At 37.6% G+C, this 71,472-nt stretch overlaps 8 protein-coding genes and 1 pseudogene across 10 annotated transcripts in view; 3 read left to right on the forward strand and 6 right to left on the reverse strand.

Annotated features, from left to right (window-relative positions):
* The window catches only part of LOC116135457 (pantothenate kinase 1), a 5,500-nt gene extending 3,756 nt beyond the window's left edge, over positions 1–1,744 (forward strand). For both annotated transcript variants that reach the window (XM_031421167.1, XM_031421166.1), the window contains exons 9-10: positions 563–675; positions 1,200–1,744. In XM_031421167.1, coding sequence (XP_031277027.1) covers positions 563–675; positions 1,200–1,425 — 339 coding nt within the window. In that variant the 3' untranslated portion in view covers positions 1,426–1,744. The remainder of the gene's footprint in view (positions 1–562; positions 676–1,199) is intronic.
* A 283-nt stretch (positions 1,745–2,027) lies between these two features.
* LOC116135459 lies at positions 2,028–6,998 on the reverse strand. 2 transcript variants are annotated; one of them, XM_031421169.1, is made up of 7 exons: positions 6,857–6,998; positions 6,112–6,236; positions 5,503–5,643; positions 5,266–5,433; positions 4,674–4,796; positions 3,881–4,024; positions 2,028–2,599 (listed from the first exon to the last, which is right to left on the reverse strand). In XM_031421169.1, the coding sequence occupies exons 3-7, from the start codon at positions 5,635–5,637 to the stop codon at positions 2,159–2,161; spliced, it is 1,011 nt and encodes a 336-aa protein (XP_031277029.1). In that variant the 5' UTR covers positions 5,638–5,643; positions 6,112–6,236; positions 6,857–6,998; the 3' UTR covers positions 2,028–2,158. The 2 variants fall into 2 exon arrangements, with proteins under 2 accessions (XP_031277029.1, XP_031277030.1); XM_031421170.1 differs by lacking the exon at positions 6,112–6,236 and having other exon boundaries at positions 6,857–6,978.
* A 14,995-nt stretch (positions 6,999–21,993) lies between these two features.
* LOC116135455 (probable nucleoredoxin 1) lies at positions 21,994–24,506 on the reverse strand. The gene is made up of 4 exons (XM_031421164.1): positions 24,285–24,506; positions 23,596–24,075; positions 23,004–23,483; positions 21,994–22,810 (listed from the first exon to the last, which is right to left on the reverse strand). The coding sequence occupies exons 1-4, from the start codon at positions 24,387–24,389 to the stop codon at positions 22,148–22,150; spliced, it is 1,728 nt and encodes a 575-aa protein (XP_031277024.1). The 5' UTR covers positions 24,390–24,506; the 3' UTR covers positions 21,994–22,147.
* A 4,794-nt stretch (positions 24,507–29,300) lies between these two features.
* On the reverse strand, positions 29,301–32,463 carry LOC116135501 (annotated as a pseudogene).
* A 4,634-nt stretch (positions 32,464–37,097) lies between these two features.
* On the reverse strand, positions 37,098–38,111 carry LOC116135502 (glucan endo-1,3-beta-glucosidase-like). Its single transcript, XM_031421217.1, has one exon. The coding sequence runs from the start codon at positions 38,109–38,111 to the stop codon at positions 37,098–37,100; it is 1,014 nt and encodes a 337-aa protein (XP_031277077.1).
* Positions 38,112–39,617: 1,506 nt separating this feature from the next.
* LOC116135476 lies at positions 39,618–40,513 on the forward strand. The gene has a single exon (XM_031421193.1). It carries the CDS (start codon positions 39,797–39,799, stop codon positions 40,244–40,246), a length of 450 nt encoding a protein of 149 aa, XP_031277053.1. The 5' UTR covers positions 39,618–39,796; the 3' UTR covers positions 40,247–40,513.
* A 2,434-nt stretch (positions 40,514–42,947) lies between these two features.
* LOC116135503 (transcription factor bHLH90-like) lies at positions 42,948–43,563 on the forward strand. Its single transcript, XM_031421218.1, has 2 exons — positions 42,948–43,230; positions 43,305–43,563. The coding sequence occupies exons 1-2, from the start codon at positions 43,130–43,132 to the stop codon at positions 43,561–43,563; spliced, it is 360 nt and encodes a 119-aa protein (XP_031277078.1). The 5' UTR covers positions 42,948–43,129.
* Positions 43,564–43,567: 4 nt separating this feature from the next.
* Positions 43,568–46,780, reverse strand: LOC116135463 (pentatricopeptide repeat-containing protein At4g33170-like). The gene has a single exon (XM_031421179.1). It carries the CDS (start codon positions 46,605–46,607, stop codon positions 43,581–43,583), a length of 3,027 nt encoding a protein of 1,008 aa, XP_031277039.1. The 5' UTR covers positions 46,608–46,780; the 3' UTR covers positions 43,568–43,580.
* A 15,211-nt stretch (positions 46,781–61,991) lies between these two features.
* Positions 61,992–65,573, reverse strand: LOC116135479 (monothiol glutaredoxin-S15, mitochondrial-like). The gene is made up of 6 exons (XM_031421198.1): positions 65,491–65,573; positions 65,260–65,342; positions 64,371–64,505; positions 64,140–64,239; positions 63,110–63,176; positions 61,992–62,291 (listed from the first exon to the last, which is right to left on the reverse strand). Exons 2-6 carry the CDS (start codon positions 65,329–65,331, stop codon positions 62,207–62,209), a joined length of 459 nt encoding a protein of 152 aa, XP_031277058.1. The 5' UTR covers positions 65,332–65,342; positions 65,491–65,573; the 3' UTR covers positions 61,992–62,206.
* Between the last annotated feature and the right edge of the window lie 5,899 nt (positions 65,574–71,472).

Below are 71,472 nucleotides of genomic sequence, written 5' to 3' on the forward strand. Positions count from 1 at the left end.
ATTGGCAATTCCTTGTTTTTGAGGTGCTTCTTCTAAAAAAATGAAAGGGTGTTATCTTTTTCTTTCAAGATTTAGAAAATTCCTTGTTTTTCAGGTGCTTCTTCTAAAAAAACGAAAGGGTGTTATCTTTTTCTTTCAAGATTTAGAAAATTCCTTGTTTTTCAGGTGCTTCTTCTAAAAAAACGAAAGGGTGTTATCTTTTTCTGTCAAGATTTAGAAACTATAATTTCATATTGAATTTTGTCTCTACAACATACAGGTTGTAATAGTACATGTAGTATTTTGGATTTCTGATATTATCCTTACTGGTGAGGCTCACTAGGTACATTCGACCTAACTGATTTTTGTGGCTATGTTGTGCTAATTACTTGCTGAATCAGGAAAGACTTATTTGGATCCATTGGGATGTACTTTGTTATGATTTCTCTGTCCAGAGTAAAATTGAGAATGTGTATTATTATGTTTGCTTTAATAGTTGATCTAGGTCTAAGATTTTCCATTGTGCATATCATTATCTTATCTAATTCTATCAGAAAATGACATTTGGCTTCTCTGTTCCCAGATTGCTTACTTGAATGCTCTACAATTTGGGCTCAAGCGGATATTTTTTGCTGGATTTTTTATTCGGGGTCATGCATATACCATGGACACAATTTCTGTCGGTGTTCATTTCTGGTAATTATTGGACTTGGTACTGACTATTGGTTTCCCCGTCCTGCAAGTTTTTGACTGAGTGTTCTGAAACTACTCAAGCTGTTGCTTCAAATCAAGATAATGAACAAATTCCATTCTAAATCTGATAATATTTTGAGGCACAAATTCATCCTTAGGAATGTTGCAAACACCAGAAAGAAAGAAAAGGCTACTTATTGAAGAACTGGCTCCAATTGAATTATTAAATTACCAGCATTCAGCTGACCTGGTAGTAAAAAGTAACCATTTCTTGAAGTTTAACAGTCATATTCTGCATGCAACCAAAAACTATTCAGTTATCTGTTGACATAATTGAACGAAGTTAAATTTCTATCTAGGTGGTTGTGTTGATATTCTCTTCCTATATATCTCCATGGTCTCTGGTCCAAAATGCGTTGGAACTTGCTTAATTTCTGCCTGCTTGGTTTTTGTTTCTTCAGCATCCATTTTCTCCCGTAGCCTTCACATAATATACATTCTCATCATGTCCATACATCCTTTTTCAGGTCTAAAGGTGAGGCAAAAGCAATGTTCTTGCGGCATGAGGGTTTTCTCGGATCATTGGGTGCATTCATGAGCTATGATAAGCACGGTCTTGATGACTTATCAACCCATCAGTTAGTGCAAAGATTTCCAGTCAGCGGAACCAACGCAGGAGAAAAGATTTGTTGCCCTCTAGTTGGGGATTTGAACGACAATGATAGTATAGAATGTGGTGTCTACGCAGCGTAGCAACTGAAGCTTTTCCCTTTCGGACTTGCATAGGATGTGGCATACCAAACCTGGCAATTCTTTCATGGTAGCCTGCGTGCTAACCATGCAACTTAAAAAGTCAAGAGATGTAAAATGTAACATAGTTGAATATCTACAGGACCAATAAATTAAGTGCTTAACAAGGCGCATTTCAAGTAAAAAAATGTTGGTCATACAAACAACGTCGTGTAAGTTGTAACATTACCGTTTAGGTCTTTAAAGTTTTTTAACATGTCATACTTTTGTAACTGATCGATTAATAAAACCAATCTATTATGATGAGAGCGAATGTGTTAAATCTCTTCGTCTTCATTTTCTGGGATTGCCCTGCAAAGTTCATAGTTTACTCAATTCATTTCAGGTTTGTAATATTAAGTTGTCGACTTATTGATCATGCATAATGATCTTAGAGAGGCGTTTTTACTTTTTTACCCAACTTGAACTTGGCTAGAGTAATTGGGTAAAAAGACTGGCTTAAATTGCATATACAAAGGTAACGGATGCCTCAACATTTTGTTATCGTAAATTAACCATGTTTTGTCAGACTTTAAATGAGAAATTGGAAATTATACAAATGGTGCTGTGAAGTGTAACAACAGACTTATTATTAAGAACATTGGTATCATTGGAAATGGATGTTTGTATAAAATACAATAAAATATAGATGAGATCTAAGAATGGAAACTAATTAAATTATTCTCATTCATCACTCTTACCACCTTTTATGATGTTGCTTTGCATTTCTCCTGCGAAGTGCCCATCTTTCTTTAATATCGGATATTTGATCAATTTGCCCGACATAATTTACTCCCCGGCATATTTGAAGCTTTTCAATGGAGCTTTCGGTGTCGTGACCTTCCCTAATTCTGGCAGCTTCTACAAGCAGATCTTGTATCAGCATCTCAGTGGTCTTGGCGGTAATTCCCCTCAGATACCACGAAATGGGAGGAGGTGGAACAATGGCAGGCTGAATCAGTTGCTCCAAGCTCACTCTTGATGCGATTCTTCCTTTCCCTCCTGTACATGAATTATAGTCTGCCCATGTTTTAGGCTTAAATGGACTGCACAGTTTTTCATCCACAAATAAAGGTTCTACTCTCCAACAGCCTTCAAATTTTTTCATGAACCCTGTTTTCAGTTGCTTAAACTTCATCTGCCAAACAGTCGTCAAAATCAAGTAAATTAAGAAAGCAATAATTAAATGGCGAAAAAACCATAAAGAGAATTGAACATGAAATCATAGAGTAGTGCATCAGCCTTGTATATGGTAGTGTACATCAGAATGATGCCTGACCATCACAAGGACAAAAACAAGGTAAAATTTATTGCCAGCTTGCTGATAAAGCAACTGCCTGAAAGTTAGTAAACAAATACACTGAACCTTTCTTTTGTTTATGAAAATTATACAAGACAATCCTCTGTTATTTGAAATGACAGACCTCAGATAAATTATCTATGTACTAAAAAAAAATCATACTAAGATTTCGACCTCTGCATGTAATATATGATGTTAAATAGAGAACTGAATTTGCAGCAGAAGCCGCAAAAGGGAAGAGACATGCCCTCAATAATATAGTTGGAAAATGTTTCAAAGGTATTTGTTAGACCAGTAAAACATAGCAAAGAAAAACAACAAGAGTAGATCCTTACTGAGTGATCTTTCCTGTTCTGCTCCACCAAAACGTGAACTGCAATGGTCCCCGACCACCAAAGGAATTTCCATATAGCTGCTTGTTCCAATTCAACCACCTGTCTGTGCCCCTCATCAACCAAAACATTTCTGGATAGAACCTCCTGAAAGAGGCACTTAACTTGTCATGTCAAATTAGAGTCTCATTAAGACAGCATGTATGATGTCAACACAAGACAAATTGTTAAGGGCTTGTATCATGATCCGGACCTCATATCTTGAAAACAATTTCTTATAAAAAAAACCATGTGTGATGATGATAGAACCCCTTCCAATATTCAACCAANAATATTAAATGGCGAAAAAACCATAAAGAGAATTGAACATGAAATCATAGAGTAGTGCATTAGCCTTGTATATGGTAGTGTACATCAGAATGATGCCTGACCATCACAAGGACAACAAGAAGGTAAAATTTATTGCCAGTTTGCTCATAAAGCAACTGCCTGAAAGTTAGTAAACAAATACACTGAACCTTTCTGGTGTTTATGAAAATTATACGAGACAATCCTCTGTTATTTGAAATGACAGACCTCAGATAAATTATCTATGTACTAAAAAAAAATCATACTAAGATTTCGACCTCTGCATGTAATATATGATGTTAAATAGAGAACTGAATTTGCAGCAGAAGCCGCAAAAGGGAAGAGACATGCCCTCAATAATATAGTTGGAAAATGTTTCAAAGGTATTTGTTAGACCAGTAAAATATACCAAAGATAAAAAACAAGAGTAGATCCTTACTGAGTGATCTTTCCTGTTCTGCTCCACCAAAACGTGAACTGCAATGGTCCCTGACCACCAAAGGAATTTCCATATAGCTGCTTGTTCCAATTCAACCACCTGTCTGTGCCCCTCATCAACCAAAACATTTCTGGATATAACCTCCTGAAAGAGGCACTTAACTTGTCATGTCAAATTAGAGTCTCATTAAGACAGTATGTATGATGTCAACACAAGACAAATTGTTAAGAGCTTGTATCATGATCCGGACCTCATATCTTGAAAACAATTTCTTATAAAAAAAACCATGTGTGATAATGATAGAACCCCTTCCAATATTCAACCAATCAATGAAACAGTAAGAACACCACAGCCAAGAAACAAGAAAAGATGATGGAATTCTCTATTGATATTTAGCAACACAGATAACAACAGCAACAAAAATAACCCAAAAGGAATCAGCACAGCAATCAATAGAACAACAAGACTCAAAACAAGAAAAATAATGCTAGACTTTTGAGGGCTAGCTCCTCCCCCTGTTTTTCCTATTTTCTTCTCTGTGTAAAACCAGTCTGCTCTCTCTCTATAACTGAATTTCTTTGCTGTCCCAACCAACAATCGCCACCTGTTCCAACCTAAAATCATCCTTAACATACTACTACTATTGGAAACTTCCTGCCAGCTTCCTTTCTATCCACTATTTGCTACCTTATTTCTCCTTTCCTACACCCGCATCATCCTGGTCTCATCATATAACATATTTCAGCGATAACTCATGTCTGAAAGAATTAGAGGACAATAAGATATTGCATACCTTAATATTCTTGAAAACCCTCTTATTATCTGGATCAGTCACAATATTATATACAGCATCTGGGGGCAATCCAACATTGACCTTTGCATTGAGGTTACAAAGAGAACCTTTTGGAACACTAACCTGTCAAGAGTGACATTAGTATCCAAATTTTTGTAACACCAAGGACCTAAGGATAGATATCCTGGAAAGCTATGAACTGCATTAGATGATCCAAGCAAAAGAATACAGACATCGACTAAAGTTAGGACTGTTGAAAATCTCATTTCTGGATAAAGATTCCTCTTTGATTAATTGAAAGATAATAGTAAGTGGTTACATATACATCAGATACATCATGTGACAAGCGTAAGGAGCAAACAGTACCTGATGTATACTAATACAGGAAATGATTTTGTGACCAAACATAAAGTTAGGTTAGAAACAAAAATTTTATTGGTATAACCTAAAAGATCTCTTATCAACTTAAATTGAAACTAATCCACATTGGACATAAAACAAGTTAAGGCATCTCAGCCTTAACCATGACACCACCATAGAAAACCAACTCTCATTAAGAAAAGGATTTTTTTTCTACTTAATTTTTCCTCACCTTAACTTCTGGAGGTTGATCAACCCATGAAGGATTTTCTCTCCAAGCTTGCAATTGTCTCTCCAAATCAATCTCTACGGTTGTAGATGACCATTCCTTCCCCATTCTCAAGACAGAGTTCATCAAGTTTACTCCTTCATTATCTTTTGCCAACCTCTTAAGTCGTGCCTGCAACAAGGTCTTTACTTTTTATTCCTTAAAACTCCAATGTAAAATTGATATCCACTATACACTGACCTTAAGACTATCATGAAGTTTGTGAGGCAGCTGCACAAAAAATGTAGAAATTGCTGGATCAAACACTTTGGTACTCCTGTTTCTCTTGCTATTATAACCATCCATATTTGTTTTGGTCAATTCCGTCTCAGCCATTAGAACCTGAAACTTTCGTAAATGTTAATTTTTTTGACGTTTAAAAGATATATTGTTCTTCTTGCATACATTTTGTTGTACCATGGATCACTGGATAACCATACCCAATATGAAAGATTCTTCTTTTAGTTAGACAATAAATTGCTGAAATTTACAGTTTTTAGTAGAGCAGATACATGACAGAGGGTAGAGATCAAAGCTAAAATGCACCATATGTCTAAACCAGTTTAAAATAAATTTGTATTTGCCTTTTCAAAATCAAATATGGGAGGTAAATAATTTGGGATATGATATTTGTGATCATATTCTTGGTGAGAGTTCAGTATAACCCCTCCTAAAACCTCTATTTCTTTCAGATCTCTTAATGCAACTGGAGGATAGAAGTCAATATAAATGAATGTAGGTGTAAGAATTCTGACTACCGGAATTATCATGATAGCAGAGGTAATATAGGTAATATGGTTTGAAAATTACCTTGCATAGAGCAATGCATCTCTGAAAATGGAAGTTCTTAATCTATTTTCCAACCTGACTTGTCACAACTCTAGATCTGAACTTGGAAACTCGAAAAGCAATCGTTTCCTTGCTATGCTAGCTGTCTGGAACAAACCAAGCACACCAGAAAATCACTAATGTCTTATCCACTTACTACACCAAGTTATGCATCGTTTCACATCATGCAGAGTCTTTAAACCCTTACAGGGAGCCTTACACTGATCAATCAATGATCAGAAACCAAAATCCTCGGAGTAACCAAACCAATTAAATTCCATAACAATCAAATTCTAGTGACAAAATAAGCTAACCTAGAGCTCAGAAATATATGAAGGGGCGAAACTACCAAATGATACCAGAACTTAAAGCTATAGCCTGACATGGATTTCTATCTCAAGAACACCGTCCACCGAGACACAAGCAACACATAATCACCAATTTACATCCCAAATTACACAACCCAGATAGAAATTCGTTATTATTACGTGCAGCAAAATTAAGTGTGCTATTTCAAAACAGATCAAGAACAAGCATTACCCACATAAATTACTTCGAAGAAATGATTAAAAGAAAGAAAGAAAGAAAAAGGAAAAATAACCACAAGCACAAAGATCCCATTATTTTTACAAACAAAAGAACCCAAAACAAAGGCAAAGCTACAATAACGGCATAAACTATATTAAATGCTAAAAAGGAAGAATTATACCGAAAAAGATTCACTTACAGATTGGATCTGAAGCCAGTAAAGAATCTATGTTGCTAATAACATTGAACCAGAACTTTGAGTTGGGAATGGAGAATTCAGATTGAAACTTACCTCTCTATATTTCATTTTGTTTGTTTGTTGTATATATTTATTTTTTATCGTAAACAGTGATACACATGTTTACGAAAGTACAGGAGTAAGTTCAGCTAAACAGTGGTTTAATCTTCTAATTGAAAGCCAGTAATTCAAGGAAGACGTGATCCAATTTCTAATTGTTACTGTTATTACTAGTGAGTTTAAGTCTAAATAACGTGATATTATGAAACCGTGGATTTGTGGCCAATATATCTCCATCATTTAATCCCAATTGTCCAGTTCTCACTTCCCACACTCCACAGCCATCATTTTTGAATATGGGTCAATCTCCAGATCCACTCTCTGTTCACTGTACCAAACCATAACCAAAGTAAAAATAAAATAGATTGATTAGATTGTTTAGTTTAAAAACAATTTATCTGAAACCAAACTGAACTCTTTTAATTGGTTTTGCTGATTTGATTTACTGAATACTAATGTGAACATTTTACCTCGCATATCGAATTGTTGATTTCCTTTTATAAGAAAACTGTTCATTCGATTCAAATGCATTGAAACTTTTACCATACAGAGTCAAAGGTTCATGAAATTCGATTTAATAATTAAGTTATTCACTTATTAAGTTATCCAGCTAGAGTTACCATTGAGTAAAAAAAAAATTATGCGCAGGACTCCCATTAATCATTGTTGATACTTGATTTTGAAACCAACTACTCTCACGTGTAAAGCGTTAATCAGACTTAGAAATCACACGTAATATGAGAATATGAATTGAAATAACGGATGAGAAGCAATATTTAAAGTAGTTTGGATACTCAAAAGCGAATCCTACATCCACTGCTATTGTATTAATAAAAAGGGAAAATCAGGTTGCGTGCAGTGAGCTGAGTTACAGTTTAAAGAGAATACAAAGAGAGAGAGAGAGAGAGTAAGCTGTTTTAGAGTAAGTTTAGCTAATCCCGCAAATGAGAGAGAATGTCTCTATTTATAGTGGGGGAGTCCAAAGAAATGATTACAAATACCGCAAGTGGGTAGGTGCCGTGCAAATCCTTTTTTGCGTCCTATTGGTTACTTGCCTGAGGGATTTCCTCAATTTGCATAGGGTTTGGACACGTGGGTGATCTCTAACCGCTTGCAAGCTTGGCACTCATCTACTGCGTTGACAAGAACCATTTCCCATGAGTCAGGCGCGACGTGGCTGCCCCTGGACGACACAAAACCTTCTTGAGCCTTGATTGACGCTTGTTGACTAGGTTCCATGTCAACCCTAACTTTTCAAGCATAACAGAAGTCCCCCAGTTTTTAAGGTTTAGGGATCGAACCTTGAGAACATCATAATTATGCCACGACTTAACATGTCCTAAATGACGCTTGGTCAAGCTGACCGGGCTGCAAGGAGATCGCAGCACACATCTCTACGAGCGACCTGAGATGGTCTTCTTTCACAAAGTCGATGACCTGGATTAGACCTTATTCAGTGCCGTACCAATGTGCTTCAAATCTCAATTGAGGTTCCCGACCTGATAGTACTTAGCAAATTTTTACCAAAGACAAGGAATCACATTGTCCCGTGACCGATACTCAACAAAGAGTGTTCTATCCCAACGACCTCTTCAGATGTTATCCGTTGCGCTTGACAGCTAATCCATTAATAAAATAACCTTTATTCTGACAGACGTGTCCTGCACGCAATAAGTGCCAACCATGCGCATTAAATGCAAGCCATGCTGAAACGACATTCTTTATCAGGGCATTAAATGCGAATGAAGGCGCATTTAATATGGAGAGAGAATCGAGCCATCGCTTGGTTATTTCAATAGAGAGAAGCGACGATTGAATTTCTCGAAGTGTGGCGGTTACTCCTTCTCGCTGATTGATGACACGCGGTCGCAATCAATGGCAAGAAACGCATTCCACCCAAGCTTCGCTTGGCTTAGGGAAGACCAATCGCCACTTCCTCCACTATAAAAACCCAGGCTCACCTTAAGCAACGTCACAACACTCATATTTTTCAGAGAAAGTAAAAAGAAGCTCTCGCGAGACCAAATTCCCCATTCTCAAGTTGGTGTGCACTTTTTGATTACAGCAAGAAGTTCGATTCCCATAGCCAAGAGGTAAGGAAGATTTTTCCAATACTTTTCTTTTTCTGCTTCATAGATAGCTTATCTAGACAATAATAATAAACCTTTATGGTGCGTGTTTACGGGCAGTCGAATGGAGAAAGCTTTATCTTTCATAAGGAATAGGTTTTTTAAGGGCATAGATCTTTGGGGATGGTCCGCAAGAATTTTTTAGGGTTTTTCCAAGATTTAAGGAAGATACATTAGGGTTTTTGTTCTTCCACGTTGTCGTACAGAATACTGTACGAAGACTTAGTAACCTCTGCATGTCGTCCTTTTTCAGACCATAAGAGAGATGGATGCCTTAGCTACCAAGACAACCGAGGGGAAAAGCTCGTAGGTGCAGGACTCCCCAGCGAGTCCCGCGTAAGAGATTCTGTCACTAGCCACCCGAGATGAAATACAAAAGGCAGTGGACCAATACGCACTTAGCGTGGATGTCTACCAGCACAGGACGTATACAGTTCAAAATCCCCCAGAGAGAATGGTCGCGATCTCTGAGGCGATATTTAAATGCGGGGCGCTAATGCCCTTCCACCCCTTTATCAGGTCGATCCTCAATCACTTCGAGGTCGCACCTCTACAATTGATGTCCAACGCGTATATGATAGTTGTGGCTATGTATATCGCGTGCGACGAGAACGGCCTCGGCCAGTTGACTGCGTTGGAGCTCGCTTGCTCTTATTATTTGAAGAAGAGCAGGGACAAAGATTCTTAAGAGCAGGGACAAAGATTCTTACTACCTCTCGAAACAATCTACGATCGAGGGAGGCATATTTGGTTACCCCAATAACGTGGGGGCATACAAAACCAAATTTTTCTTTTTCATGATAGCGTCTACTAGTTTAAGGATCCGAGTAAATCTTCCCTTCTTTTACTTAGTGAATTTTTTCTTTTCCTTTAGTCTTTGCTTTCTAACTAGCATTCCCGTCTCTTCGTAGGAAACAAAACGACCAGGTTGACCGCTCTTACTGACTTCAACTGAATATTATCATTCGGTAATCTACCCGAACAGAGTTGTGACGTGAGACTGCTCGTGACAACTGCCAACCTGAGGAAGTACGGCTTCTTCAACTCTGAAGCGACCTTAGAAAGCTTAATTCGTAAGTGCACGCAAACTTTAGAAGATTTTTCTTTTGCATGCAGCGAACTCTCTACCGGTACTTGCATGCAACGACCATGCCACCCAAAGTGTCAAGATCATCAAGGCTTAGGGGGTTCGTTTTTGCCCGGGTCAGTGCCACCGAGCCAGCCAAGGTGACCTCTAATGACACCCTCATCGGAGGAGCGCAGGTAGGAGCACGAACACCCACCAAACAACCAGCGGAAGCTTCCCGGCCTGTGGCTGCTCGCCCTAAGTAGAAAACCATGGGTCAAAAATCTAAGAAGAGAAAGCAATTGTAGCCCAAGGAATCAGAATCTGAGCCGGAGGGCTTGGGGGTGCAGCTTGGGAGGTCGCAACCTTATCAGGTCTTTCACTCGGGGGTGACCCCGAGGCACGTGACTGGTGTTACACTGGTCCCTAAGCGTCCGTGCAGGGGACAGGGAGAGGTTAGGGCTCCCGGAAGGAGAGTAGGCAAAGAGCTAACTGGCGAGGTGTCATCTGCTTCAGAAGCTGGCACACATGTGTTAGACTCTATGGGACAACTTCCAGAACACTTGCAGCCGGTGGTGTATACCCTCTTGGAGTGCCAACTTGCCAAGGCCTTTGAAGAGTTCATGACCTCCCAACCTGCAGATCTGATGACCATTGCGCTTCAGTTATAAAGCCAAGTAAGACGGTTCGTCCTCATCGAGGACTTTTCAATATCAGTTGGTTTTTATTTCTTTTGTTTTTTCAAAGAAATGGAGTTTAACCCTTGCTTCCTTTATTATGCAGTCTTTGCTCGCCCTGCACTTGGCTTAACAGAAGACCCATCTGGACGATGCTGGGGGGCTTCATGAGCTAAAGGAAGAGAATGCACAGCTGAGACAAGACCTAGCAGCTACAGATAAAGAGGTGAAGACATACCACCTCCAAGTGAACCAGTACATGCTAGAGAGGAACTCTAGGCTTCGCACAATAGACTTTTAGAAGGCCGAGCTGGATAAAAGAGGAGAAGAGGTCAAGGAGCTCCAGATGACGATGCTCAGGCTCACCAAAGAGTGTGACGAGAAAGAGCTGGAGCTCCGAGCGAACTCCAAACAGGCCTTGAGGGCAGAGGAAGAAAGAGCTTGGTTGTGGGAAAGTATCGAGAAGCAGAAGAAGGCATTGGAAGCGGACCTCAAATTATCCCAAAGGTGGGTTGCTTCATTAACTGAACAAATGAAGTGGTAAAACCTGGAGATTGAGAAGAAGGCCGTTGACTAGGTGATTCTGGCCATTTATGCCTTGCAGCCAAAGAACCCAAAGATAGACCTCACAGACCTCTCGACTGATTATCAGAACATCCTTGCTTCCATTGCGGAAGTTGATGATACGATTAAGGAGGAAGGACAAGGGCCTTATTCAGAGGGTGATTAGCCAAAAGAGTATGTTCCAAAAAACCCAGCAACTGACCAAGTGGTCGGCGACCAACTTAGAGATACCGAGGTCACACCCTCATGGTCTAGGGATGGACACCAATGATCACTTCTGCTTTTTTTACAACCTTGCTTTTGACTATCTTTGCTCTTCCTATCTCTGTACTTACTATTTATGAATGAAAGAAATGTTTTCAAACCATTTGTGATAGCACTTATAATTTTTTCGTACTTCACAAATATTACATATTCGAACAGAAAGATATTTTCTAGCCATTTGTGATAGCACTTATAATTTTTCGTACTTCATAAATATTACATATGCGAACAGAAAGATTGTAAAAACAATGTGACGAACAAGATCATACAAGATAAATTTTGCTTAAGAGCGATCTTATTTACAAAGTTTACAAGCAAAATTTACAAGGAAATTAAAAGAGCGAGTTTGGAATTACTAGTAATGGGGGCGAAGATGTTCAACATTCCAAGTTCGTGATACTTCGGAACCGTTAAGCCTTTTGAGGTGATATGTCCCTAGTCGTATCACCTTGGCGATGTGATATGAGCCTTCCCAATTTGACCCCAATACCCCCACGCTTGGTTCCCTTGTACCGAGAAGGACTTCTTTCAGAACCAGGTCACTGACTTGAAAGTCTCTTCTCCTGACCTTAGAGTCGAAGAATCTTTTCGCGCGTTGTTGGTAGGATGTTATCCTTAACTGAACTTTGCCGTAATGTTCTTCAACTAAGTCCAGACTTACACGCAGAGGTGCTTCATTGTCTGTTTCATTGAACAGGTCTCTCCGAAGTGAACCAGTCCTTACTTCCATAAGGATCATAGCCTCGCAGCCATATGCTAGCGAGAAGGGCGTTTCTGAAGTAGAGGTTCTTAGAGTTGTCCTGTATGCCCATAGGACTTCTAGGAGGTCGTCAATCCAATTACCCTTGGCAGCACCAAACTTAGCTTTCAGAGTATGCTTGATAGTCTTGTTGACAGCTTCAACCTGACCATTGGCTTGCAATCTTGCGACTGAGACGAACTTTTTATGGATCATCGCAAAACTGCTTGAATTCCTCGTTGTTGAATTACTTCCCATCATCAAAGATGAGTGTATGAGGAATTCTGTAGCGACACACTATATTTTTTTAAGACAAAGTCCTTCAGCTTCTTGGTAATAATCGCTGCCAATGGTTCAGCCTCGGCCCACTTGATGAAATAATCCACTGCGACCATAACATACTTGACCTTTCCCTTTCCGACTGGCATGGGTCCAATAAGATCAATTCCCCACCTGGAGAATGGTCAAGGGCTGGTCATGGTTATCAGCTGGTGGGAAAGAGCTCGCGATATGTTCGCAAACCACTAGCATTTGTCACATTTTTTTACAAAGTTGAAAGTGTCTTCCTGAAGTAGGAGCCAGTAGTACTCTTAACAAACAACTTTGTTGAAAAGGGATCGTGCGACAGTGTGATTACCACAGATCCCTTCATGTATCTTCCTCATGATATAATCTGCTTCCTCATCAGTTACACATCAGAGGAGAGGGGCACTAAACCTTTGTTTATACAATTGATCCCCTATGAGTATGTAACGAGGAGCTCTAGTGCGCAGAGTTCTTGTCTCAGTCTTGTCATTAGGCAAGGTCCCATCTCGAAGATATTGAATAACTGGGGTCATCTAGGAAACTGACTCTGTTGTAGCCACGACCTGTTCAACCGAGCTGACACTAGGGATCTCTATGTACCAAACAGGAATACTTTTTAGCACATCTGAGTCTAGTGACGAGGCTATTCTTGCCAAGACATCTGTAACAGAATTATTGTCTTTAGGAATCTACGTGATCGTGAAGTGCTTGAAAGACTCGAGTGTGATCTTAGCCTTCTTTAGATAATTGATCATGTTTTCTTCCTTGGCTTGATATTCTCCCAAAACCTAATTGACAACCAGCATGGAGTCGTTATGGACACTGATCGCGGTTGACCCTATCTCTTTTGCCAATTGTAGACCAGCAAGCAGCGCTTCGTATTCGGCCTCGTTGTTCATGGCTTTAAACCCAAACTGAAGAATATCGTGGGTGCAAGTCCCTTCGGGACTGAGGAGGAGAAGGCATGCTCAGGCTCTCTTCCTATTCGAGGAACCATCGACATAGAGGCTTTAGGTCGATAAGTTTTGAACAGTTTCCTAGGTGACTTCGTTGGCTTGTTGCTTGGATTCCTGATTCGGTTGGTGTGAGAACTCCGAAATAAAATTGGCAATAGCCTGCCATTTAATGGTTGCCTTTGGTCTATACTACAAATCGAACTGACTCAGTTCCATTGCCCACTTGAGTAACTTACCCGAAGCCTTCGGTTTCTAAAGGACTTGCCTGAGCGGATAATTGGTCAAGACATGGATTGTGTGGACATGAAAATAAGATCGTAACTTTCTGGAGGTGATCGACAGGGCATAAGCTAGTCGCTCCATTTCTGGATACCGCATTTCGACGTCCGACAGTCACTTGCTCGAGTAATATACCGGCCATTAGACTCTGCTTTCTTCCCGAATTAGAGCTGTATTGACCGTATGCTGAGAGACGAACAGATACAGGAGAAGAATTCCCTATGAGAGAGGTTTGGACAGGAGAGGTGACTTTCCGAGGTTCTTTTTTATGCTTTGAAAAGCCTGTTCGCAGTTCGGAGTCCATTCGAACTTTTTGTTGGCCCTCATATATTGAAAAATGGCAAGCAGCGATCTATTACCCTTGATATGAAGCGACTGAGAGCCGTTATTCTCCCATTGAGACTCTGAAACTGTTTTTGGTTGGTCGGACTTCTCATATCAAGGAGAGTTTGGATCTTCTCGGGGTTGATTTCTATTCCCTTCTGGTTAACCATTGTAATAACTCTCTGTAGCTAGTATACTATTGATAATATATTATGAAATCACTAAATATGTTATAGAAAACATATATGTACATAAGTATAAGATAGTGAGCCCAAAAATAGCATTACTTTTGTATACAAATATCTACATCAAGGACCATAGTCACAAAAATAAACTCAAAATACAATCAGACAGTGTTGCCTTTCTCCTCCACTACTTGACGTCCGATCCGACCGCATCTCATCTACTACTTGCAAAAACAGTAAAATTAACGGGGTGAACACTAATTGCTCAGTAAGTAAACCCACAATACTTATATTCTTTCTCCATTACTTTGATCCTGGATTTTCTTTCCTTACACCAAACTTCTCAATTCTTCTCTGCCCTTTATAAGATTCTAGTTTCTCACTTACCGATATGTAAGCACAAATAGGGAAACTAACTCGGGATAATAGAAATGACATGATGTATATACACAAATGCATAAACTTTTTCTATGCATTGCATTTTCTTTTCTGTTTTCTTTCTTTTTTCTGCGCTTCTTTCTTTTTCTGTTTCTCTTCTTTCTTTTCTGTTTCTATTCTTTCTTTTATGTTTCTCTTGCTTTTCTATTCTCTTTCTTCTCTATTCTTTTCTTTCTTTCTTTTTCTATTCTTTTCTTTCTTTTCTTTTCTTTTCTTTTCTATTCTTGTTTGCTGATCGAACTCGATTGAGGCATGAATTTGAAACCCTGTCTTTGTGAATGGGTACAATCCTCATCTACATGCACTTCTAACAGACTGTACAAATTCTTCTTTCTTATTCTGAGGCCGCTCACTAAAGGCGGCATGCATGTAGGTATGCTCTGCTGGGTACAGTCCTCATCCACATGCACTTCTAAAGGACTGTACAAATTCTTCTTTCTTATTCTGAGGCCGCTCACTAAAAGCGGTGTGCATGTGGGTCATTCTTCTTCTTGGTCACTCACAGGTTCCCCATCGCAACAACCTTCTCTTCTCTTATCTTTTTACATTTCTTTAAATAAAATTTCCGATTTGAACTTCTTTAATTATATTCTTTAGATGATGATTCTACAATTTATTTATCTTCTTTCTTTCTCTTTATTCTTTAATGTTCTCATACATGTGTATGTGCATGGAAATATGCTTATTCTTTGCTATTCTTTCTAAATGCAAATGTGAGACTGCATTATGACATATAAAGATATCATTAGGGAACTAGTATTCTTTACCAACAATATTCTTATACTTGAAATCAATCATAGATTATTAGAGTAAAAATAAACTAATAAATTGGAAGCACTTTTGAGATAGTCATTCTGCACAGGTCATATTCAAGGAGGCATATCTCGAGTTATACACATCGGATTGCTATGATCCTGATCTCATTTTAAAGCTTAAAGAAAGTGCTACAACTTTTATGTTTAGGTCTCAACCCAGTTTGATAAGTAAGATGCTCAAAAATTACTCAGAAGGCCACGGATTTGACAGGGCAACCATGGTAACATGTTTTCTCTTAGGATTTTCATCAAACAATTCATATGCACATGCAAATACTAAGTAGGCTACACTTCCACATCTTTCTCAAGCCACCAAAATAGGAATAAGAACTCCCTAAAGCCAACAATCAACATAGATGAAATTCATCCTCCACCTTTCCACATCTATACTTTCATTTTTCATCCAAAATTCCATCAACTCAACACATACAAATACATCAATTCTCATCACATATTAATAAATCAATTCTCATCCCATACTAATGAATCAATTCTCATCACATAATAATGAATCAATTCTCATGGCCATGAAATTCACATATCAAACAACCTCAATTTCAATCCATAATTCTCATCATCCAAACACACATACAACATAAAATAAATTTCTCTACACAAGTATTTATCCAATCAAAGCTAAAGTTGGATTTACTTACCTTGAATTTAAGCAACTCCAACACTATAATCTCTCTTTGGTATAATTCTTTTTCCTCTTAAACCCTAAGCATATACAACCATAAGAATTCAAAACTTTAAAATTTTATCTCACTTCTTGGTGAAAGAATCTTACATTTGGATGCTTAAGATTGAAAATCTATCAAAATCTAGCTAAAATCCTATGAATTTCCTTGAAAATTTAGTGAAGAAATTTGAAAGAATTTGGATAGAGAAATGGCATGAATGGAGGGGTAGAGTAGCTAGGGTTTCTCCTCTTGAACTCTTATATATATATACCCTTGCACTTTCTAAAAATTTCATCTATATCCCTTAATTAATTACAAGAATGCCCTCATTTTTATTATCTTCTCCATGTTATTCTATTTCTTTTCACTCCCCACTCTTTCATCTAATTATGAGTGAAATGACCATTTTACCCCTAATAACATTTAAAAAAATATTCTTCACACTTGTTTAAGATAACTTTAACAAAATTCAACTAAGGGTATTAAGGCATGAATAAAGCTACGTACCTTGATGTGGGCGTTACAACCATATGCCCTAGGAATTTTTCCGAGGATACTCCAAATGAACACTTGATAGGATTGAGCTTCATTCTGTACCTTCGGAGTATACTAAACATCTCAGCGAGATGTGCTATGTGATCTGAAGCGACATGCGACTTGACTAGCATGTCATCAACATAGACTTCCATCGATTTTTCGATTTGTTTGGAAAACATTCGGCTAACCAGCCGCTGGCAAGTCGCCCCAGCGTTTTTCAAGCCGAAAGGCATAACCTTATAACAATACAACCCTTTATCTGTAACAAAGGAGGTTTGCTCTTCGTCCTATACGTACATCAAAATTTGATTATATCCCGAGTAAGCGTCCATAAAACTCAACAACTCGTGCCCGGAGATGGCATCAACGAGCTGGTCGACTTTCAACAAGAGAAAGTTGTCCTTCACACAGGCTTTGTTGAGGTTGGTGAAGTCAACACAAGTTCGTCATTTGCCATTACGTTTCTTCACCAAGACCGGGTTGACAATCCAACTTGGGTAAAGTACCTCTCAGATAAACCTGTTCAAGAGGAGATTATCTACCTTAATTTTCAAGGCAACATATCGTTCGGGGTCCATTACTCTTCTTTTCTGGTAAATCGGCTTGACCACACTGTCAATATTCAGTGCATGACATATAACATCTAGGCTGATCCTGATCATGTCAACATGAGTCCATGCGAATACGTTAACATTTTCTCTAAGGAAGCTTGTCAGGTCATTGGTGAGCTGAGGGTTGAGATTACTCCCGACTCTCAACACCCAGGTCTGCTCACTTTGGTCGACTGATACCTCGGATAGGTCCTCGACCAACCCACTGTGAGGGCATTCCTGGATGTGAGGATCCATGTTATCCTCAATTGGGTCGAGTTGTGGCTCAATCTTGTGGATTGCCATTGCCTGCTCGAGGATGCCAACTGGTATTCACTTTCCCTTGCACGCCATCTGCACTACTCTTACATAGCAGCCGCGAGATGCGCGTTGAGAGCCGCTCACTTCCCCTATCCTTGTCGGGGTGGGGAACTTCATCTGCAAATGGTAAATTAAGGTGACTGTCTTGAAGCTTCTTAGTAGATGTCATTCCAGAATGTCATTGAAGGCGGACGGACAGTCTACCACTAGAAACTCAGTCATTTTGGTCATCTCGTCGGCTTCTCCCAACGTGACCAGGAGCGAGATCATTCCCTTAGGAATCAAATGATCCCCGGTGAAACCATAAAGATGGATAGAGGCAGGCTTCAGATCTGCCTCATCCAATTTCATCTTCTCAAAAACTCGCTGAAATAAGATATTCACAACGCTTCCATTGTCCACCAACATCCTGTGGACTTCGCACCGGCTTATTTCAGGCTCGATGACGAGAGCATCCTCATGGAGATGGTGCAATTGTACCGCGTCTTTCTCAGAAAAGGTGATTTCCTCTTTTTTGCGAACCTTCGTGGATCGCGACGCTGTGCTCATTACACTTATGGCGTCATGACAGGCTTCCCGAGCATACCTTTCCTAAGCACCTCGAGAATTCCCCGCGAGGTGTGGTCCTCCAAAGATGATCCCCACACAGTAGAGGCCTTTGCGACCATAGCGCTTCTTCCTTGGTTCCTCTTGATTTTTCTCCTTAACGGGAGTTGAGTCATCAACATACTCTTTGAAGTGCCCCTACTTAATAAGGTCTTTAATTGTCTACTTGAGAGCTCAACACTTATCAGTGTGATGCCCATTATCCCGATGATAGTGACAATACTTTTTATTGTTTCTGGCTGAGGGGGGATTCTTCATGGGCTCAAGCTCTCCGAGCAAATCGGCCTCTTCTAACTTATCCAAAATAGTCGATACCAAGACATTCAGAGGAGTATATTGACTCTTGTCGCGATTGCGACAAGGAACTGGGGCATAAGATTTCTTGGGCTCATACTGATGCTTATTTCCTTTCCGTTGATCGTCATTAGCCCATCTACGATCAACCCTCCTATTCTCCCCCCGGTTGGGAGCATTACTCGAAGGACCAAGGTCGTGGCGATTGAGAGTAGCCACAGAATTTTCAATGCAGAAGTACTTTTCAATGAGGTTATAGAAGCGAGTGAGGGAAACATCATCCTCGGATTGCAGCTCTTTCCACAAATCTGTCTGTGGGCGAACTCCTGCAATAATAAGAGTTCGAACGGACTCTTCGAGAGTATGAACCACTTTGTGGAGTTTCCTGTGGAACCTGTCTATATAAGATTGGAGGGATTCATCCCTCTCCTACCGTATATTGCTCAGATAACTTAGTGGTATTGAGAACTTCCTGTTCGCCTAAAAGTGCCTAAAAAACGTTGAGCTCATTTGAGGCCATGAGCTGACTGATCCCGCCAGAAATGACCTAAACCAGTGCTTGGCATGGACAGTTAGGGTTACTGCCAAGCAACAAAATTTTGCCAAGTCAAAACTTGGTGGAGTTCCATAAGGTCATTGAACTCGTATAAATGATCTTGTAAATCAGAATTCCCATCGAATGCTTGCACGTCGGGCATTCTGAATCTCGATGGGAAAGAAGCAGCAAACACTGGCGGAGAAAATAGAGACGCCTCTGCGACCTTCCCATGCTCATTCTGCTGAACCTTAAGTTGATCCAGTGCTCGTTCTAGTTCCTCAATCTAAGGCAGCAAAGCTACCTAGGGATCACTTTCCGCAACGTGGGTTCGACCCTCATGGTTGTGGTTGAGGAAATACCACAAATCGAACTCTTCCTCAACTCGACCAAAAGTTTTGGCAAACCTTGACACACGCTGGCTAGAGCCGTGTGATGGCATTGAGTGATTCGGAAAATTTTCCCAATCTCCGTGGTGGTACGAACCAACCCGTAGACGACGGGAATCCCCCGCATGACGACGATCAAGGTCATCATTTCAGCGATACTGGGAATCTCCCCGCCTTGCACTTTTATGGGACTACCCATGCGACGTGGCATAGGACGGCTCATGCTGCAACATGTTGTCGAGTCACAATGCCATGAGTATTCTACTCGGTGTGTGATCGGTGTTTGCTGGTACCTCAGAGCCTTTTTGTCCGATGTGCGCCACTTGCTTTCCCTTTCTTTGATATGCTGCAGTGCGCGTGGTATGAGTTTTTGCCCTTTTTCCACGCTTTCACGTGACCTGCAAACGTTTTTTGCGGTGGCACCACCTCATTGGATTCAGGTGGTATGACCCGATCCAATCAGTCTAGCCTTTGACTGAGCTTTTGGAGAGTATTATTGAACCTCTCCAAGTAACTCATGATGGTTAGATCGAGCTGCAAGCTTGAAGGAATATCCTCCATGATACTCTGCTGGACTGGCGACACTTCAGGAGAAGTGTCCTCCTGTACCTGGGGGATTTCTTCATTGCCATAATTGGTTCACTTAGATTCAAAACCTCGAGTCATTTGCTGTGGTGGGATTGATTAGTCAGAGATTTTCTGATGAAAAGCAGATACTAAATCAGGTCCTCCTTCTAGTACCAAACTATTTATGATTAACTTTGACCAACTACTTGCACATGTAAAGCGCTAAGCGGACTTAGGAATCACACGTGATTTGGGAATATGAATTAAAATAACGGATGAGAAGTAATATTTAAAGTGGTTCGGATGCTCAAAAGCAAATCCTACGTCCACTCCTATTGTATTAATAAAAGGAGAAAATCAGGTCGCGTGCAACGAGCTGAGTTACAATTTAGAAAGAGAGAGAGAGAGAGAGAGAGAGAGAGAGAGAGTAAGCTATTTTAGAGTAAGTTTAGCTAATCCTGCAAATGAGAGAGAATGTCTCTATTTATAGTGAGGGAGTCCAAAAAAAAAATGATTACAAATACCGAAAGTGGGTAGGTGCTATGCAAATCCTTCTTTGCGTCCCATTGGTTACCTGCCCGAGAGATTTCCTCAACTTGCATAGGGTTTGAACACGTGGACGATCTCTAACCACTTGCAAGTCTGGCACTCACCTACTGCGCTGACATGAACCATTTCCCATGCGTCAGGCGCGACGTGGTTGCCCCTGGACGGCACAAATCTTTCTGAGCTCTGATTGGTCATTGCTGATTAGGCTCCACGTCAGCCCTAACTTTTCAAGCATAATAATCATAAACTTATTACAACTTGATAATTCAGTTTATATTAGTACTTAAATTGCTCTTTAATGAAGTGCATAGAGTTTGATTTGATTAGGGATGGCAACAGGTCGAGGCGGGGCGGGGATCCCATTCCCCTTCCCCGTCCTCACCTCCTAAGGGAAAACACCTAAATTATCTTGGTTGAAGAGCTAGGAATCCGCCAGCTTTTCTTAAGGCGGTGCATGCTATGGAAGATTTCTCTATAAGCGTGACAGCATCGTCTTTTTTGGCTAAGAAGTAAGTCGTTCGAACCCTGATTACCATTGAGGAGGATTTCTTTATGAGGTGACAGGGCGTCTTTTGCTTTCGCCAAATCTAGAAAGACATTCCGACTCCTCTGTCCCATATTCCATTGCTGCGACCACCTGGTTCACCGATCATGCTTCTGGTTTCCATTCCCATCATCATATTGATGATAAATCCCCTCGTGCTCTGCCATAAGAACTTGGAGTCAATGTCATGGTCAGGGTCAGATAACGTTGTGATTCTTGCCTTGTTTTCCATTAAGGGTGATGGTGATGCGACACAGTGGATCGTCGCAATGGCTCAACTGAGGCTCGAGCAACACTTGCTCGAGCTTCAACCGAGCTCAATATCTCAAGCTCAACTGAGCTTGAGCTTGACACTGTAACAATTGAGCCAAACTCGAACAGCCCAAAGCTGAACTTGACTTTACACCCCTAGGTATATATAACAAGGGTCAATCTACAACTATCTTAATGTTTAAGGGTATCATTGTGAAATAGGGACAGGACAGGGAGTGAGGCAAGCCAAGGTGGGTAATGGAGCAAGGCCGAGGTACAGCTATCCACATCTTAGCCTTGTCGCCATCCCCAACTATTGCAAGGAATCCCCACCCCATGCGGGGCAAGGTGAGTCCCTGCAAAAGCGGTGACTATTGCAGGTTGCCATCGTATCAGGAGAAAATACATCCAGGCTTTAACACAAGTTAATAGGCATATATATATATATATAACAACGATGTACTTATTATGAAATTTATTTATGGACAAATAGACATCGCTGTTTAATAGTAAGACGTACACAACAAAGATAATCCATGGCAAAAAAGACCCATATTCTTGTCAGTCCAGAAGGGCAAATATCTCAAGCCTTGTGACAGACATCCTCATCACAGATCCATCCTTCTTTGGTGGGTTTTTCTTCCTCGGCATCATCACCTTCGGTTTCTTTATCCTCTTCCAAAGCACATTTGGGATGGAGACAGAAGTCACACTCTTCACAGTTGAATGACCAGATATGTCCTTCTTCATCACATCCATCACAGGTATAAATAGGGCAGCGAGTGCGCACAAGCTCGTGCTCATGCAGTGCATGCTTCACCTTCTCAGGCCACCCCTTTGCCGTCTCCTCATATTTTGCTTCAATATTCTTCAAATGTTCTTCAGTAAAAGGATAAGCATCAGCTCCATGGACAGAAATCATATCCCTGGCTTCTTTTGTGACAGTTCGGCCAGTTGGTCCAAGAGCAACTAGCATAGGAATGCCATAGACCTTGAATTTTCTACTCAAAGATGCCTTCCTTGGATCACCAAAGGGAAGCGCTAGCCATGGCATTCCTGAAAAAAAATCATCAAAGGAAGCTTGGTCCCTGTCACTAGAAATAAAAATTACTTCAAATGGTTCATTCTTTGCCTTGATTTTGTGGTATGCTTCTGTGAGTTTTGGCAAAAATGCACGGCAGGGAGGGCACCAATGTGCTGAAAAGTACAGGAGAATGGTCTTCCCAACTAAATCAGACACTGGGATCTGAAACAGGAGATAGAAGTCATCATGAGTACCAGGTCGAAACTAGCTTTGCATTGCTAACTAGAAAATGATTACAACAGGTAAGACCTCACTGATGAGGAACATGCATGATCACATCAATTGGAACAAAAGTGTAATATGGCTAATAGGCTATTAAAGAAATGGTAGCACTAAATAACTCAAAGTGTCATACTTTGCTTCCATCTTTCCCGATGACAAAATCTCGATCCCCAGAAACCAGAACTGACTCCAGGGTTTGAGCTGCCTCTTTTGCTTTCTCTATTTCAGTAAGTTCTGCAAACTTTTGTGGGGTGAAAGGGAATGCCTCAACCCCATGTTCTTCAACAGCTTCAGAAACATTGGAATTGAGAGTTTTCCCATCTGGCCCAATAATCACCAGAGTTGGAAGGGTGGAGAGCTCAAAGTACCGAGCCAGCTTCTCGCAGCTCTTATCCTTGAAGGGCAATGCTAGCCAAGGCACGTTACCTAAGCTCTCCTTGAAAGATTCCTCATTGTCATCGAGTGATATCAACACAATCTCAAAGTTCTCGCCCTTTTCTTTCAGCTTCTCATAGACCTTGATTAGCTGTGGAGTAAATTCAGCACAGGCCTTGTATGAATGCAACGAAAAGTACAGACCAACAGTCTTCCCTTCAAGTTCCGAGACAGGTATCTTGTATACAAATTAAGAATAAATTCAGATTAGATGAGGAACAACACATTTCAAAATCATGATATGAGCTTTAGATTTTTCAAAAGAAAGTATCATTGCCATCAAAAGTTACCTTGTTTCCATCAGATGAAACTACATAGTCACGTGATCTGGTGACCAAGATAGATTTTAAGGACTGTTCCCTTTTGGCTCTTTCTTCTTCCTCTTTCATTTCCTTGATCTTTTCTTCAGTAAAAGGGTACCCTTCCACTCCATACTCTCGAATGATCTCAGTTCCACTATCAGTCAAAACTTTCCCATTTTCATCAAGAATCACCAGGTAAGGGATCCCCCTAACCTTGAACAACTCGTCCAAGCTATCACGTGTCTCTGAATCAGAGAATGGGATAGCAAGCCAAGGCATCTTTGAGAAGTAGCCCTTGAATGCCTCATCATCCTCATCAGCCGAAACAAAAACAACCTCAAAATCACCCTTTGATGAGATTTCATTATACACCTCCACTAAAACCGGGGTGAACTTCTTACACGGACCACACCATGATGCTGAGAAATACAACCCAACCTTCTTTCCCTTCAAACTCTCAATTTTAACCTGTAAAATCAAAATTCTTTTGAAAAAAAATATATACATAGAGAGATATATTCCCTTCTCTATTTTTTAAAAAACGTAAAGCCTCTTATCCATCACCGATGCTAATTAAACTACACATGTTTGACAAAATCAATTGAAAATCTAATAAGAAAGCAATATCATATATCTACTTCCAGAAGCAAAAGTAAAAGAATTAAAGATAACATTACCTGTTCACCGTCGTTGCGAATAAGAAAGTCTCTCTCTGAAGAAGAGAGGATGGTGTGAACATCGTGAGAAACTGTTTGAGTATCAGTAGTTTCAGGGTCAGCCATGGGTATCTGTTGTGTGGTTTTAAACTAGTGAGTTGATTATTATTGATGGTGTTTAGACTTTAGAGATGAATAAGGTTAAAGGGAAGAGAGAATTTATAGCACAAGGCGTCAACTGCTGGTCTTACTAAAATTTTATTCTGGATGTTTCTATGGCTTTGCTTTGGTAGTAAGAAGTGGCTGAATAATTGAATAATACTTTGGGTACTAATGGATGGATACTAATTTGTGTACTAACTAAAGCATAGTACCTGTACTATGCGCATAGTACGGGTACTATACTTTAGTTAGTACACAAATTAGTACCCATCCATTAGTACCCATAGCATCACTCTGAATAATTTAGTCTTGCCTGGGAGCGAATAATCAGTGGACCCATTTTCAAACGTCTCGGCTTGTTTTGTAAGCTGACTAAAAACAGTAAATTATTTAATCACACCTGTGAATTTTTTTTTTTTTTTTCTCTTTTTCATTATTTATAAACTAGTGAAATTACATCTCACTCCATTCGGTTCCGTTGGTCTTTGTTTCTAAATATCATTCATTTACCACTAAAATTTGTAAATTTTCTTTTTTCTTTTAATGACTAATCCCTAAAATTAAAAGATTTGAATCTAGATTATACATCTTAACCATACATTCTAACGTTCATTCCACTACTTAGACTATTAAAAAGTAAGTCTAAAATAGTAAGTTCTTAATTGTCAAATTCTAATACTTATTATACATAAACAAAATAATTAATTCTTGTTAATTTAGAATTCTTTTTTATTTTAAAACTTTACTAGGCTCTATGAATTAACGAAGAAGATTGTGTTAGGAAGTCTAAAAAAATAAATTAGATACAATAATTGTTGTTGCTGATGGAAATTCATAATTAGTTGGCCACTTGAACTAAAAATATTATGAAGAAAAGAATCTTTAGAGTTTTGACAAAAATGCTTAGTCACTGTACTCAAAAGATGACACCTGCATACGTGGAACGAACGCGGACTGAGATTATAACTTGTATTTAATTTTTCCAAGGCCCCGTCATCTCAAAACATGAGTGACGCTCCAATTTTGACGTCAATAATCTAAATTTTTTTTTTCGTTCGAATATTCTAGTCTTACTATTCCACTCCACCACATGTTACATGCACTCCCCCCTCATTTCAGTACAATGAGATTGAGAAAACGACTTTTTCCGACCAAGATTTGGCTCGAAGACATTTTTTTAACCGAAAACTTTCAAAATGCCATTTTTTTTCATATAAAATTAATATTATGTCACTACTAAAAACTGATTTCGCTGATAAAAATTCTCTCTATCACAATTATAAAAACCTTTAGTCTCTCTTATATAAATTTTCTCTCATTCCAACAACTAATTTCTCGTCGATTGCTTGCTACTGTAAAGTTTGGGTTTCTTATTTATAGTTATTTTTTACTGATTCTGACAGCAAATATTCAATCGATCATCATCATTTGATCTATCGACCTCCACTTTACAAAACCTCTCTTACTCTGACTCCTGATAACTCACAAAACGCTTACTAAGAAAGTAAAGTGTATTTTGAGTATTAACGAAATATAAACTTTAAATGAAAAAGTGATATTTTGAAACTTTTTTAGTGGAAAAGTGTTGTTAAGGAAAATCTTGAGTGGGAAAATTTCATTTACTCTAATGAGATTATTACTATCAAGTTAGACACTGGATTAATTAAAATTTCCATCAACTCCGAAAATCCCAAAGTGTTTTCGGTATTCCTCCCCGCTCTTGCCATTCTGGTCAAAGAGATTAAACAAGTAAACTTCAAGTCTTCAACTCCGTCGCCAGGCCCCTTCGCTCTCCCAACACCATGCCAACCGCTTCTCACGACATTCCCCATCATCAATGTTTTAAAACCCAGCCTGTCCTGGCCGGTTGAACCGGGACCCGAAAGATTCAACGGGCCAGGTTTATATTTTTCCTATTCACCCAAAACCCTAGGATTTGGGAGTATGATCGGCGAATAATTGACGGCCGGAATGTTGGGGCTTTTGAAGAGAAATTGCCAGTGAATGCAATGGTGGTGACGGAGTTGATTTCCGGTGGGTAAATCGACTGGAAATCGAACAAAACTGGCAGTGGCAACAATGAGATTTTTTCAGCGATTGGCAAGGCTAACGAGGGTGGGGTGAGGTGGGTTTTGGTCGGAGGAAAATGGGAGTAATTCCTGGGTGATGGGGAGGGTTGTCAACGCCGGTGTCAATGAGATCTGGCCTGGAATGCCAACGCTGATGTCGGTGAGATCTGGCCGAAATCGAACTTATTTCGACCTGATGTTGGGTATATTTTGATGGAAATGGGCTCAAGTGACTATTGGGGTTGCATCTAGGGTGTCGCCGCCACCAATCAGTCACCGGTCGATTTGCATTTAGGGTGTGTTTGATAAATTTCAAACCTATAGAAACTTAACTGTAATTTTTAGGGGTATATTTGCTGAATTTTAAAATTTTTTGTCACTGGTCAAACCAGGACCCGAAAGCTTTGCCAGGTTTCACCCTGGGTTGGGTTTTAAAACATTGCCCATTATACTCCTCAGCGATGCTACAAACACCGAAAATGGGTACCGAAAAATTGCACTGAAATACATGGCCTCTGACTCAGACTTCGCCACATAGGACACGATAAAAGAATTTCGTAAATGGATAGCCATCCAATAGTTTTGGACGGCTCCATTTATTCAGGAATGGACGACGGTCTATAACAAATATTTAAAAATAAGCACACTAGATGGATGTATGTCCATCTAATGTGGACGACCATCCCTATAAAATGGACGGTCATCCACAATAGATGGACTGGCGTTCATTTAGTGTTAAAATATTTTTTATAAAAAATAAAAACAAAAAAACATTGGATGGACGCTAGTCCATCTAGTATGAATAACCATCCCTTTTATAGAGACGACCGTCCATAATAAATGGATGGGCGTCCATAAGCAATACAAAAAATTTTTAAAAAAAAAATGAAAACAAAAAATTAGATGGACGCAAGTCCATCTCATGTGGACAGACTGGCGTCCATGTTATGTTAAAAAATTTAAAATTTTAACTTCTTCCCACTTTGGCGTCCATTTAGTGTTAAATTTTAAAATGTTATGTTAAAATTTTAACTTCTTCCCACTTGTCGAGCTTGTGATTGTTGTCGCTCCTGCAAAAGTTTTTGTTGTTGATGAAACTGCTGCAATTGATGATGTTGAAGTTCAAGCTGACGATGTTGTTGCAGACGAAGGGTTAAGAGATGTTCCATATCTGGAGCTGGATGGTTTGCCAACTGTTGTTGATGAATCAGATTCTGATTTGGCAACTGTTCTAAAGCTGATTCATTTAGGCGTGTAGGAGGAAACATATTTCGCTGTTGGAGCTGCTGTTGCTGCAATTGTTTAGACAAAAGCTGCTTCGCTAGATCAAAATGGTTGGATTCCTATTCCATGCGTCGCATATGGTGAGCAGCCATAGGATCTTGATACACAATGGGGGATAAGATATTGGAGGAAGAGGAGCAGAAAAGAAAGGAGGTTGAAGAGAAGCTAACAAAAGCGAAAAGTATTGCAGAAGAATTGAGAGAAGCTGCAAAGCAAGAAGCTCAAGATCATTTTACTGAGATTTGGAGGCACAAAACTGCTTTTATTGAACTTGTGTCGAACCAACGGTAACTTGAAGCAGAACTGGGCCGAGCACTTAGGCAAGTTGAAGCTGCAAAACAAGAGCTTGGTTCAGTCTTGGTGCAGAAGGACGAGTCAGTCTTGTTGCAGAAGGAGGTTAAATTATCAAAAGCGAAGAAGAAGCAAGCTAAACTGGAAACAAGAGCATTGAGTATGTGTTTTTTGGACAGTCGTCCATGTAATTTGGATGGCCGTCCATATTAACCGAACACCCGTTCATAGAATTTGGACGGGCGTCCATTGTTTTTTTATTTTTTTTTTTAAAAACTTTTTGTAGACCCTCATCCATTCCACTATGAACGGCCGTCTAGGAAGTATGGACGACCGTCCGAAACCGTTGGACGGCCATCTATTTACGTCAATGTTCTATGGTTTAACGTGGCGACGTTCACGTATTTCGGTGCAATTGTTCGGTACCAAACTTTCGATGGATATAACATTTTTGTTATACTCCAATGCATTCTCTACACTCGCCGCCACACCACTGCTCAGTGCTCATCGGCCACTCAGTCTCCGTCACCACTAGCGGAACCTCCCTCTCCATTGTGCACACAAATGCATCAACGCTTGCGTTAAAAAGATTACGGTACGTTGAGCCGCGGTGTTGTAACCCTTCATCGCTTCTGAACAATGGGTATAATGATAGTACTTTAAAGTTTAAATTGCTGGTGTAGCGCAAGTACGTACAAGTAGATATTAACCGTGAAAGGTGCCTTAGTATCCTATAAGAACTGAACGAGAGGCACCATAGAAAATTTAATTTCAGGATGGAAGGTTCTTGTGTCAACCATTAATGTAGTAGATCTTTGTCATTGCCGTACTACATAGGGAGTGTAATATAGTTTTCAGAAGGATCTCCTACCAACAGCGATGTAACGGATTTGGTTCGAGGGAATGTGAGTGAATATAGTGTTAAGAGTTCTCACTACTGGTTGACATTCAACACACACACACACACACACACACACACATATATATATAACTCTTTTTAACATATATAAAGACATACACAACAAAGATGATCCTATGGCAAAAACTACCCCAGTTCTTGTCAACGCTAAAAGACCAATATCTCAAGCCTTTTGTTAAGAAATATGGGTTATTTTGTTTTATTGTTTATTAAGGGTAGATCTGTCTTTTCATTATTTCCTTTGTTTAGCCTATATATATCTTTGTATTTAGGTTAAATCATACTTTTAGTATTCAATTGAATTGTGCAGTATCAATGAAACCATAGCCTCCTCTCTTTTATTATTATTTCTTTGGATTGTTTAACACCTTTGTGACAGGCATCCCTAAAACAGACCCATCCTTCTTTGTTGGGTTTATCTTCCTCAGCATCATCATCTTTGGTTTCTTTTTCCTCTTTCAAAGCACATTTGGGATGGAGATGAAAGTCACAGCCTTAACAATAGAATGACCAGATACGTCCTTCTTCATCACATCCATCACACTTATAAAGAGTGTGGCGACTTCGCACAATCTCATGCTCAGGAAGTGCATGTATCGCCTTCTCAGGCCACACCTTTTTCATGTCTTGATAGTTTGCTTCAATATTTTTCAAATGTTCTTCGGTAAAAGGATAAGCTTCGGCTCCATGGACAGAAATCATATCCCTGGTTTCTTTTGTGACAGTTCGACCACTTGGTCCAAGAGCAACTAGCATAGGGATGCTATAGACCTTGAATTTTCGACTCAAAGATGCCTTCCTTGGATCACCAAAGGGAAGTGCTAGCCATGACATTCCTGAAAAAAATCCATCAAAGGAAGCTTGGTTCATGTCACTAGAAATAAAAACAACTTCAATTGATTCATTCTTTGCCTTGATTTTGTGGTATGCTTCTATGAGTTTTGGCAAAAATGCACGATAGGGAGGGCACCAATGCGCTAAAAAGTACAGGAGGATGGTCTTCCCAACTAAATCAGACACTGAAATCTGAAACAAGAGATAGAAGTCATCATGAGTAGAGAGGTGAAAACTTGCTTGCATTGCTAACTAGAACATAATTACAACAGGCAAGGCACCATTGATGAGGAACACGCATGATCACATCCATTGGAACAAAAGTTTAATATGGCTAATAGGCTATTAAAGCAGTAGTAGCACTAAATAACTCAAATTGTCATACCTTGCTTCCATCTTTCCCAATGACAAAATCTCCTAGAAACCAGAATTGACTCTAGGGTTTGAGCTACCTCTTTTGCTTTCTCTATTTCAGCAAGTTCTACAAATTTTTCTAGCGTGAAAAGGAATGCCTCAACTCCATGTTCTTCAACAGCTTCGGCAACATTGGAATTGAGAGTTTTTCCATCAGGCCCAATAATCACTAGAGTGGGAAGGGTGGAGAGCTCAAAGTACCGAGCCAGCTTCTCGCAGCTCTTATCCTTGAAGGGCAATGCCCAAGGCACGCTACGGAAGCCCCGCTTGAAAGACTCCTCGTGATTATCAAGTGATATCAACACAATCTCAAAGCCTTCCCCCTTTTCTTTCAGCTCCTTATAAACCTTGACTAGTTTTGGAGTAAAATCAGCATAGGATTTGTTATAAAGCACCGAGAAGTACAGACCAACAGTCTTCCCTTCAAGTTCCGAGACAGGCATCTTGTACGCAAATTAAGAACAAATTCAGATTAGATGAGGAACATACATGTCAAGAAGATGATATGAGCTTTAAATTTTTAGTGGAAAAAATAGATTTGTCATCAAAAGTTACCCTTTTTCCATCAGATGAAATTACAAAGTCACGAGATTTGGAGACCAAGATAGATTTTAAGGACTGTTCCGTTTTGGCTCTTTCTGTTGAAAAATGGCTTTTAGCAAAATCATATGGGGTAGAAATGATAATGGAGAAAGGTTTAGGGACTTATATGTAATAGGCCAAAAAAAGGTTAGTTTGTCCCACATTGATTAGGATTGAAAAGTGGGAAACTTTTGGGGCCTATATATAAGGACCCAAATCATTGTTATTAGGCATCCCAAGTTGTAATTCCATTATACTTCTTTTGTTTAGGGTTCTTTCTTTAAGGACCCTTTAGTTTGTAAGTTTTGTTGTATCTCCCTTTTGTTTTGGGTATTTATTGTATTGCCCAAAAGTTTGTAATGTTTTGGAGATATTGGAGTTTTCTTTTGCAACGCCCGAGGACGTAGGTTTCAATACCGAACCTCGTTAATTCCTGGTATTCTTTATTTTTGCATTTAAATTTTGGCTATTTATTTATGCTTTACTACTCGTTATTATTATATTCAATAGCTAGCGTTAGAGTTTATGTTTCCGTTGCATAACAATTGGTATCAGAGCCTAGGTTTAGGACAGTGAGTAGCTATTTGTATGGTTATATGCATGTCTAGGAAAATTCTGTCAAAAAGACGATAAAAGTCTAAGGAGACTGGATTTTAAGTGGGACCATTTGTGACCCCTCCATTGTTTCCTGGGAATTTTCCTGGTGCGTATTTAATCATTTCAGCACTTACTACTACCTAGGGCTATTGTTGATTTGTTGGTTAGCTATTGAATATAATAATTTGTGGAGCTTGGTTATTGGGAACTTTGTTTACCAAGCCAATTGAGTAAGGCATAAATGGCATCATTGTCCGAGGATTCATCGTCCGAGGCATCACCGNATGAACATGTCTCGTTGGAAGAGATTTGATATTGTTGATAGGTTGAAGCATATAGAATTGTATTTGGTAGAAATTATTCACGCTTTGGTTAATTTCTGCCGAATGTAGTTGAGTTGTATGCTGATTCAGTTGTTTTGTTTTTAGTATTTTGGTCATTGGTTGTGTATGAGTAGGCTATCTACTGTAGGGTTGTGAATTCATGATAATGACCTTAATGTAACTTATTATGAATGTTTTCAATATATATTATCATCAGATTGCAGACTCCGGTTGTAGATGGAATTTTGGATATTCATTTCATTTGAGATTTGAATTTTGATGTCTTTTGATATGTCTAGTATTACATATACATATGCATTCAAAAGAGTAGTTGAGATATGTATAAATAAAAGGCAAACCTATTTAAAAACAAAAGGCAATGTTTATCAAGAACATTCGTTGAAATCAATCTTTAACAATTAACATATTTATAAACAAAAGGCAACTATAATCTTTGTACATAAACCTTAGTATTTGAACTACACATAATGACAATTAACATTCATAGTACGTTCCCCAAGAATGTTGAGAAGGAAGAGGCTGTTGAGAAATTCTTCATCATGGTGCAGGGGGTGGAGGTTGACTGGAGGAGGAGGAGGCTGTTGAGAAGTTCTTCATCATGCTAAAAATTTCTTTCATGCGTTCCCCAAGGATGTCACTGTTTCTTCTATTCTTGATACGAACGAATTGAAATCACTTTGCAATTGATCCTGTTGTTCTTGCATTTTCCTCTCAATACGTGAAAAACGCTCCTCTTGAAACTTTTCTATCTGCTTAAATTTGCTTACTATTTTGTCTAAAGTATGAGAAGACATATCTTCTACATTCTGAGATGATCCAGGTTCAATACTCGTTCTTCTTCTTTTGTGCACATAGATTTGTCCTTCATTCACCCCTTCTGGAACATTGACACCTTTCTGAATTGTTGCATCTCCCTCCATTTCATCCCTAATCACATACCATTCTCCTGCCATATTCTTTTTAATCAAACCCATTTTATACAATGTCACATCCCCCAACACATTATTTGCAGAAAACTTAATCTTATTTGCTTCATCATTAGGGGTGATCTGAATACCCAACTTCTCACATATTAACGTAACAAGCATCCCCCAATATATTTCTCCTTTTTCTACTTGAACCTCTCCCAACTTCTTAATCAATAACTTCGCTGAATTTACTTGCCTCCCTGCTATTGCTGCTTCCATGAACATTAAATCCTTAACCGTCACATTTCTATTTGTCTCTTTCCTACCATTAAATGTGTAAGTCAGATATCTGTGAAATACTCTCATAGTAGGATTCTTTAACTTTGTCGATTTACACCTATGTGGATGGTAAATCCCTATCCCAGAAACATCCATACAAGCTTGTTTGGATTCCCATGTTCTAGATATGCTATCCAAACCTTCAAAATCAAATCCTATCCAGGTTGCTAAATCTTGTGGTCTCACTACAAAGTTCTAATTCTTTAATCTAAAAAACATTGTCTACGCCAGAAACTCATCAGTATCTGTCTCCACAACTTCCAAACTACCAAAAAACTCATAGATCAAATGCTTATATCCATCATATCTAATACTCACCAACCGGTCCCATTTCAAATTTTGAATCCAACCATTCATTTCATCACCTAAACCCAAACTTGTTATAAGTCCTAAATCCAAACTTCTTCCTAGGCAAATATCTCTTTTCGACACCTCCTCGTATTGTTTTTTATGTTACAAGTCTCGAAATTGGATTCCAGATGACGATGTGCCTTCATGAGGAATGGTTGTATTTTTTGCTCTCACCATGTTCTGCTTTCTTCTAAAACCTATATACATAAAAAATTCATCATCATAATCAGTCATAACTAAATTCATCATCATAATTAGTCATAACTAAAGAAGTTTACAATAAGTGTATGAAGATTATATCCTAAAAGTATGGCTATAATCTAATTAAAATATGAGTCTAATATGATCCTACCATCCTAACTATACATTTTTAAATTGAAATTTAAGATTAATTACAAAAACATTTGAACCATTCAACATTTCCTCTGAAGCTAGTTTGAAAGATGTCAATCATTCCTATCTTGCTAGTTATTGATCAAAAGATGGCTTGGGTAACCCTTTAGTGAGAATAACAGCTAGCTGTTGTTTAGTTAGGACAGAAGGCATACAAATCAAACCTTTTTGAATATTTTCTTTGAGGAAGTGGATTGCCACTTCAATGTGCATCGTTTGATCATGTTGCATAGGATTATGAGAGATGCTTTATTGTCATAATATAGTTTCATAGGTTTAGACATTGGAACCTTCAACTCTTCAAGTAATTTTTCAACCATAATAATTCACAAACTCCTTGTGCAACTGCTCTAAATTCAGCCTTAACACTACTCCTAGCAAAAACAGAGTGTTTTTACTTCCACAAGTTACTAAATTGTCTCTAACAAATGTACAATAGCCAGAAGTTGATATTTTGTCACTAATTGAACCAGCCTAGTCAACGTCAGTGAATGCCTCCACCTGCATACAGTCATTTTTTCCCAAAAGGCAAACCTTTTCCTAGAGTCCTCTTCAAGTATTTAAGAATTTTGTAAGCAACTTCTAGTCTGGTAGGAGAGAGATAAATTAGCTTGCCCATAAGTCGCTAATATTGTTCCTTAGCTCTTGGTTGCCCTTTAGTTTCATTACCAAGTCTATGATTAGGATCAATCGGTGTTTCAGCAAGTTTACTATCAAGTAGACCGGTTTCCTTAAGTAAATCAAGGGTACATTTTCTTTGAGAGACAAATATCCATTTCTTGGACCTGGCTATCTCCATACCTAGAAAATACCTTAGAGGACCTAGATCCATAATCTCAAATTCAGTAGCTAGAATTATTTTTTATTTTTCTATCTCAACACCATCATTGTTTGTCATGATGATGTAGTCAACATACGCTATAAGAATAGTAGTTTTACCATCTTCCATGTGTAAGATCTGCTTGACTTTGTCAATAGCTATTGTGAATAATCCAGCCTTTTGGGAGCGATTGTCACAGGATAGTTTTGGTACTGATACACTGTTCTTTGCATTCTACTGTCAACGGGTATTATGTATATTGTATATATTTTTTATGCCATTTTTGGTGATATACTTCCATTAGTTTATTACCAAGCCAATTGTTTTCTATAGAACACATACCAACAATCTTTGGCTTCAAAAGAGCCAAAAAAGCAATCTTCACCAACTTGCACACAACTGGATCATTGTTCTCTATGAACAAGAAAATAGTAACTACTTTAATTTGGTGATGTTTTGTTCAACACATTCAACTGATTGCTATTTGCTATAGAGGAAGAATTGATAATTTCCATTCATATCAAAATTTACCAATGCAAAGCAATCACACACTTGTGTGCGGGTGTGCATAAATATGTGTGTGTGCAACGGAAAAAGTGCACATGCACTAGCATGTAGATCCATTTTGTTTCACCCACAACATTTTTTATGAATACAATGACACCAATATCTTCCTTCCTCCTCCCAAAATCACTTGGAGGAGAGTGACCTATTAACAGTTAATTTGATTCAAATAAGAAACACTTCACTATAATCACATTCATCAACCAATACTTCATACCTTAGCCACTCAACCTCAATCATCAATCAAACCCAATAAAAGATGATGAAACAAACCAAATTAACTAAAACACTTACTCGAAAAATGGTAGATGGCTTCGACGACTTGGAGTGGCAGATGAGAAACCAAGACAAAGAAGTGAACGCTGTAAAACAAGCTCAATCATCAATCAAAACCAATAAAAAAAGACGTGATTAATAGAAACCAAATAGACTAAAACACTTACAATAATAATGGCAGATGAGGAACTTGAAGAAGAATGGCGGCAGATGAGGAACTTGGACAAAGAAGAAGAGCGGCAGATGCGAACTTCGAAGAAGAAGAAGAGCACAGATGAGGAATGAAGATGAAGAAGAAGAGCGGAGATGGGGAATGAAGAGGAAGAAGAAGAGCGGCCCAAAGTGATTTTAAAATTGCCCCAAATTGATTTGACCTAAATCTTGTTTAAAGTACTCATTAAACAATGGACGGGCGTCCATAAGTTAAGGACGCCCGTCCACTGAATAATAGACGAGCGTCCATAATGTTTTTTTTTTTTTTTTTTTTTACAGTATGGATTGTGGACGCCCGTCCAAATGCAGGGACGGTCATCCCTGCATTTTGTATACTATTTTTTTAATTTTTTTTAATTTACAGTATGGACGGGCGTCCATTACGCATCCATAACTAATGAACGGGCATCCCAATATTTTGTATACAATTGTATTTTATTTAAAGTATGGACGGGCATCCATTATATGCGGACGCCTGTCCAATTTTCAGGGACGGTCGTCCATAAACTATAAACGCCCATCCATTATTTTTGTTCATAAACTTTTTTAATTTAAAGTTTGAATGAGCATCCATTAAATGTGGACCTCCGTCCATATAATATGGACGGGAGTCCATCATTCATTTTGCTTTGGACGGGCGTCCATGGACACCCGTCCAAATATAGTGAACGACCGTCCATAGTTGATGAACGGCCATTCACTCATAAAATATTTGTTAACGGAATACGTGACTAGTCTAAGTCAAGTGACACGTAATTCAGTGTACAATTCCGGTGTCCGTAGCATTGTTGTTTTCTTTAATCAAACCTATCTTACACATTTTCATTTTTCACTTGACACCCCCTATCTATGGGTTAAGACATGTCACCCCGTATTGGTTTCGAGATATAGCAACACAACCCCTAACAATTGGTCTTTGTTTTTGTTTTTATGAATCATCAACAGTTAACCAATTTAATTGTTAAAATATCAATTTTACTCCTAATACCATAACATCATGTGATATTTCAAAACTGTAGTTAAACCTATTAATTAATGAAGAAGATTGTGACTATAAATCTTTTTGTTGATGAAAAGTTTAGTTGCCCTTGAATTTAAAAGCATTACGAAGAAAAAAAGATCTTAAGTTTTGACGAAATTATAACTGGACAAAAACTTAAGACAAGCCTGTAAGATTCAGAAGATACAATTTAATAGGCAGATTGAGATTATATCTTCTTTCTTTAAGAAAGTTTCAAATGGTAACCCGTTGGCGAGCAAAGAGGTTTGCTCGCCGGACACTCTGGTTACACAAAAAAAAAAAAAAAAAAAATTTCAAATATTGTCATAATCTGAAACACGAGTGATGTTCAATTTATGACGTCAATTTTCTAATTTCTTCATATAAATCAATGCATTCCAATATTCTATACCACATTTTACATGCAGACCCCTATAATTGGAAATCCTTATTATTTCAGGAAAATAAGATTTATTAATTAAATTTGATATCATAAACTTTGGATCCATCGAGTCCGAAAATCCCGAAGTGCTTTTCATGTTCATCCCCGCTCTTTCCATTCTCATCAAACAGATCAAACAAGTAAACTTCAACTCCCTCGCCAGGCCTCTTCGGTGTCCCAACACCACCCACAGCGCTTCTCACCACATTCTCATTATACGCCAATGCATTTTCCTTACTCGCCGCCACACCACCGCTCGTCGGCCACCCCGTCTCCGTCACCACTATCGGAACTCCCCCGAACCCTTCTCTCTCCATTGCATACACAAACGCATCGACGCTTGCGTCAAAAAGATTGCGATACGTTAAGCCGCCGTCTCGAAACGCTTCGTCGCTTCTGAACAATGCATAGTCTAACGATATGTACTGTAAACTGCTGGTGTAGCTGAAGTACGGGTAGATATTAACCATGAAAGGTGATTTAGTATCGGATAAGAACTGAAGGAGGGGCACAATAGAAGATTTTATATCAGGATCGAAGGTTCCTGAAGATGGAGGATATGAGATTGAGAGAACTGAAGCTGCCTGTGGTGAAGATAACTTGATTGAGTTTGCAAGGTTTGCGGTTTGCAGAGCTTGGTAAAGATTATTCATTGCGGGTACTACATAGGGAGTGTAATATGGATCTTTGAGAAAGACTTCATTACCAACAGCGATGTAACGGATTTGGTTCGAAGGTATGTGAGAGAAGATGTTGTTTTGAAGCCACTGGAGGGAGAAGACGGGTCCCCCTGAGGCAAGTTCAGGGAGGATTTCGTTAGGAACACCGATAATGAGGCTGATTCCAGTGCCTGAAAATGATTTTAACGTGGAGAAATCGGGGTTGAAGATGCGTATGTTTGATATGCCATTGGATTGGAGAAGGTTGATGGCAGTAGGTGGCGGTGGAAGGTTGTTCGCCACCCGCCCATAACATATTCCAATCGGTGCAGCAGCTGTTGGAGAAAATGGAAGAAGAATAAAGAGGAGTAATAGCTGAGATAGCATTGAAAATTGAACTAGTGAACCCCACACTTTAGAGTATGGACTCAAATTGAGCTAGCCTTTTATGGGTTGATGAGTGAATATAGAACTCATATATATGGTTATTGTGTCGAAAGGATGGTATTTATCAGGTATAAAGGGGTTCAAAGTTGTGTTTTGATGTTGGTTTAATTTAGGTCCAAAGCTCATTCTGTGTTTTGCTTTCTAATATAATTATATTCGGGTGGGGTTTTCGTTTTGGTGTAGCCTGTTATAAAAATTAAATAGTTTCACTATGGCTCTGGCATGGCATGGCATGCATTGGGAAGTAGAACATACTAACTTCTGTTTAAGAGAGTAAACAACTCTTTTCTTTCAGGTCACTTCCCAAACTTTGAAAGCTTTGAAGATCTTAGCCATAGCATTTAATTATAAATTCCACGATGGTAGTTCCAATTTTAGACGATATCTTTGAAGAGACCGATAATGTGATCTTAGATGGACCAATACTGATAATATTCTAACGCGACTTACGTCCTTAAACTTCTAATTTCTCTCAACCATTAATCTAGCAAGTAATACAGTGAATACAGATAGGATTATGGCAAATCTTGATTCCAAATCTTTACTGAATGGAATAAAAGAAAAACCAAAAATGTTACATACTGCATCTAATGGGTGCCTCGTAATGGCATAGTAATCTAACCCTGTTTAGGTATGAAAACTTTTAGTTTTAAACTAATGACTTTCAGATTATTGTTTCACACATGTCACATCCTGTTAAAGATATTTTCATACTTAAAATTTTCTTATATGATTTCTCTAATCACCAAAAGATATATCATCAAACTAGCTCGGTCCATTATAGGAGAATCTTCTTTGTAAAAGAAAGGAATAAAGACGACAATTAAGCAGAGAATGACCCCATTAAACAGATAAGCTTCAGTCCATATAGGAAAATGCAGCGTTACACAGATCCCTAAGTTGAATTACCATATCTTGTCTTCTTGAAATTGCTGCCAGCCATATAACTTTGACCAATTAATAATCCTAAAGTACCTGACCTCCCATTAAGATTTTTCTTCATTACATGTAACTGATCCAACACAGAATCACAGAAATCTCTCATTTTCTGGGAAAGAAAAGGGTTTCTATTGTTTAATCAACCATATTCTGCCAACTCCTGTGAACATTATTAGCCATAGATTAGTTTTGAATCCACAAGATGTTTTGAACTGGCGACAGATTTATATGATTGTGTGCATGATTTCTCTTTGCACAGACCATTCCTCCATTCAAATGATTGGATGAGAGTGCCTCGTAATTTGTAGTTGTACCTAAAACTAAAACTTTGCTTTTTATTGAGGGCCATGAAATAATGCGTGTCCAAAGGCCCCAAAATCTTACTTTCTCTCCATACAAAGCAAATGCAAGTGCCGCTTCTTCCTCAGAAAACAAGACAAGGAATAATCTTTAGTTATCTCTTTATTAAAGAACCTTCCTTCCTTTTTTGAATTGAAAAATAACCCTATTGCTCACACTCGAAACTTAAACCCCATTATACATAACTTCTCCTTGGAGGCAACTCTTACTTGTTTCATGAGTTTTTCCCAAACCCTCTCTTTCTCTGCACTCAAAGAACAAGAGCTGCAGACTATTCTTACTAAAACCCGCCTCCACCATTTCCACTCTATCAACCAATCTAAAACATGTCCATGTCATCTCAGCCACAACAGCCCGCCGGCGGCGTCGTTTACCCAAACACTGTCACAAGACCACCGCCCAATTCCCCGTCATCCCACTCGTCAGATGGATCGTTTGGGACGGTGTTCATCGTCCTGGCTGTTATTGTTGTTATATCAGCTATAGCTTGCTGTCTCGGACGTCTCTGCAACCGACGCAATCAGAAACACAAACCCCACAAACAAAGCCACAACTCTCAGCCCCGACAAGGCCAAGCGGGGAACATGGATTTCCAGCACTCGATCTCGAAGCAGCAAAGCCACGGCTTTCGTCCCAGAGAAAGGGAAAGAGACATAGAGTTTGGGTTCGATAAGAATATTGCAGCTTCGAAACCTGCTGGGAATGGACAAACCAGAGGCTTCAAACAGTTTGGAAATGGAGACATCAAGTTTGAACCCAAAGTTGGCGGTGTATAAACAATAAATGGAACCAAATGAGGAGCTAGCTTTAGTACGAGATTTGACCTCCTCAGATCAGAAGTAGTTATTGTATAACTCATTTTTAAGCTGTTATTTATGTTTGTATTATGTAATTATTTATTGATTATGATACTCTGACATCGTATTCATTATATCTTATGATATATTGTAAGGTTGAGATGCAGAGAATGTTATTGCTTAAAAGTATTAGTCAATTACTTACTGCTCGTTTCTAATCCTCTTGCATAACATGCAATTCCTTAACCAGGCAATAAGAATATTGTCATTCAATGATACCTATGAAGATCCTGTTGTTCTTATTTGGTTGTGGGTTATCCCTTATTACTGAGGTAATATCAAGTTTATCACATTTGGATATCAAGCAATATAAAATTTCGATAATCTTTCAAAACCAATAATAATTACTGTTAGTTATATAGGTAGTAATCTAATTACTTCTATTTTCTTAGGTATGGTAAGATTACTTAGTAATGTTAATTTTGTTATAATTTTACCCCTTAGGGTGTACGTTTGGATCGGAAGCATATAAGATAACAGGGATAATCTTCGTTTATTTAGTAAGATTTCGGTATTTAGTTTGTAAGCAATAAAATATTATAGGTATCTTTTATTGCAAATAGTGTTTATTGTTGGTAATGTAGGGGGTAATCCAATAATCTCCCCAAGGGGTGTTATTAAAAGATTACCGGATAATCTGATTTTTATACCTATTTTGCCCTTAATTAAATACTATTTTGGATACAATTGCCCTCAAATATCTACCAAATAAAAATTAACCCAACCCCCCTATATTTGAGAAATTAGCTAAAACACTTTAGCCACAAAAAAATTTAAAAGTTAATAAAATATCCCTAGCCAATCAAACCATCGTCGACCGTTATTCACCATAGCCGACCGTCGACGTCAATCAACGTAATGGCGCATGAGCAATGGGATCTGGGCGGTCGTGTACCGGCAAGGCCTTTTCCAGCCATGGATCTATGATCCATGGCCAGAAACGGCCAAATTTGGCTGTTTCACAGCCAAATATCTGGCCTTTTCACGATCAGATCTGTGGCCATGAAATGGCCACATCTTTGGCTGTGAAATGGCCATAGATCTGGCCGTGAAACAGCCATGGATTTGTGATCCATGGCTGGAAATGACTTTGCTAGCGCACAATTGGCCATATACAGCCACTCGTGCGCCATCTCGTCGATTGCTAATGGTGGCGGCTGGTTGTGGGCAATGGCTTGGGGTGGGTGGGGGTGATTTTGCTACAAATTAAAGTCTTATATGACTGGGGTGTTTTAGTAAAATTTCAAATGTAGGGGGTTAAAAAAATATTATATTAATATTTAAAAAAGACGACAATTTAGTAATCTATATAATATACCTACCCATTTATCCTCCCAACCAAACATATTATTTACCATTTTATTTAAACCAACCAAATATATTTCCTAAATATTCTCAGTAATCCTCAAGGTGATCTATCTTTTCGTTAATATAACATCCCCCTATAATAAAACATTATATGATCCAAACGCCCCCTTATTAATAAATTTTTTTGACAAAAAAGCCTTTATTTTGAAATTAATTTACATGAACCTGTCATTAAAATTTTACCCCTAATTAATTAAGTTTTTTGACAGTAATGTCCTTGTATTTAAAATAAATTACAGGCCACCCAAGACCACCACCACCCGCCAGCAACCACCGTTGGCCACTAGCCACCGTGGCCGAAACGTCGCATGACCAGTCGGATCTGACCAGTCGTGCACTGATTTGGCCATTAATAATGATCAGAATTCGACTGTCAATGGCTAGATTATGGTTGTAGATCTGGTGAGAAACGGCCATATCAGCTCATGATTAGCTAAATCTAGCCGGTCGTGCACTGTTCCGATGACTACTGACTGACGTTCGACGGTGGTGGCCGACAATCGACTATCCTCTTAGGTGATTGGAGTGTTTTAGTTAATTTTTAAACTTTTTATTGTGAGAGTGTTTAGCTAAATTAACAAATGCAGGGTTTAAAAAAAATATATATATATTATTAAAATAGAAAGATAACTCAGTAATCTATATTACATACTTACCAATTTATTCTAATCTAATCAAACAAATTTCCTTAAATATTTCAAGTAATCTTCAAAATAATTTACTTTCCTATTAATATAAAACTAATACAAACATTTAATGAACCAAATCGTTTTTTCATGTGCCAAATTTGTGTAGCCCAAATGTTACACCCAGCCCGTCAACTTAAGATGGATGTGATTTGTTCAAATTATTTTATGTAAATGAAGTGATGATTCTTAAAAGCCGGCCCCCTTCCACTCTGTAAAGTATAAACTATGAAGTTAGCCGATATGAACAACAAAACAAAATATTAAATAATAAACCAATTACAGTGGTTGGGAAAGACACAGATACCAAGTGCAAGACCATTTCACATAGTAATTCTGTATCATTGCACATACCAGATTTTACCGTATTTGTTAACACAACATTTCCAACCACTCCACAACACATCCACCTTTAATTACCAGCAAATTCAAGAGACGAATCCTGGAGCGTGCATCGAACCCACAACAATAGAGAGTGTGACAAGCTTCATATTCCTTCAGTTACGGATAGCTATCAATGGAGCAATTTTTTAACCGACTCTGGCAAAAAGTAATCAGTCAAAAAACTGCAAGCTCAGAGCGTTGCAGATATCAGCTGTCGAAGATTTGTTACTGCTAAGATGATACTCTACCTCACTCTGCCTAAGTTTGTTACACTTGTCTGCTACCATAATGCTCATCTACTTTTCTTTTTAATGGAAACAGAGGAACACATTCTTCCTAAACAATTTCAAATTTATTCTAAAACATGCGACATTTGGAGACAGCAGAGGAGTGGCTCAGGCCTTTTGTTGTTTCAAAGGCTTGGGACTACTGTGTTGTATGGAAGTTGGGTGATGATCCTTCAAGGTATTTGATTTGTGTGGTACTTACGATTAGACTGGTTTCAAACTCTTTTAATTAATGAAATGGTAATTTTGTAGGTTCATTGAATGGATGGGTTGCTGTTGCAGTGGAGGAGGTGGTAGTTATGTTAATGTAAATGTTAAAGAGGAAAGAGAAGTAGAGGTTCCTCTTTGCAGGGATGTTCACTTTAAGCATCCTTTAAGGACTAAGGCTTGCGAGGCTCTTGCCCTTTTACCTTCTTTCGTGCCTCTTTATTCTGGGTATATCACTTTCTTTCTTCATCTTTCACTGTTTCTTAACCGTAATATACTGAGAAAACTTTTATTTACTTTTTAAGAAATTCAATTCTGACATTACCAGTAATCACCACAAGAGCAGATTCCTTCCCTGAAATGGTGGAAGCGATTTGCATCTCTCAATACAATTTCTCGTTCTGACACTTTAGATATGTATTTTATTGCGTTATGGCAATCTCCACAAACACGAAGATTCTTTATTACTCGAATGGTGGTTGATGGAGGAGTGCCTATGAGTCCAAAAGCTATTGCTAATTTCTCGCTGTGGTAATAGAGAGCACGCTCTTTTTCTTCTTCTTCCACGTCAAGAAGCACAAAGTCCGTATCAGGGATATATCCTTCTTCTTTAATCCTTTTCATCAGAACCTCCACCTTATCATATATCAAATCACCTTGTGGATGGGACCTATCATCCACTACAAACAAATGAATCTTATTCTTGACATCTATCCAACTAAAACCTGGATCCTTTTTAACATTCTTCCTCTTCATAGTTTTTCGAGCAGCAGTAACATCATTCCATTGGTTGGCAGCAGCATAGATATTGGACAGCAGAACATAAGCTGCTGAATCAGTTGGTTCCAAGGCCAATAGCTGCTCTGCCACCCGTTTCCCAGTTCCTGTGTCTCCCTTAACCCTGCAAGCACCGAGCAAGGCTCTGTACATAGATGCAGAAGCTTCAAATGGCATTGACACAATAAGCTCCTCTGCCTCTTGAGTGCGTCCTGCACGCCCCAGGGCATCAACCAGACAAGAGTAATGCTCAATCTCAGGCTCAATACCATATTTGTCATGCATTGAATGGAAATATTCATAAGCCTCAGAAACTAAACCAGAATGACTACAAGCAGAAAGTACACCAATAAAGGTAACTCCATCAGGCTCAACAACATTAGCTTTCATGACTTCAAAAAGTTTAAGGGCTTCTTCACCATTTCCGTGTTGAGCTAAACCCACCAACATGGCATTCCACAAGACAATGTTCCTCACATTCATTTGTTTAAACGATTGATATGCGTCTTCTATGTTCCCACACTTGGCATACATGTCAACAAGAGAAGTCCCAACAAAAATATCGAAAGCACAATCCAACTTGATCACATTTGCATGAATTTGTCTCCCTTGTTCTATTGCTGTCAGACAAGAGCTGGCTTTGACAAGGGTAGCAAATGTATATTCATCGGGTAGGACCCCAGACAGCCTCATCTGATGGTATATAGAAAGAGCACGCTCTTCGTCTCCATTTTCAACACAACCAAATATCATAGTTGTCCAGGCGACATCATCGGGTGCAGGGATATCATTGAACACTAAGTGGGCATCAACCATGTCTCCACATTTGACAGACATATCTAGAATACCACTGCTAACACATAAATCTGAGTCAAACCCAGACTTTGTCACATAAGCATGAATTTGCTTCCCTTGTCTTAACCCCAACAAGCAGCCACAAGCTTTCACTGCAGTTGCTAATGTTATCTGATCTGATCTCTCCCCACTTCCATGCATCAGAGAAAAGAGTTTCAGTGCTTTGTGACTATCATTACTCAATATATACCCAAACATCATTGCATTCCAAGTTGCCAAATCAAATTCATCTTTTCTTTCAAATACTTCTTCTGCCTCCATCATTTTTCCACTCCTTGAATAAACGTCAATAAGAGCAGTTGACACAAAAGTGTCAGTGACATTACCAGTTTTTATCACATGGACATGAATTTGTTCACTGAGATAAAAGCCTTCTGTCAGTGAGGAACATGCCCTCAGAACACTTGCCAAAGTGAAATGATCTGGTATCAAGCCATTATGCAATAGATCTTTAAAGAGATTAATTGATTCCTTTTCCAAGCCTCTCTGAGCATAGCTTGATATCATTGAGTTCCACGAAATTAAATCCAATTCATTCATATCAGAGAACACTTTTTGAGAAAACCAGAGGTAGCCCATTTTTGAATACATGTTGACAAGACTATTTCCAACTGAAACTGATGAACTAAAACCTGATTTCAAAACCATACTATGGATTTGTTGCGCCAAATCAAAATTATTACTGCCTGTAACTGCTGCTAAAGCAACTACAAATGTAACACTATCATACTCTACATTTGATCTAATCATATTCACAAAGCACTCAACAGCACCACAATTATTACCAACTTGAAGATGTTCGGACAATGTCTTATTCCACAAAACCACATTTGAATCATCATCATACAGAAACAACTTTACTGCATAAGCTTGAACCTGCTCCTTGTATCTCCTGCCTGTATCAGAACTAATATCAGAAATCCCACTCAGCACAGACTTAACACTCACATCATCGGGACGCAGCCCACTCTTAAGAAAATCTGAGAAGAGACAAAAAACTTCTTCTTCAAAACCCATTTCTACATAGGCTTTCAACATTACATTCCATAAAACAACATCTCTTTCTGGCATGCCCTCAAACAAAAGCCTGGCCTCCCTAATTCTACCAAACTTCGAGTAAATATTCACAAGAGCCCCCGAAATAAACACATCCCATTCCAAGCCAATCTTCACTGCATACCCATGAACCGCCTCAGAAGCCCAAACATAACCGGAAATCAAACTTAATTTCAACACAGGAGCCAGAGTCAACCGACTAGTCAGCACAATAGACTCACGTAAAGCACGAAAAAGACGAAAACCCTCTTTCAAGTTCTCAATGTCATGGTCTCCGGACTGAGCATATGCAGCCAGAAGTGAATTCCAGCTGACGAGGTCTCGGGCGGGCATAATATCAAACATGCGGCGCGCATATAAAAGTGAACCGCATTTGGCGTACATTGTAATGAGATTGTTGGTTAAAAAACGATCTGGGTCCTGGAAAGAATTCAATATGCGCGCGTGAATAGACTTGCCAAGAGCCAAGTCGGCGGTGGAGATTGCTTGGCGGAGAAGAGAGAACCATTGAGAGGAAGAGGAGGAAGATGAAAGATGGTGTTTTTGAAGAGAGAAAAGATGAGGAAAGGGATTGTGGTTCGAAGTTCTTGGAGAGGAGAAGAAAATGGGCGTGGGTTTGGGTTTGAGAATGGGTTGAAATCGCAGCATTCGCAGGTACATTTCTTGGGTTTTTCCCTCCAAAATTTTTAAAATTCTGGTACTTGCTTAAAAGAGGACCATTTGGTAGAACTGGATTTACATAACTGCCATTCATGGTGCTTTTTCATTTTCATATCGCAAGAAAACGATTATCAAATTAAAACACCAACCCCTTAGGTTAAATGCATCCTAAATCTTCCATAAACGAGAGAGAGTAGCATTATTCCCAAACTCAATGGTTCCTGATGCTTAGATTTAGAGTAATGTCATATGTCTCAAAATATATCCCAAAATGTATATTCGCATGTTTAATTTTGAATAATATTAACGTTATTTTAAAATACCCAAAATTAATATTTTAAGGGATGTATCATCTTATCAGAATTATCATATCAGGGTTAACGACATGTTACCATCCAAAAAATGGCCCATTGACATTTTTCCACCTTCAAACTTTTAAAACACCATTTTACTATCCAAATATTAGGTTATCCTCTTATTTGAGTGGGAAACAAAGTGATTTACTAAAAAAAAACCTCTCTTCTTTCTTCTCTTCTCAACCTTTTCCATTGTCGACAACTGCCGCTGGTGTTGGGGGAGTGTCGTTGACCAAAAAATCAACAAACAAACATTCTTTAATTGTGTTTCAACCCAACAAACATAAAATTGGTACGAATCAAACCCAATTAATCCAATTAAAACTCAAAAAACCCTAAGGTGGGGAAGCTTCAAACACCGGTGATTGATGAGCAAACGGGATTGGGAATGTTGGGACTTTTGGAAAGGAAGATTCAAGGAGTTGATTGGTGGTGGCAGGGATGATTTTCGACACCGAAAACGACACTAGAATCGTTAATTGGTGGTGCCAGAGAGAAGGCAGCCTTTCCTCTTAAAACTGTGATCGTGGAAATCATGTGTAATCTGCTTTTAGTTAATTACAAATATTAAAGATGTAGTTTTTTTTTTTTTTTTTGGTAAATCTGATCATTTTTATTAAAAAAATAAACGAATTACAAGCTAAAATGAGAACTCCATTTTAAAATCGAGAACCTTGGACATGCCCAAGGGACCGAACTACACAAAAAGAAACAAGAGCAATAGAAAAGTAACACAAACAAAAGACAACCAAACTAAAGACTTCACCTAGAAAATGCAGCAATCACGCTGCAGCTCCATACACACCACCATGCATATCACTATTTCAATTCCAGCACACACCACCCTGCACATACTGCCCAAGACTCCTGGAAACTGTAGAAAACCATTGTTTTAAAAACCGGACCGGAGAGCAAACCGCTTTGATGGTCGGGTCACGGTTCAACCAGTCCAACCGGTTGGACCGCTGATTGGACCGGTGATATCATCACACATCATGATGACGTCAGCACATTTTTAAAAAAACAAATTTTTTTTTTTTTTTTAGATTTCTATTTTTCAATAAGACAATAACAACTTAATTACTATCCAACATGATTCAACGTTCAAATTCAACAACAATCATAACATAATTTAAGTATTTAACAACAATTCAAAGTCCAAATCCATGTTTGCTATAATGTTATAATATTGACTAGGGGTGTTCGGTTCCGGGTACCCTACACTTTTGGAAGGAACCGGAACCGGAACCGAAACCGACGGTTCCTTGACTTTTGGAACCGGAACCGGAACCGACGGTTCCGGTTCTTTGAATTTTGGAACCGGAACCGGAATCGATGGTTCCGGTTCCGGTTCTGGGTACCCTGTAAAATTAAGTATCCCCCCCCAAAGTTTTTTAAATGACAAAAAAACTCTTAAAAACTTACAAATACCCCCCCACTTGGCACTTATTAACAAAATTAAAATTGTAAACTTCATATTTCAAACTCCAAAATTAAAATAATCTATTGAAAATCACAAATTCAAAATTAAAATATTACAATAATCCATTGAAAATCACAAATTCAAAATTATAAACTCCAAAACTAAAACGATGAAATTACATAACATATAAAATTAGTAACATAACAATTAACAAATCCCAAAATATGAAAAAAACTAAAAATATCTCATGCTCCATGCTCTTGAATTGCCGCTCTCATGTCATTATTCTACCAAACAAGGTACATAAAAAATTAATTAGTTAAGTTCAAAATATTGATAAAATAATTTGGGAATAATATAACTACATCTGAATATAAAAGAGTGATATTATTTTGTTACCTGAGTTTATAACTTTCTGCATCCATCAAGTAATCCTCAAAAGTATGTTGGGGTATAGCTATCTCAACCAATCTGTGTGCACAAACTAATGCTTCCACAATGGGGTGTACTTAAAGAACTCCGAAGTGATCAAGTACACGACCCATGTATGAAAGCTGACTCAAAAGCACACTGTAATACCGGAATAGCAAACACATCTCTTGCAAATACGAGAGAACCTTATATTTGCAGCATTGGCTTTCCACCAATCTAGTATGTCAAGTTGGACTTCACGGGTAGACATGTCTCCTGGAGGTAAATGTCAACTCTGATTTTGGTCACTATCATGAACTCCTGACCTCCATTCTCCTCTCATACTCATCTAAGAGCGGTCGTACGCAATCTCATCACAACTCACACCAGTAACGAAGGCGCTGGCCAATTCCGGTAATTGGGGAAGAACAAGAGTTTGGCTTTCTGGAAACCTGATACAACCCCCAATAGAATCATACAACCGCTGTAACAAATCTCTCAACTTTCTAGACATCAACCCAACTTTTTGAAATCATTGTCATAATCTTTTTGTACCCCACTCCACATATTTTATTTTAAACCGAGGATCTAACACAGCTGCAATCAATACCTATGTTCGATCTATCAACACTCCATAATACTTATCAAACTTCTCTTCATTTTCTTTGACATGTTGTTAAGTATTGGATTGTGTCTTTCTCCCATCATTTAAACAAAGCAAATACCAATGTCTCTTGAAAGTAAGGTTAGAAGTACATAGTTCGACCCTGACACTTGGTTTTTGTAGCTCTATAAATTTTTTTAGGAATTTAGCAAATACATTTGCTTTTTCCCAACCTTCGTAGAAGGGTATCATGTGACAAAATCCGCAAGTAGTTGGGATCCTCATCTTCCCAACCTCTGAAAAGCTTTCCTTGAATTTTACTGCAACATCTAACATCAAATAGGTGGAATTCCATCTAGTAGCAACATCAAGACACACCACACCTTTATAAGCAATCCTTTCTCTGTTCACACATCTCTGAAACGTTTTCGGCTCTAGAGGGGAACTCCTCACATACTTAACCGAATACGAATTCGGCTAATACAATCCTTGTCTCACTAAGACCATCCTTCACGCTCAATTCTTAATTGAAGCAGTACATCTCATATGGAAGAACTCACCATCCAGAGTAGTGCTAATTTGCCCCTCAAGTAGCGATTGCCAAATCATTAGCACTAGCATTATCCACGGTTATAGTAGACACTTTATCTTCATACCCCAATCAAAATGCACTTCTCAACCACTTTGCCTATCTCCTTTCCCTTGTGCTACTAATAGGCACAAAATGAGATTCTTTTATGGTAACCCAATCTCATCAATGTGACCAGTGAGACATAGTAGCTAATATTCTGAATCGAAGCCATTATCGGTAGTCAAGCAATCCAGACTTTAGAGAGTACAACTTACTTTTCAATAAAACCTTCTCATAATCAAAACGTTTCACACTACATCCCTGGCCAATGTGATGCGAGAAATATTTGACCACCAAAAGGTGTGCAATGAATTTAAAATCTCCTAAACGGTGGCTGCTCCACCATTCGAAAAGGTTCTTCCATAATAATAATCATTTCAGCAAGCAACTGTCTAGACACCTCTTGATTGAATGTCCATTGTGTTAATCGTACTACTCTCCTCTCCTTCTGCGTTTAGGTCTTGAATATGAGTAAAGTGTTTGGCTTCTATCTACAGTGCTTGGACATTTCTTACAATTGGATAAATGCGTACGCATAAAGAAGTCCATTTCGCCGAATTATACACCAATATCTTTCCACAATATGAACATTGTTCCGTCTGCTATCCGGTTCTCTCATTGAAAATTTTCTCAAGTGTTGCCACATGTCAGATTGCTTATGTTGAGCACGCCATTGAGATAGACCCTCTACCAATATTAGGCATATCAACTTCAACTCAAAGATTTATCTATTCTCTCCCTATTTATTGACATTGTTCCTACAAAAAATTTGCCAGTTCACTTCAAAAGAAAATAAAAATCTGATTAATGTTTAGCATCTCATTTTTCTTATCTTAAATCCAACTCCAACACCATTATTGCTTCCATGAGATAGCCAAATTTCTTGTAGCCAAATAACTAGAGACAAAAAGCAATTCATAGATATGAAATTAACTACAAAGACAAAAACATAAAAGCATTACTACGACGAAATGAGTTCACTTTAATGGGACCATCCAATATTAGGCAACGTCACTATCATTCTGCGATATCATGGTGGTAACAACAAGAGTAGTTAGAAACAATCTATTTTGACTATAAAGCATTTCATTTCCTCTTGCCCACCCCCCCCCCCCCCCCCCCCCCCCCCCAAAGTTACAGAGTAAGGAAGCCTCCTAGTTCCAAAAGCTATATGTTTTATGATGGAGGAAGTTGTCATGGATCTAAGTTACCCATGGATGAAATTATTAACACCAACCAGGACAGAGCTACTAAGTTCCACACCCAGCTACATAGTGTATATTAATCATACAAACATGTTTCCAGCAGAGCGAATCAAACCATCTAATTGAATTTCTCAGCTAACCCATAACCAAACAGAACATAAGAAATGTAGAAGAAACGAAATATATATATTCTGGGTAACAACCTCAAAAATAATCCTAAGTCGAGCAAATTGCAAGAAGGAACCATATCAAAAAAAAATACACATAAAAACAACATGAAATTCACAACCTGGCTCATCACAAAAAAAACACCCAACACCTAATGAACGAACAAAAACCCATAAAACCAACACTCAACAACAAAACAAAACAAATCCAAACACATACCCATTTTCCATTTCTCCAGACGGACAATAATCATACAAGCATTAATTCTCCAAATGTAAAAGACATTCTAATAAGACATACATGAATAGCCCATAGAAACCCTCTTGAATTCAAGGAAAAAGCGGCAGAAAACAGTGCGTATATTAGACACAACCAAACTTCACGCAAAAGAAAAACTTGAAAGTCAACGTTTAACACCCCATGACAAAAGGGTTGCAGAGGAAGAAGAAGACACCTGTTTCAAAACTTTATGAAAATCCACATGAGGTGTGCAGTGGAGCCAACCAACTGTGAAAAGCTAGAAAGATTTCTCTTATACTATATCAAAAGGAAAACGATAAATTAAAAAAAAAACATATATTCCGATTCATTTTAACCCGATAAAAAACGGTTTACCTTGGGGAGCTAGTTTAACTAATTCTGTTTACTCTACAGCAGAATTGAAGATTCAAATAATAACAAGAAAGGAAATGGAAATTACCTTAAGAAATTAGAGTGCTTTAGGTCGTCTTCTAGATTCCAGGATCATATTCACAAAGCCAAGAAATTAAGAAGGAAAAAAATCTGAATTTGTGCTTAATCTGAACTGGTGGACAGGAAGGGGGAGCAAGAGTAGCGAGATTGTGCAGAGGGAAGAAGAAAATGAACTTAATTTTGCAAGGAAACAAAGCTGAATTTTACCTTAATTTGGAAATGATGGAAAGAGAGCAGGAGGCAGGAGCGATGAAGAGCGTGAGAAGGGAGAAAGAAGAGGGTTTTTTTTTTTGCCCTACTCTAAACTATTTGATATGTGGCAGTTAAATTCACAATAACGTACTCCCCCACTCTTTAAATAACATTCATTTCAGTCCGCTCGGTTCCGGTTCGTGATTGACCTGATTCTAGAACCGGACCGTACAGTACGGTCAGATTTTTGGAACCGGAACCTACCTTGTGACGATCAGCTTCTGGGTGGAAACCGGAACCAAACACCCCGGGTATCCAACGGTTCCGTTTCCGGTTCCGTCCGAACGTCTGTTTGAACACCTAATTATTGACTAGCTACTCCAAACCTTATAACAAATCAACATTGTGCTTACACACAATAAACTCCAAAACAAATTACCAAAAACCTATTACAATAAAATCAAAAATAAAATATTAGACTGAACTGTTGATACAGATTTATGACTTTGGGGAAGAATAAACCAGGGATTTTCACTAGGGCCATCTTCAGCAACCACCACCACTTGCAGGTTCAATAGAACTCAGTAGCCCATTGCCTCTTAGTTGCATGCAATGATCCTCTGCATCCGTTTGAGAACAAATAATCCAACAGACAATCCATTGTATGTGTTTCTTTACATGATATTAACTGCATTATCCAAAGTCATTCGGGTATAGCCTTATTAATACTTGGCAATAGAACAACCTGGGTTTTAATCACACATCCAGTAATTAAACACTCACATTCCAAGATTGTAACCAACAGAACAAGTGAATAGTAATAGCTGAAATATATTGATAAAGATGAAGCAAAATAGTCAAAGGACTGAAGCAAATACAAAAAAGAAATATGTAAAAGAATTTATCAAGCATTAAATAATAGAATACAATTGACTACAGTTGACAGTTGGAAGATTTAAAAGCAATGAAAATAGAAAGGTTCTAAAAGATTAGAAGATGCCATTGGGGGAAAAAGCACCTTGCAAGAATGTCAAGATTTATATTTTTTATTTGATTTGATAAGTTTTTCAGATCAAATAAAAAAACTAAATCTTGTAACTTGGCAATGGGTTTATATCATCCCAACAGGCAGCAATGTTTTAGCAACATCAAATAAGAAAAGAAATTAACATGTAAAATGATTAATATTACCTTTTTGATTGAAATAAAGAAATGCAATCACAAAGATGAGAGAAAAACCATCACCATTTTGTCAAGTTCAGGGGAGAGAGTTTGCTACTTAAAAAGCAAATGATGTACGAATACAATGTTTGTGCATGATCACAAATAAAACCAAAATCGCTTGGATTGAACCTGTGCCACTTTTTAAAATAAATTTATTTAACTTTTATTTTTAATTAACCTGTCAATGCAAGACATAAATCAATCCAACACAAACAAGATTCAAAGAAATCAAACACCAAGAATTACACACTCAATCTGCCGAAACAGAACAATGCTTTAACCCAAGCCTAATCACTCAATAACTCTCTATAACCTGCAAGAAATCAGAGACCTATCCTAGCCTCAAGAAGGAAATGCAACCCTCTCACAAATCTGCCTAGATTACAACGAGAAAGACCCCAGCAAAAAGCCCCAAATCAATTGCTCATTCAACACACAAGAACCCTAACAATTTCATACTAAAAAACCCGATAGCTGTACACCTTCTAGCTATGGTTTGCCTTTAGATTGAAAAATGTAAAGGGTGTTAACTTAGATGTAAAGGGAGGGAGGAATGACGTACCTGGATCGAGGAATTGAGCTATCGTCAACGAATGAAGCTGTCACCGTCGATTTCCAGCGAGGAACGGAGCTGTCGTCGTCAATTTCTGGCGAGGGAGAAAGACGTCGTCGATTTCAGAGAGTTCAAATGCGATTTGGGTGGGATTTTAGAGAGAACAGAAGATAGAGCCGAAACCGTAACAATTTTCGCAGAGAACGGAGTGTTTGCTTAGAAATTTTCGTGAGAAAAACAGAGAAAGATTGAAAGAGAAGAACTGAAGATTGAAGAAGACGAGAAAGAGGTGTGAGAATGCGTCGCGTTTAGGATTTAGGGATTGTTAATATGTGGACCGGTTTTTCAATCGGACCGGTGGTTTACTGATATTATCTGGTTTTTAACCGGTTTAAAACGGTTCCATGTATATAATGGTTTTGAGAGTGAACCGAACCAGACACGTGACCAGTTCACGGTCCAATCGGTTGGACTGGCCGGTCCGGTTCGGTTTTTAAAACAGTGATTAGGATCCAACATTAAGAGGGAAAAGAGTGGGCATGTGGGTTATAAGGGCTTTGAGCACCCTCTATTGGTAAGTCAATTTTTAAGGAGAGTTTTATCCAAGCTCACAAAAGGACTATTGTTTAGCCCAATTCCTATAAAAGGCCCATTACCCAACCTAATTTTTATCAATTTAAGAGTAGGTTCCTATCAAATGGTATCAGAGCATGATCCTGCGCCCATGAGACGTTGCCTACGTGGTAGGCTGACTTGTGGTAGGCAAACTTTGGGACCGAGCTACTACCCTGAAAAAGGGCATGGAGGCTCGAGAGAAAGAGGATCTGCGTAGTCACCCAAGAGGTAAAGAGGTCGATGGAGATAAAGAGACCGACATGGAAGTCGGTTGCGGAAGCATGGTGGAATGTTAGGATCCCACATTGGAAGGGAAAAGGGTAGGCATGTGGGTTATAAGGGTTTTGGGCACCCTCCCTTAGTAAGCCGGTTTTCCAATGAGAGTTCTACTCAAGGCTACAAAATGACCACTGCCCAACTCAAAGGCCATTGCTCAACCTAATTTCTGTCAATTTGGGAATGAGTTCCTATCAAATGGTATCAGAACATGATCTTGCACCCATGTGGATGTCGCCTATGTGGCAAGCTAACCTTGGGCCCGGGCTGCTACCCCGAGAATAGGCATGAAGGTCTTAGGGAAAGGAGATTTGCGTAGTCAGCCAAGAGGTAAAGAGGCCAATGGGGGTGAAGAGGCCAACGTGGATGTCGATTGCAGAAGCGTGGTGATATATTAAGATCCCACATTAAGAGGAAAAATGGGTAAACATGTGGTTTATAAGGGTTTTGAGCACCCTTCCTTGGTAAGCCGGTTTTTTAATGATAGTTCTATCTAAGCCCATGAAAGACCCATGACCCAACCCAATTGTTTGAGTTGGTGGGGTGGATTCAATGATAATATATGTTGCAGTTCTGTTGAATTCAATTTGTCTTCTTGAACATGAACATGAGGTCCATGACATGATAAAAAAGAATAAGCAAAGAATTCAGGTTGTGGTCAGTTTTGTTCCTGGACTTTGATTTTGATCCCTCTGTGTGATTAAACATATAGAAAAATGTGGTCATTTCTGATTCTGAAATGACTTAACAGGGTTTCTTATNCCAACACACGTTCTTGTTTTCTGTCACTGGCAGCTTTAACTTACAAAACACCTCCCCTTACTATTTACTCTCTCTCTCTCTGCATATCAGGTAATTATTCAAAGAAATTAACATCAGACAGGGGATTTTGTGGGCACTGCAATGCAGTGGTTTGGCTCAATAACTTGAAATGTTCTAACGTGCACAGTGGTTTAAAATCCCAAAATCAGCAAATCAAGCTTATATCTCCTTCCCAGGTATATTGTGCATGAAGAATTGCTCTATAAAAAAATGTGGATGGCTCTCTCAGTTCTCCCTTCAATAATTTAGATGATTTGCTTATTTCACTTTTATAGTCATTGGAATTCGGAATGATAGAAAGTCCATATACAATCTTGTATTATAGTTTCTTCTTTGCCCTTTGTGCAACATTTTAATTTTATTGACTTATATTTGGCCATGTATTTGTCAATTTAGGTTGTTGAGTATCTATTGGACGATTACTCATCAATGATATCTTCTTCAGATAGTGACAGTGAATCAGATGAAGAATCCATTTCCAGCTTATGGGCATATCCCAAACACTTGCAGTTGTGATAAACCTTTTGTTTACAGGAAAACTTTTAGAGTTTCCTCGGTGGGATTCAAATACCAGTGTCTCGATGATGACATTGAAAAGAAGTGGCTAATGGAGACAGATTCCTTGAACTTTATAGTGGGCTCATTGAGTCAGTAGCCTAGATGGTCTCCTAATCTTATTATGTAAAAGGAGAATAGGATGCTGTTTTGTTAGATATCTAAAACTGTAAATTTTATAATATAGATAAGAAAGGTCTTAATCCCTGTATAACAACTAGTTATTATTGAATTAGGAAAAAGATGTCATTCATTTCATTTTTATTTTTTTTTCTCCTATTACTGGTCAAGAGTGTTTAATTGTATTAATAAGATTAAATTTCTCAAGTCAGTAAATCCGATCAATGTTGAGAGCTACTTGAGTTGATATAAAGATCGTGTTACTTGTCAATTCAAATAACTATATGCTATGCAAGCCAAGGTCTAATTTTGAGAATTGAATGTGTTAGGATCTAACATTAAGAGGGAAAAGGGTGGGCATGTGGGTTATAAGGGCTTTGAGCACTCTCTCTTGGCAAGTCAGTTTTTTAAAGGGAGTTTTACCCAAGCTCACAAAAGGATTACTGTGTAGCCCAATTCCTATAAAAGACCCATTATCTAACCTAATTTCTATCAATTTAGGAGTGGGTTCCTATCAAATAGTATCAGAGCATGATCCTGCACCCATGGGAGTCGCCTACATGGTAGACTAACTTGTGACAAGCTAACCTTGGGCTCAGGCTACTGCCCCGAAAAAGGGCATGGAGGCTCGAGGGAAAGGGGGTTCGCGTAGTCACCCAAAGGGTAAAGAGGTCGATAGAGGTAAAAAGACCGACGTGTAAGTCGGTTGCGAAAGCATGGTAGAATGTTAAGATCCCACATTGGAAGGAAAAAAGGTGGACATGTGGGTTATAAAGGCTTTGGATACCTTCCCTTAATAAGTCGGTTTTTCAATGAGAGTTCTACTCTCAAGCTCACAAAATGACCACTATCCAACTCAAAGCCCATTGTTCAACCTAATTTCTATCAATTTGGGAATGAGTTCCTATCAAATGGTATCAAGAGCATGATCTTGCACCCATGTGGATGTCACATATGTGGCAAGCTAACCTTGGGCTTGAGATGCTTCTCTGAGAAAGGGCATGGAGGCCCGCGAGAAAGAGGATCCGCGTAGTCAGCCAAGAGGTAAAGAGGCCAATGGAGGTGAAGAGGCCAACGTGGATGTTGATTGTGGAAGTGTGGTGGTATATTAGGATCCCACATTAAGAGGAAAAATGGGTGAGCATGTGGTTTATAAGGGTTTTGAGTACCCTTCCTTGATAAACTGGTTTTCCAATGAGAGTTCTATCTAAGCACATGAAAGACTCATGACCCAACCCAATTGTTTGACTTGGTGGGGTGGGTTCAATGATAATATATATTGCAGTTCTGTTGAGTTCAATTTGTCTTCTTGAACATGAGGTCCATGACATGGTAAAAAAAAAAAAAATAAGCAAAGAATTCAGGTTGTGGTCAGTTTTGTTCCTGGACTTTGATTTTGATCCCTCTGTGTGATTAAACATATAGAAAAATGTGGTCATTTCTGATTCTGAAATGACTTAACAGGGTTTCTTATTTGCTGTAATCTTTTATGATTTGTTAAAATTGATTATAGTGGCTCAGATTTTTCTTTTTACGAAGTTTCATAAGATTTCTTATAAATATTCTTACTATCTAACTTAATGCAAATATATGATCCTACTACCAATAACTGCAAGACAAATATAAATTATGTATATTCTAAATTTGACTAATTGAAGTCATTATTATTTTTCTGAATCTCAGTGCTACTCACGTTTGTGCAAGTGGTGAGCTGCTTATTTTTCTGCTTTATGTCACAAATTGCAGATCTCATTTCATCACATCTTATGTTTATATAACATATAATCCAACTGAATTTTTCAGAAAATCATATGATAATTTAATTCAACTTACATTTTGAAAACAAAAAAAGATTTATGAGATCTGTGTGTTTTTTTCAATGATTTTGTTGTCCTATCTTAACCANCAGAACCAGAACCGTTACCACAAGTAACGGTTCCGATTCTGGTTCTGGTTCCAATTTCAAGGAATCGTCGGTTCCGGTTCCGGTTTCTTAAAAAAATGCAGGGTACCCGGAACTGAACACCCGGACGCAATATTAGAAGCATACTGTTATATGCTTAAGTTGACAAACCAAGGTAGCAAGCATTGTTTTAAAAACCAGACCAGAGGGCAAACCGCTTTGATGGTCGGGTCACGGTTCAACCAGTCCAACCGGTTGGACCGCTGATTGGACCGGTGACATCATCACACATCATGATGACGTCAGCACATTTTTAAAAAAACAATTTTTTTTTTAGATTTCTATTTTTCAATAAGACAATAACAACTTAATTACTGTCCAATATGATTCAAAGTTCAAATTCAACAACAATCCTAACATAATTTAAGTATTTAATAACAATTCAAAGTCCAAATCCATGTTTGCTATAATGTTATAATATTGGCTAGCTACTCCAAACCTTATAACAAAATCAACATTGTGCTTACACACAATAAACTCCAAAACAAATTACACAAAAAACCTATTACAAATAAAATCAAAAATAAAATATTAGACTGAACTGTTGATACAGATTTATATGACTTTGTGGGAAGAATAAACCCAGGGGATTTTTCACTAGGGCTGCATCTTCAGCAACCACCACCACTTGCAGGTTCAATAGAACTCAGTAGCCCATTGCCTCTTAGTTGCATGCAATGATCCTCTGCATCCGTTTGAGAACAAATAATCACAACAGACAATCCATTGTAGTGTGTTCTTTACATGATATTAACTGCATTATCCAAAGTCATTCCGGGTATAGCCTTCATTAATACTTGGACAATGATACAGACCTGGGTTTTAATCACACATCCAGTAAATTAAACACTCACAATTCCAAGATTGTAACCAACAGAACTAAGTGAATATGTAATAGCTGAAATATATTGATAAAGATGAAGCACAATAGTCAAAGGACTGAAGCAAAATAAAGAAATATAGTAAAAGAGATTTTATCAAGCATTAAATAATAGAATACAATTGACTACAGTTGACAGTTGGGAAGATTTAAAAGCAATGAAAATAGAAGGGTTCTAAAAGATTAGAAGATACCATTGATGGAAAAAGCACCTTGCAAGAATGTCAAGATTTATATTTTTTATTTGATTTGATAAGTTTTTCAGATCAAATAAAAAAACTAAATCTTGTAACTTGGCAATGGGTTTATATCATCCCAACAGGCAGCAATGTTTTAGCAACATCAAATAAGAAAAGAAATTAACATGTAAAATGATTAATATTACCTTTTTGATTGAAATAAAGAAATGCAATCACAAAGATGAGAGAAAAACCATCACCATTTTGTCAAGTTCAGGGGAGAGAGTTTGCTACTTAAAAAGCAAATGATGTACGAATACAATGTTTGTGCATGATCACAAATAAAACCAAAATCGCTTGGATTGAACCTGTGCCACTTTTTAAAATAAATTTATTTAACTTTTATTTTTAATTAACCTGTCAATGCAAGACATAAATCAATCCAACACAAACAAGATTCAAAGAAATCAAACACCAAGAATTACACACTCAATCTGCCGAAACAGAACAATGCTTTAACCCAAGCCTAATCACTCAATAACTCTCTATAACCTGCAAGAAATCAGAGACCTATCCTAGCCTCAAGAAGGAAATGCAACCCTCTCACAAATCTGCCTAGATTACAACGAGAAAGACCCCAGCAAAAAGCCCCAAATCAATTGCTCATTCAACACACAAGAACCCTAACAATTTCATACTAAAAAACCNAGGGGAGAGAGTTTGCTACTTAAAAAGCAAATGATGCACGAATACAACGTTTGTGCATGATCACAAATAAAACCAGAATCGCTTGGATTGAACCTGTGCCACTTTTTAAAATAAATTTATTTAACTTTTATTTTTAATTAACCCGTCAATCCAACACATAAATCAATCCAACACAAACAAGATTCAAAGAAATCAAACACCAAGAATTACACACTCAATCTGCCGAAACAGAGCAATGCTTTAACCCAAGCCTAATCACTCAATAACTCTCTATAACCTGCAAGAAATCAAAGACCTATCCTAGCCTCAAGAAGGAAATGCAACCCTCTCACAAATCTGCCCAGATTACAATGAGAAAGACCCCAGCCAAAAGCCCCAAATCAATTGTTCATTCAACACACAAGAACCCTAACAATTTCAGACTTAAAAACCCGATAGTTGTACACTTTCTAGCTATGGTTTGCCTTTAGATTGAAAAATGTAAAGGGTGTTAACTTAAATGTAAAGGGAGCGAGGAATGGCGTACCTAGATCGAGGAATGGAGCTATCATCAACGAATGAAGCTATCGCTGTCGATTTCCAGCAAGGAACGGAGCTGTCGTCGTTGATTTCCGGCGAGGGAGGAAGACATTGTCGATTTCAGAGAGTTCAAATGCGATTTGGGTGGGATTTCAGAGAGAACAGAAGACAGAGCCGAAACCGTGACAATTTTCGTAGAGAACAGAGTGTTTGCTTAGAAATTTTCTTGAGAAAAACGGAGAAAGATTGAAAGAGAAGAACTGAAGATTGAAAGAGAAGAACTGAAGATTGAAGAAGACGAGAAAGGGGCGTGAGAATGCGTCGCGTTTAGGATTTAGGGATTGTTAATATGTGGACCGTTTTTCTGCCGGTCCAGTTGGACCGACGGTTTACTGATATCATCCGGTTTTTAACCGGTTTAAAACGGTTCAATGCATATAATGGTTTTGAGAGTGAACCAAACTGGACAAGTGACCGGTTCACGGTCCAACCGGTTGGACCGGCCGATCCGGTCCGGTTTTTAAAACAGTGGCGACAACAATTGGCTTTTGTCAGTGATTGGCTAGGCGAACGGGGGTAGGTTGAGAGGAGTTTTGGTCACAAGGCTAAGGGAGAGGGGAGTGTTTTCGTGGTGATAGATAGGGTTGTCAACGCTAGTGTTAGTGAGATTTGGCTTGGAATGTTGACGTTGGCGTCGGTAAAATCTAGCCATAATTGAAATGATTTTGACCAAATCTTGGATAGATTTTCTAGGGAATTGGCTCCATGGATGATTGAGATTGTATTTGATTTGTCGTTGCCACCAACCAGTCGACTACCGATTTGTATTTAGAGTTTGTTTGCTAAATTTCAAATATGTAAAAACTTAACTGTGATTTTGAGGAGTGTATTTGCTGAATTTTAAAATTTTTGTTACTCAGTTTGACCAGGTTAAACCAGTCAATCCGAGACCCATCAACTTTGTCGAGTTTCACGCCAAGTTGGTTATTAATTCAAGACTCTTTAAACGCCTTTGAAACTATTTTGCTATGGAAACATTAGTCTTATGGATAGGTATTGCTAAATAATCAATGTCCATGTTGAAATTTTTCTCTCGTCATAAAACAAGAATATGGATTTCTTAACTGGAAACCAGTCCTCAAGACTGTTTTGGTAACTAATTTATTTTGAGGCCAACAGTACAAATAGATTAAAATCAACTACAAGGAGTAAGCAAACAATCCCAAGCTTATCTCATGGGACAAGAAACTTAGCAAAAAAGAACACTAATATCTCATCATTTTTTCGCAGTAACACCGGAGAATAGTAAACACCTAATAAGTCTATCCCAACTCTTTGCATTCAACAGCAGCAATTCATTCTGATTTCTTGTCCGCCGAAACATCTTTGAGCTTCTCTTTCAGCTCGCCAGTCTACATGGGATAGACCATGGTATTAGAGCAACAAAGTTGCACTTTCATGGAAAGGTACAAATTATGTTCAATAAATATAAAATAATAATCCTATACCTGGTGCATATTGAGAATTATATCTGAACCTCCAATAAACTCTCCCTTAATAAAAATCTGGGGAAATGTAGGCCAGTTGCTGCATAGAAAGAAATAAGAGATTTTTATAAAACAAGTACAATCTGGGATTGGAATAACGAGAATGTCATACATGTTGATTGTTGTCCTCAAAAATCTTTTTTTGGGTAAATGGAAATAGTATAAAGAATGAAAGAATGAGACCCCAAAAAGAGAGTCTCTACAAGAGTTTATGCGTCCTGGACATTTCCAGGAACCAAACAAAACACAACAGAAACAAAAAAAAAAACGGCATTTAAAATCCTGACAACCAGCGAGCTAAACTCACAGAGGCCTAAAACAGCAGACCAGCAGCACAAAAAAGGCAGGCCTTGCATCAAAACAAAAAACAGCCTGTACAAATTTACATATGGACACAGCTAACAAAAAAAAAATTAAACCACATGTAAGAAGAAATTCTACATATCTATCATGGGAAACATATGTATATCTGGAAAAAAAATTAACGGACTCTATTGTCAATAAAATTAAAATTTGAAGGAAAAAACCCAAGGCAGTAAGTATCTAGAACTATCAGAAACAATCCATGACAAATCAACTATAAAAAGCATGATTAAAATCTTAAGCAGAGGCATCAAATTTGTGCTAGCAACAAGTAAATTTTTTCCCTCTAGTAAAATTGGTAAAAGAACATTAATATAGTCTTGAAATTGAACTAAAAAGGCACCCTATGTTGCATGTTACCACTGCAGTTTGATAACATCTCATAACACTAAAAAATACAAGCATTTTTGCACCAACAAAAAATTTATGCCTTTTTAGAGCTTTTTCAAGACCATATTTAACATTAGAGTTAAATCCTGTCCACTAATAACTCACCTGAAGGCTTTTACAGCGTCTTTAAGCTCAGCATCCTCCAAAATATTTCTAGCACTTAAAGGAACATCTGTACAGGCCCCAACCATGAGTAAAAATACTGTAAGCAGCAATATATATACTAGAGAAATCAACAAATCCCATTGAGATAAAAACAATATGCAGAGGCCACTAGGGTAATGTTGAACTTTTATTAATAACCGAATATCCTGTATAATTGACAATTCCTGAAGACCAATTTGGTCCTGCACAGCAATTCTATTACAAACTATTTGATTATTGCATCCAAAATAGAAAAAATTATATCTGATATAGAGGTACCAAAAACGTCAAGTATAGCAATTGAAGGCCTAAATATAAAGAAATCTTTTCATAAACAAAGTTAAGAAAGAAACTAAACTATCTGCAAAAAGTCATGTATATAAAGCTCCAGTGATCACTCGTTCTTAGTTTTGGAAAGACTTGTGCAAGCAATATCACTTAAGAAGCTCAATAACCCTCTATCAACTTAGTTAAAACTGTCCGCAAATTGATCTTACAGAACCATTCTCTTGTACTGAGATGCAACTGATCTTTCTATCTAGAAGGAAAGACAAATACTATGAAGACAAAAATTTTATATAAAATATGATTGGCCATCTTGACTAATAATTTAACTTGGTTGTAATCCTAGCTCTGAGGCAATTTAAAATATGCATTTCTTTCGAGTACTGTACATTGAGCTAATAAGATGACTGCCCTTTTCAAAAAGCTGGTGATATGTGTAACATTCACAGCCACATAAAAAACAAACATTTAATGTATTTGAATTTCACATATGACTGAAGAGTTTATCTTGAATCCTTAAGCACAGTTAGAATAAGAGTGTAAGTGCATTCCCAAAAAAAAACCAATGTGATGTCTTCTGCCCTCTTTCATAGCAAGTCAATATGTTGTTTTATAGAAAATATTTCCAACACTGGCAACTGAAGAAACTTAAACAGGAAATGGATAAACAATTATAAAACTCAAGTCATTAGGCTAGAGCACCTACTGTATAGATGCAGAACTCTCACAGCCAGTGAGCTGAATCCACATTGAGGAATCTCAGGAATCCCTTTCATATAAATCATCACAGGGTTTTCTTTGACATCCTACAGCAAGAATCTAATCCCAATTACTGAATGCACAATTTTCATAGAAATTTAATATAGAAAATAATACTAATAATAATAATTTTAGCCAACAAAGCAAAACACAAAGAAGATTCAGAGGAAAAATTAACCTTTTCAACAGCATCCTTTAAAGAAAGGCCAGAGCTCTCAACCTTATTAGTAGGTCTAAAATCTTCATGTGTGTCAGGATCATTGGGCACAGAAGTAGAGTACTTCATTCCATTGTGGTAAAAGGATCCAGATAACTACTAACAATTAAATGCAAAACCATGAAAATATGTTATTGTTTCGACAGCAATAATACACTGGGCAAAACACTTCATGTCTGACAGTGATATACATGATAACACTCCATGACTTCAAAAACATATTTATCACTTAGCTAAGTTGGCACCATTCAGATTCATAATTCAACTAAAGTAAACGCAGAATTTACCCAACCTAACACCCAGAGAAGCAATTAATTCAGAGCTACAACAAGAAAAATAATGAAATAAAAATTTCTAACATAATGCATATTAGATAGTGCTTTTGTAGAAAACGCTTTGTGGGAAAGGACCCATGATTTCAGCAATTATTTCTGACCTAGAACAAGAGAAATAATGAAATTAAAAATTTCTAACATCGTGCATATTAGAGAGCGCTTTTGTAGAAAATGCTTTGTGAAAAGCACCTCTGATTTCAGCCAGATGATCCAAACTAAACAAGAACACACACACACACACACAAAACTTTCGCATATTTAGAAGTGCTTTTGGTGGCATTAAAAGTACTCCCACACACACCCTTCAACCACACCAAAACTATAAATTCTGATTTCAGCCAATACAAACAAACTCCCATGTATTTTGGAAACATAAACGGACCAAAATCCCTAGTAATCAAATTCTGATAATCAATTACCAAAAAATTCAATCTTATAACAAGTGAACTCATAATACTTCATTCATTTTCTACCCAACTCAAATCTTAAACGAACGATAGAATCTTTATTCTTACAAGTCTAGAAGAAGGCCCAACTGGGTAACCTGCGATTCCCTTCAAGATAAAGTTGGACAACGATCTTGCCATGTTGTTATAAACTGAGCAAATAAAAAACCACCGTCTATTAATTACAACGGTACAAGATTTCTTCAATTCCAAATAAACGAAACAAGTTGATATAAAGTAAGAGTAGTCTGAAGGGACTCTTCATACACATGGGTTTTGAACCATTGAAGATTTTATTACCTGAAATTGACACCAAGAGTTGAAGTGGGTTCTCTGTTACTGTTTTAGGGCTTTGGCTTCAGTTCTCTCCAGTTATTTCACTCTATGTTTATTACGTGTCTTTAATTTTATTATTATTTCTTATTTTTATCTTGCCTTCAATTTTTTTTTTTCTTTGGTAAATAAGAATTAGCAAACTTAAAATGCTACCAAAAAAAAAAAAAGAAAAATATTTATTATTTATCATCGGTAACTTTGAGTTTAAAGGGCAAAAAAATAAATAAATAAAAGAATGGAAGAATAAAATTAGCTTATTCTTTTGCATTTTTTTTCTTTCTAATAATTGGGGGTGTCTGAGCCAGTTTACGTGTACTTCAATTAATCTCTCGAGACCTTGAAACTACCGACTGAGTATAAATTCTAATGACCACCTTTATTAACAATCGTAGAGACTCGAACTCGATAGAGCATATTAGAACCATTTGCACTTTTATTAATTAAAATATTGATTTGCTGCAAATCCTCGTTAGTCAATTTAGTTTTGAATTTATATAAAATTACTTGTTTTCTAATGAAAATAGTTTAACTTTTAGTATTTTTGGAAAATTTAGAAAAAAAAAAAAAAAACGATTTTTCTCTTCTTATTTTATGTGATTTTAACTATACAACCAATTTTAGTTGTTTAGTCCTAAAATAATATTTAAATATTATATTAAATAAGTTTTGATATTTTTTTTTAAATGCAACACAAATTAATGAAATATTTTTTCGGCCAATGTTTGAACCAATAAATAAATAAATAAATAAAACACCTCATATTTTTCAAGTTAATTATATAAGGATTCTTTTGTGATTATTTAAAGAAATAAGTGAATAAAAAAGTAGCACAAAAAGAACATCAGCATTAAAGTTTTCTTGATAACATATTTCTCAGGCAACAATATGGTAATTAACTTGAGTTCCGATCAAGCTAAGATATCACACTTTCAATAATGCTACGGACACTGAAGGTTTACACCAAATTTTTACATCGATCGACATGTCACCTAAGTCAAACGCAACTGCATAACACATTAACAACTATTCCGTGAATGAACGGTTGTCTATCAAATATGGACAAGCATCTATGATTATTAGACGGTCGTTCATTTTAAATAGACTCCCGTTCATGCGAAAATAACAATGGATTCTCGTCCATATTTATGTACAAGAGTCCATTTACTATGGATAGGTGTCCACCTAGAATGGATCTCCATCCATAGTTTAAAATATGAAATTTATAAAACAATAATCATGGATGGCGTCCATGATTAGTGTTTTATAAAACATTAAAATCTTCTCTTCAAACTCTTCTTCCTCATCTAGCTCTTCAATGCCATCCATGCTTGATCCGTTTGGTCCTTTAGTAATCCAAACAGCTAAAAAAAAAAAAAAAAAAAAAAAAAGGGATGAGTTACCCGGATGAAACCTTTGAAGCGGGTTAGGTTGGTCCAACCAAGAAAGTCATGGAAGAAAGATAAAGATGCACAAACGCGAAAGGAAGAAGAGCTATTTAATTGACATATGCAGAAGCAAACCAGGTGAGAGCTTGATGGACGTTGGGTTGTGTTGGTCCAGACAATCACACGCATTATTTTTCCTTTGTCTTACTTTATCTGTATGCAGAAGCAAACCAGGTGAGAGCTTCTCTGTCCAATTGCATTTTATGGTTTTTTTCTGTGTTTTCTAATGGCTGTCCTTTTTATTCATTAGCTTAGTTCCATTGGGAGTATTTCATGTTTACCTTATATAACTGTTGGTCTTCAAATCACATTGTCCACATGGAGGGATTGTGATTTCTGTTGGTCTTTAACTCTGGTTTTTAAGCTAATTTTATACATGTTTTGTTCTTTTGGTCATCTTAAATTTGAGTTTGAAGTTGTTCTTTAAATCACATTATAATAATGGACGCCCGTCCATATTATACGGACGGGTATCCACATTAAATGATACACAAATAATGTTTTTTTAATTTACATATTTTTTTCAATTTATAAAAAAGATTAGCTTGTCTAATATGCTTCTCCAAAATAAGTGCCAAAATTTTTAGATGAAAAAAAAAAAAAAAAAGCTTCATTGTTAAAGCTAATACGTTTCGCTTCATCGTTCCCATCTTTTCTTCTCGCCTGTGTGTTTTGGTTAGTCTTCTACATGGTATTGCCGGTTTCTTCCTCAACAGCCACAACAAGTAGCTACCGTGACAAGAAAGAAAGCCATCAATTTTTTATGAAAGAATCGTTTAAGGTGGAAAGGGAGTTAGGGAGATCAAACTTTTTTGAGATTAGAAAGATTTGTTGAGGTACTTAAGAGTTTTTTATTTAATTTATGCATTTATTTAGTTTTGTATTCTATTTTGGATTGAATATATGTTACAATAGAAAATAACTGATAGACAATATTTGTTGGCGACAATTGTGAACCAGATTCATGAGCGCGAAAACTAGTATTGGTTTTGCATGAAACTACGAAATATAGAAGAGTCCATTTGTCTCATTTCAATGATGTTGAGGTAAATTGTGTTCAAAACCTTAACTTTTTTGTTAACATGATTTTAAATTTATTATATCTTATTGTTTCTTATGATGTGTTGTATTAGTATATTCTAATTTTGTCCATTATAAAATTATTAAATGATCAAGAAAATAAATGTGATAAATTAGAAGATATGGGATGTGCGGAGGAAGAAGTAAAGCCTCATATTGGACTGGTGTTTGATTCAATTGATAGTCTGGTGAAGTATTACAAAAGATAGAGTAAAAAAATGGGTTTTGAAGCAATGATATGTACGTCAAAGAAAGGAGATGATGGGGAGATGAGATATGTGATAGTGGCATGTTCTTGTTCTGGGAAGGAGAGATGTAAATCTAGAAATACCTTGAAAAATCAACCTATTGCTAAAACAAATTGTAAGAGTAGGATTAGTGTAGCTTTGAATGGTGAATGCAAATTAAAAATTAAATTAGTTGTACTTGAACATAATCATGATCTTACAAGTCCAACGAAAATAAGATATTTCAATGTAAACCGAACAATACAACTTTATGTGAAAAAGAGTCTTGAAGTTAATGATGTGGCTGAGATTAGACCGTGTAAAAAATTTTCAGTCATGTTTAGTTGAGGCAGGAGATGTAGAGAATTTGACATTTCAATAAAAAGATTGTAGGAACTAAATTGAAAAGGTTAGAAGGCTACAATTTAGAGTTAGAGATGCTTCGACAATACTCGGGTATTTTATAAAAATGCAAAAGGAGAATTTAAATTTCTAGTACATGATTGATATAGATGAAGAGAGTCGATTACATAATGTGTTATGGGTTGATGCTATATGTAAAGAATTTGGTGATGTTGTGACTTTTGACACAACGTATCTAACCAACAAGTATGATATGCCATTTGCTGCTTTTGTGGGGGTTGATTATCATAGACATTCAACATTGTTAGGTTGTGTGTTAATTTCCCATGAGGACACTAGGACATTTGTATGACTATTTCGTTCTTGGCTTGAATGCATGGATTTTGCTCTTAATAAAATTATCACTGATCAAGATAAGGCCATGCAAAATGAAATTGAGATTGTTTTCCCCAGTGTAAGACATAGGTGGTGTTTGTGACATATAATAAAAAAATTGCCTGAAAAGTTAAGAGGGTATAAGGAATATAAAACTATAAAGTTTCAGTTACAAAATATTGTGTATGATTCTTTTACACGTGAAGAGTTTGAAGAACGATGGAACAAATTCATTGATGTGCACAACCTTCACGAGAATGAATGGTTATGTGGATTGTACAAAGAAATAGTACATTGGGTGCCTGCATTTCTTAAAGATACTTTTTAAATAGGTATGTCTATTACCCAACGTAGTGAAAGTATGCATACATTTTTTTTATGATTATGTAAATTCTAAAACAACGTTGAAACAATTTGTGGAACAATATAATAATTCATTGCGGGATAAAGTGGAAAAAGAAAGGGAGATTGATTTTAGATCTTTCAAATCTTTGATACCATGCATAACTAATTACCCTGTTGAGAAACAATTTCAAAGTGCATACACAACTACAAAGTTTAAAGAGTTTCAAGAAGATTGTGGGGAAGATTTATTGTGAATTATCTTTTCTGAAAAAGTGTGATTCATATGAGGAGTATCAAGTTTTAGAAGATGTTTGGTTTGGAGATAGTAATCAGCGTGTTCCCTTTGTGGTATACTTTGAAGAATGTTCGTGTGATATTCATTGTACTTGTCATTTGTTTGAGTGTAGAGGGAATTTATGTAGCTATTCTATTATTGTGTTGATTCATAAAAGGGTTTTACACGTTCTAGATAAGTACATTTTACGGCGTTGGAGGAAAAATATAAACAGATGCCATACGAAAATTAAGGTAAGTTATAATAGGTGGAGCACCAACGTCGAAGGACAATGTTTTGATAAATTGTCTAATGTAATGCTGATAGTAGCTGATATGGCATCAAACAATGAAGAAGATTGTAATCTGTTAATGGAATTTATGATTGACATGAGAAAAAAGTTGGAGCAGAAGGAAAGTGAGGGAGGGCTTGGTAGAAAAGTAAACGTCTCTTCCACAATCAGTTTGAGTAGTAAAGATGGAGACAATCCTCCCAAAGACGGGAATAGTCTAATTATTAGTCCACAGGCAGTTCGCAATAAAGGTCATCCTCCATGCAGAAGAAACCAATCAAAGGTTGAAGAAATTGTACGTAGGGTTAAAAATAAAAAATTACGAAAACAAAGAATTGGTATGAGTTATACACCTATTCTTACATGATATTTGTTTCTAAAACATTATTTATTTATTTGAAGTTTATAATAATATCAACTTGATTATTACTGTATTATGCTACTTTTTAGGAAAAAATCATCAATAGAGCGAGAAAATGAACAGTTTTTTTTATCTACTTTCATGGCCGATGCCCTTACATATGATTACCTCAACATTGTTGAAAGTATACCAGAGACTCAAGTATTGTCGAATGATGTTGTTGCTACCCAAGTATGTGTTATGTATGTTGCATAATTGTAACTGGCTTAAGTTTTCTATAACATGTGCTAAATTGTGGTTGTTAAACATTGACATGTCCATTGGTCCGATTCAGACTCTCGAAGGAAAAAGTAATTTATGCATTGGGCAAGAGTATGTCAATGATGAACATGTTTTGTTGGGAGAGATTTGATGTTGTTGACATGTTGAAGCATATAGAATTGTATTTGGTAGAAATTATTCGCGGTTTGGTTAATTTCTGACGAATGTAGTTGAGTTGTATGTTGATTCAGTTGTTTAACTTTTATTACTTTGGTTGTTGGTTAGGTATGAGTAGGCTGTCTGCTATAGGGTTGTGAATTCATAATAATAACGTTAATGTAACTTATTTTGAAGGTTTTCAGTATATATTACTGTCACATTGCAAATTATTTGTTAACCAGTTGTAGATGGAATTTTGGATATGCATTTCATTTGAGATTTGAATTTTGATATGTCTTTTGGCATGTCTAGTATTATATATACATATGCATTCAAAAGAGTAGTTGAGATATGTATAAACAAAAAAATATATTTATAAACAAAAGGTAATCTTTATCAAGAACATCTTATGAAATCAACATTTAAAAATTAACATGTTTATAAACAAAAGGCAAATATAATCTTCATACATAAAGCTTAGTATTTGAACCACACATAATGACTATTAACATTCATAGTGCGTTCCCCAAGGATGTTGAGAAGGAGGAGGCTGTTGAGAAATTCGTCATCATAGTGCAGGGGGTGGAGGTTGACTGGACGAGGAAAAGGTTGTTGAGAAGTTCTTCATCATGCTAAAAATTGCTGTCATGCATTCCCTAAGGATGTCAACCGTTTCTTCTATTCTTGATGTGAACGAGTTGAAATCACTTTGCAACTAATCCTGTTGTTCCTGCATTTTCCTCTTAATAAGTGAAAAATGCTCC

The sequence above is a fragment of the Pistacia vera genome, unplaced genomic scaffold, assembly GCF_008641045.1.
Source record: "Pistacia vera cultivar Batoury unplaced genomic scaffold, PisVer_v2 Contig30, whole genome shotgun sequence".
NCBI classification, from domain to species: Eukaryota; Viridiplantae; Streptophyta; class Magnoliopsida; order Sapindales; family Anacardiaceae; genus Pistacia; species Pistacia vera.

Bases quoted from the DNA above. Each gene is read 5' to 3' on its own strand.
- LOC116135455 (XM_031421164.1), bottom strand. From the start codon at position 24,389: ATGGCTGACCCTGAAACTACTGATACTCAAACAGTTTCTCACGATGTT. The intron at 24,076-24,284 runs GTAATGTTATCT...TTGATTTTACAG, and splicing joins TTCGCAACGACGGTGAACAG to GTTAAAATTGAGAGTTTGAA. The intron at 23,484-23,595 runs GTAACTTTTGAT...TTTGTATACAAG, and splicing joins TTTCATCTGATGGAAACAAG to ATACCTGTCTCGGAACTTGA.
- LOC116135463 (XM_031421179.1), bottom strand. From the start codon at position 46,607: ATGTACCTGCGAATGCTGCGATTTCAACCCATTCTCAAACCCAAACCC.
- LOC116135459 (XM_031421169.1), bottom strand. From the start codon at position 5,637: ATGGCTGAGACGGAATTGACCAAAACAAATATGGATGGTTATAATAGC. The intron at 5,434-5,502 runs GTCAGTGTATAG...ACCTTGTTGCAG, and splicing joins AACTTCATGATAGTCTTAAG to GCACGACTTAAGAGGTTGGC. The intron at 4,025-4,673 runs GTATGCAATATC...TGCCTCTTTCAG, and splicing joins GGGTTTTCAAGAATATTAAG to GAGGTTATATCCAGAAATGT.
- LOC116135479 (XM_031421198.1), bottom strand. From the start codon at position 65,331: ATGGCAAGATCGTTGTCCAACTTTATCTTGAAGGGAATCGCAGGTTAC. The intron at 64,506-65,259 runs GTAAGAATAAAG...AATTGTTAGTAG, and splicing joins TTGGGCCTTCTTCTAGACTT to TTATCTGGATCCTTTTACCA. The intron at 62,292-63,109 runs GTGAGTTATTAG...CTTTCTATGCAG, and splicing joins GACGCTGTAAAAGCCTTCAG to CAACTGGCCTACATTTCCCC.
- LOC116135476 (XM_031421193.1), top strand. From the start codon at position 39,797: ATGTCCATGTCATCTCAGCCACAACAGCCCGCCGGCGGCGTCGTTTAC.
- LOC116135502 (XM_031421217.1), bottom strand. From the start codon at position 38,111: ATGCTATCTCAGCTATTACTCCTCTTTATTCTTCTTCCATTTTCTCCA.
- LOC116135503 (XM_031421218.1), top strand. From the start codon at position 43,130: ATGCGACATTTGGAGACAGCAGAGGAGTGGCTCAGGCCTTTTGTTGTT. The intron at 43,231-43,304 runs GTATTTGATTTG...GTAATTTTGTAG, and splicing joins TTGGGTGATGATCCTTCAAG to GTTCATTGAATGGATGGGTT.